Raw genomic sequence first — 72,089 nt, forward strand, 5'->3', positions numbered from 1 at the left:
ATAGAGAGTGTGTTACTTAGTGTGCAATGAAAAGATAGATAGCCCTAGAGTGATGGGCGTATATACAATGCATGGGGGAAAAAACCTCCTAAAGAGGGAAAAAATGCCCTGGTGGTCCTAGTGTGTTCACACACATCACTACTCACTACCACATGTGTATATGGTAACAAATCCCCCCTGAAGTGATGCGGTGAACAAGAGCTGGCACATAAGTAAAGGGAAATGCCATGCCCTGAGGACATGATCAGTCCACAAAGGGGAGTAAGCCCAAAGCTTTGCGGAAAGCTTCGAGCTTCTCACGAGACAATGCCTTTGTGAAAAGATCTGCAAGGTTGTCCTGGGTTGGCACATAAGCCAAGCTGCCCAAGCATGAAAATTGGGTTCCTCGCAACTACCAATACGCTCTGATTGTGAGTGTAGATAGTGTTGGCAGTGTCCTGTAGCCATAAGGCGTCTGAGCCATACACACTTAACCGTAGCTGTGAAGACTGCCCTATACTCAGTATCACAACTCAAAGTGGCCACAGTAGGTTGCTTCTTGCTCAACCATGATAAACATGAACTGCCAAGCATGAAACAAAACCACTTGTGGACACTCGCGTGTCAAAACAACCAACCCAATCTGAGTCCAAAAAAGCATGTAAGTCTGGCAGCAATGATCCCCCCTTGGGATAAAACAAGCCAAGATGTAAAGTGCCAATAAGATAGCGAAAAATCCTCTTGACAGCCTGCCAATGCTTAGACCCTGGGCTATGCATAAATCTGCTGACCTGTGAGACTACAAACTGAATATCCGGCCTCCTGTTGCATACATAAATGAGGCATCCAACATCGGTTTGGTAGAGAGTGACATCAGTAGGATCACCAGCATCATGTAGACTCAACTTCAAACCTGTTTCCATAGGAGTGGCAATAGGTTTGCAATCCTCAAGTCCAAACTTACATAGCAATGTCTCTAAGTAACTTTTCTGACACAAGGCAATACCACCATCACACTGCTTAAACTGTATACCCAAGTAATGATGAAACAGTCCCAAATCTTTCATCTTGAAAGTAGCATTCAAATCAGCCTTGAATCCAACAATATGTCTCTCATTTGGTCTAGTGATCAACAAATCATCTACATAAAGAACCACAATGAGAAGTACATCACCCTCACGCTTTACATACAGTGTGCTTTCTGTTGGGCTGTTACAAAAGCCTTGTTTGAAAAAATGATTGTCAAATTTCTCATACCAAGCACGAGGAGATTGCTTCAACCCATACAAAGCCTTATTACATATGTACACTTTGTCCTCTTGTCCTTTCTTGACAAAACCGCGAGGTTGCGTTACATAAACTTCCTCAAATATGTCACCATTCAAGAAAGCAGTAACAATGTCTAATTGATGTACATCCCAACCAAAATGAGTTGCCAATGCACATTGAAAACGCACAATAGTCATAGGACAAGTGGGAGAAAAAGTATCTTCATAATCTATGCCTTTTTGTTGTGCATAACCCTTTGCAACAAGTCGAGCCTTATGGCAATCGATCTCACCATCCGGCTTGCGTTTCAACTTGTAAACCCACTTTGTACCAATGGCCTTTTTGCCAGGAGGCAAATCACATAAAGTCCATGTGTCATTTTCTATAAGTGCATCATATTCTGATTGCATGGCAGTCATCCAATTTTTTGAATTTTGTGCTTCATCAAAAGACAGAGGCTTCTCAACATCATATGAGCTAGACACAGCCAAAGCATAACAATCTGATGCATAAGGTGCATGGCGAGAACCTGAACGAGTACGACTAGACAAAGGTGCATCCAATTTCCAGTCACGCAATGTATGCACCAGCCATTTTGGTATAATTGTAGCCTACTCTTTTTTAGCCCTTTCCTCATCAAGTACATCATGTACATCTGCATCAGTAATAGGCTGATCTGTAGCATTTTTAGAAACCGCAATAGGCTCTACATTTGCCTCATTGGAAATTACATTTGTATTTCCACCACTGAAGAGGCAACAAAGTGTCATAAATGTCGTGTGAGCTTACATTATTATCTCTAGTACATGACAACAAGGGCTAAACAAAACATTGCAAAAACACTACATCGCGTGAAACCAGAATATGCTTTGTTTGTGGATGATACACCCTATAACCTTTGCTTTCAGCACTATAGTCAACATTTGACAGTCTTATCATCCAATTTTTTGCGCTGTGTTTGTGGCACCAAAGCATATGCCAAACAGCCAAAAACACGCATGTGCTCAATAGAAGGCTTTCTATCATTCCATGCTTCATATGGAGTGCAAAGCTTTCGTAGGACACTTGTTTAGTACATAAGTGGAACGCATGATGGCCTCAAGCCAAAAAGGATGCGGCAAAGCTTGACTTTTGACCATGCATCGTGCCATTTCCGTAAGTGACCTGTTTTTCCTCTCAGCAACACCATTTTGCTGAGGTGTATAAGGCACTTTACATTGGTCTTTTATCCCACGACTAGTCAGAAATGCATTGAATTCATGAGGTATATACTCCCCCCCCTCGATTTGAACGGAGGGTGCCCATAGTACATTTTGAGACATTTTCAGCCATAGCCAGAAATTGTTTGAAGCACATAAAAACTTTGGACTTTGCTTTAAGCGGAAATACCCATGCATGCCTAGAGTAATCATCAATGAAAGTCACGAAGTAAAGGTAATTGCCCAAGGACGGAGTTTGCATAGGCCCACAAACGTCACTATGCACAAGCTGCAACCTGCATGTGGCCCTAACTGAACCATCCTTTAAAAACTTAGAATGCTGCATTTTACCCAAAATACAATCTTCACAAACATGTTTGACAGGTGCTTCAAGAGGCGGCAAAAAAGCAACCATATCAAATTTCTGCAAACGCAGCAAACTGGCAAAATTCAGATGACCAAAACGTGCATGCCAAAGTTTTGCATCTTAAATAGCCCTTGAATCTGCAACTGCATTTGTAAAATTTTGTCCACACTTGTCATACAAAGTGAGCTTATATAGCCCACGGCACAAAAGCCCAGATGCAACAATTTCATCACCAAAATTGAGATCATGAATTGTACATCTGTCATCCACAAATTTGACTACAAGCCCAAGTCTAGCAAGTGCAGATACAGACAAAAGATTCTTCTTGATCCCAGGTACATAAAGTGCATCGACAAGTCTGAAAGAACTGCCATTTGCAGCAATAAGCACAATCTTTCCAACTCCCTAAACCGGATAAGAGGCATTGTTGGCACAAGTGATTGAATTCCCATGAGGGACAGACTCGAGAGAGGTGAACAATTCACAATGTGAGGTGATGTGCTTTGTAGCACCACTGCCAAAATACCACACATGTGAGTCTGCAACAACTGACATGCATGCATCATGGACATCAGGATTTATTTTGTGAGGATTTTTTCTCTTTTTGTTGCAATTTTAAGCCACACACCCTTCCTCTCCAATCTTTGAGCTTCCATGGCAACCACCACTACACATCGTCCTTCGTGTAGTACAACATTTTGTGAGCAGCAAAATGTAGAGGACGAGTCTGCGGAAGTGCATTATAAAAAATCATGTTAATGTATAACGTGAGTTCGATAGGAGGGGTTTTAAAATATAAAAATTTAGGCAATTTAACAGAGATACATTAAAATAAGGGGTTTTTATATTCAATTTTAGAAAAATTTCCTAAAATAAGGGGTCAAAAAAGGGGTTTTTTAAATACCCGGTGAACCCATGTTAAATAGGGGCGTACTTAATGGTGAACCCCTCGAGGGAAGAGTTATAAAGAAGAGAAAAAGAACTCCAAACTTAGAGAATCATATGCAGTCGTGAGCAAAACAATTACACAGCTCTTAGCCAGGCAAGAGACACCAACACCGGCAAGTACGTCAGCACAGCCACCTTCGTTGACACAAGAGCTAAAGGATCTAAAGGCTACCCTCGCTCAAGATAAATAGGACTGACAAATCTTGACAGTAGGGCATAGAGCAACACAAACATTAGGAAGAGAATGGGGTCCAGGAGGGCCTCTTTATTTGGCAGTTTAAGGAAGTCAAACCTTTAGTATTAATAAAGTAATCAAAGGAAAACTTTTGAACTCAAACATGCAAAACGGCTAGTTTATTGAATACAAAGTTCCCCCCAATAAATTTAAAATCTAGCGGGTAAAACCATATCATGTAGCATATATATGGAAAGATCTCAACGCATATCTCCACTCAAATAGGAGATCATATGTGGGAATTATGGAAAGCCGAAAATCATAAAATTATCCACTTTCTTTTTGGGAAAAAAAGTGCATCCTTTTACCACTCTTATACATATCTTACACACCTACCATGCTTGCACACATGTTGTACACCTATTCGTCAAAATGTTAATCATCTCCATAAGATCATGGAAAATAAAGAGGCCCTCCTACACCCCATCCTTTTTCTAATAAAAGTAAAAGATGAGGAGATTGAACAACTCCAAGAATAACTGGTCAAAGTAAAGGAGGACTTGGCTACTCAAAGTGCAGCACATCAGGCAGCATTATGAAAGAAAGATCTAGCCATTAAAACTAGACTTGTAATGAGCCACAAAAGTGGTTGAAGCCACAAAAATGGCTCACATCAAGATTCTAGTAAATGAAACATAACTTTTGTATATGACATCAAAATTTTATGAAACTTCTTAATTATGGGTGCAAGATATGAAAAAGGTTTCTAAATACACAATTTACATGAAAAGATCAAAAATAAAAAAATACTTTTCTAAAGTTAGTAAATTTTACATAAAACTGCACTTCAACACTTAACTTGGAGAGGTAAAAAATGTCGGCAGTCTTTGTGTATGGGTTTAAAAACCTTGGTACATCTATCACATACCCATTGAGGGATTTTTCAAAGAATTTTGGGCCTGCTTAACAATGATTTGATTTACTTTCAAAAGAAAATATTAAAAATCTGTCCATTCGCACAAATTAGTTGTAGAAGATGGTAATGGAAAGACACCTACAAACCTTCATTTAGCTATGAATAATTTTTATTAACTCATATTGAGCATTGGTCATAATTCCCTGAAACCATTTTCTATTTAGATAACTAACATAGTGTTGAGATTTTTTTACAAAAGTCTTAAAAATCCACAAAAGTGGATGAGTTTTTACAAGACTAGTGTTAAGGCCATGCAAGCCCAACCAGCTCCAGTAGAAGACTCTCAGACAATAGGACAAGGACAGATAGCACTGGATTTTCCACATACCGAGATGCCCAATACTAGCATAGAAACAACATTGCCTAGCTTTGAAGATCCAGCCAATACTCAAGTTCTCGAAACTGCCTGAGAAGAAATTCAATTGTCGATCTCGGAAGTGCATGATCCTTTACACCAAGAGTATCTGCAATACAAACTCAAGGTGTCACAAGTTCAAACCATCATTGATAACCAGCCCCTGTTGCAAAAGAAATAGTTTGAGAGGCTCTCAATTGATGAAACCTATTATAGAAATTCGCCGTAACATCTCAGTATTGACCCAACCTATTGTCCCATCAACAAAAGGCAATCCTGAGATAGTTCCTATTCATGTCAAAACAAAAGACCATCGGGGTGCTCAACTACCCTGTACTAACAAAGCCAGCAAGTAATTTCCCTCCCCTTAGAGAAATATATGATACACACCCTCAACGGAGTCATCAATCAAATGAAGGAGGTTCAAGATCCTGCATGCCCAATGATTGTAGAGATTTCCAAAATGTTAGTTATATGCATCACAATGTTTGAAGATATTGAAGCAGCTCACCACCCCTGGAAAGTATTTGTGGAAGTAACCAAAGAGTTGTGTTGGAATCTAAAGTTGAAGTTCAAAGCAAAAACATAATCATGGGTTTGTATGCACGAGTCATGTTTTTGCCTTCACACTACACGCAAACTTTTGAAGAGGCATTCATGACAGGATTCTTGGAAAGTGAATCATCAATATTCAACCCCATCACAAAGAAAATGCCTGTGCAACACATTGCATATCAGAATACTCTCATTAATAAGCCATTCAAAGAAATGGCAGCTAAGATCGAGATAGAAGCCAGAGCACATAAATTCATGCAACTTACCCCAACACGTGACAAGCGAACCTTAGATTATTAGTACAGTTTGAGATGACACCTACATCTAGATCAGAGTTTGACAAAGATGCAAAGTAAGTTTGCAAAAGGACATGCAACAAATAGGAAGGGGGGAATGTTTGGAGGATGCAACGGATGGGCACCTAAAGAGCCGGCTGCAAGCCACACTTTGTTGTGCTCTATCTTTTCTCCAAAGAATCCTTGTAACTACAAAGTAATGATTCTTGAAGTGTATTCATCGAGCCAATTATTCTCTATTTTCCGCTCAAAACCTACAAGCCTTGTAAAGTGGCCAATGGCCGTGGGAAAGGGTCCCAAGTCTTTTGGTCAAAACCCTTAGTTTCAAAAGTAGCATTATCATTATCTGTAAGGAGATTTTTGGACTTTGACTGAGAGTTGCAACTCTGCTACAACTCGTAATCAATCTTTCTCTTTGTCTGGTAATCAAAATATGATTCCGATTAGTGCATTATGTTCCTTGTCTCTTGTTCTTGAATCTAAGTGTAATCAATCTCAATTTTGATGTGGTTTGTGACAACCTATTTGTGGGAGCTAAATGCTTGGATTTGAGTGCTAAAATGGTTATTTTTTGATGTTTTGACCCTAAAAGAATGTTTCTAAGCCCCATAGAGATATCATTCTGAATAGTTCTTTTACTGTTTTTTTGCACATTTTTTGCGATGGATCGTGATTTTGGTACCTCCTTAGATGACCACAAAACTTGGTAGGATTGTGTCCTTAGGCTTTTTAATGCTCCTCCTTAAGTTTGGTTGCATTCTGACTCTGTTTGGATGTCAAAAATGCTTGATGACCTAGAGCGGTGAGACTAGACATAGGTAGATTTCTCAACTAGAGAGTGATAAATTTTCTATAGTAGTCAGTTGCATAGTTTTGTAGGTTCACTTCTTGAGATTGACAACCTCTAAGAGTCTCTGTGCCCCATCCCACGTCACTACCCTAAGTATTGACATATGGTAGTGCCAGATAGTTATGATGCAAACGTTCGTCGCAGCTACCCACTAACACTTTGGCACCTATGAACCAAGGCCATTGGATCACTCAATAAAATAGCACAAAACCTATATCCCTAGGGCCAGAGGGTAGCATAGGTTCCAATGTAAAAACTATCAAAGAGCATTTAGTCCATTCAATAGAGCATACATAGGCACCATGGCAGCCCTATGGCCCTAGGGCCATAGGATCTCTCATTACAATAGACGACAACCTATGGCCATTGAGCTTATACATTGGCATTCTATGGCCCTAGAGCCATATGATCTCACATTAGAATAGAGCCAACCTATGTCCCTAAGGCTAGAGGGTTCCCTATGATTAGGCTCTTAAAGAGCATATAGGTCATTTAAGGGCACCTACATGGGCACCATGGTAGCCCTATGCTCCTAGGGCCATAGTATATCTCATTGGAATATAGGGTAACCTATGGCCCTTGAGCTTATACATTGATACCCTATGGCAATATGATTTTTCATCAAAATAGAGGGCAACTTAAGGCTCTTGATATTTTACATTGGCAACCTATGGAGGCTAGGGCCACAGGGTGTCCGCTACTTTAATGACACTTCCTATGAACCTGTGGCCATATGTTGGCATAATTGCCCTTGTGAAACCGTTTTTCTCTTGGCACCCCATGGCCCTAACATGTGAACAATGACTAATTTATGGTCATATCACCACAAAATCTCATTGGATTAGAGAGAATACTTTGGACCTAGGGCATAGGATGCCAATGTATATGCTTCAGAGAAGCATTTAGTCTAGTCAAGAGAATCTACATGGCCATCATGGCATACTTGTGACCCCAGGGCCATATGATCTTTCATTAGAGTAGAGTCCAATCCAATCTAATGAGAGATCCCATATAGTGGTCTAGTTCAATCTTTATTTTGGAACCCTATGGCCCTCAATCCGTGGGGTGACAACAAAATAGTCCTACAGGGGCACCTAGGCCACCCTATGGCCCTAGGGTCTTAGGATCTCTCTTTGGGTTAGAGGCACCCTCTGTCCCTAGTGCCACAGGGTTCTGATGATAAATTTCTAGAGGAGCATTTAAGCCATTCAAGGACGTCTACATGGCCACGAAAGTAGCCTAAAACCCTAAGGCCATAAGATATCTCTTTTGCATAGACAGTAACATGTGGCCCTAGAGCTTCTACTTTGGAATTTAAGCCACTCAACGACATCTACATGGGAACAATTTACATAGGGGCTCTCATTAGACTAGAGGGCATGCTATGGCCCTAGGGCCATAGGGTTCCAACGTAGAAGCTTCAAGGGGAATTTAGACCATCCAAGGGCACCTACATGGGCACCCTAGATAGAAGATGATGTGGGTGCAATTGTATAACCTTTATCTTGGTGCCCTATGGACCTAGGGCCATAGAGTCCCCTCTTTGTAATTGAGGAGTCCCATGGCCCTAAGTCCATATAGTACCAATAAAATGGTTCTACAAGGTCACCTAGACCACCCTATGGCCCTGGGGTTGTAGGATCTCTCATTAGATTAGAACCCTATGAACATAGGTCCATAGGGTGCCAACAAAATGGCTCTATATTGGCACCTACATGGCCACAATGGCCGTCCTATGACCCTAGGGCCATAGGATCTCTCATTAGAATAGAGAGAAACATATGGCCTTGAAGCTTTTACTTTGGCACTTTATGGCCTTAGGTCGATAGGGTGGCCTAGGTGCCCGTTGTTGTGGATGTGGCACATACATAGTGGAAACAAATTCTAGTATATTTACTTTGTGACTTTTTAGATACATAAGTATATTTTTCATAATGTACATATGCATATCTATATATAATAATAAGCTTTCTATATCATCCTATTATTTATCTCAAGGGTAACATATTTTTACTTTACCATTACTAAAGTACTATGGGAAAAAACGTCAACTGATGTGTCCTCTTTAACTTGGGTAAGAAAGAATTGGTTCTTTCTTTTTACTATCTCATTATTGACATCTCACACTTTAGTTAGATCCTATAGCTAGTGTGATTTTCAATATATATGTATTCTATGTATTTTCTTTATATTTCTTATATTTCTTTTTAATAGCTACTAGGAAGGAACCAAATCCTAGTAGGACACTATCTTACATGATTTTTTAAGATACACCTATTTTAATGCATTATTGAAAGGATACTTACAAAACTTTATCAAGGAGCAATGTCATGCTTTCATATTGCATGAGGTGGCCATTGGAATCAAATGGAAGTATAGGCTAAAGGGGCAATATGAGGTGGCCATTGGAATCAAATGGAAGTATAGGCTAAAGGGGCAATATGAGGTGGCCATTGGAATCAAATGGAAGTATAGGCTAAAGGGGACCACAAGAAGACTTTTGGTACCAAAAAAGATACCCTATTTTGATGAATTTTTTACATATGGTTTTAATTCAAATCGAAAAAAGTATATTAGATGGAGGTCATAGCTCATGAGCTAAACTTTTTGGCCCTAATTTTCTTTTTTATTTGGAGCTATGATTGAGGAGATATTTTCAAAATGGTGGACAAAATTGAAATGTTCATGTACAAGGATAATGTTTTTTGGTGATAGAAAGTAAGCATGGCCTCGCTATCAAGAAAATATTTCATGAATATATGGAACGACATAATATATTAAGAGAGCCTCCCAATATGTAATCTCTTATGCAAACCCAAAAAAATCTAATATGTCTACTTTCTTTGGGGTGTTGGGAAGCATTCTCTTCTATTTGAGGAGAGAAATGATCATTTTCAAATTCAAATGTGAATACGATTCCAACTACAAGATGATCTATGCTTAGTTGCAAACACTAATTGCATGTGTCTCTTAGATTAGTAATTGTAGGGGTATGAGCCATCTAATATACAATCACTCCTGTTGAGGGTCATATTTTGATCTCATCACAGTTGTACTTTCAAGGAAAAAAGTCCACAATCTGCTTGTCATCGTTGGGGCTGCTAGTTTGAGCAGTTTCCATGCAGAGTCTAACCAAGGGGTTTGACAATGTAGATTCTAACCAAGGGGTTTGGATTGCAAAGGCAACACCTAGGGTTACCAGTGCAATACAACTTGATTTTCACTAATATTTCAACTAGTGTTAATAGGCCTTTTTAGTGGTGGGCGGTTTTTTCATGTGCATTTGACTATCATGGTAACTGTTTTGTTATGTTCAAACTTCATGTGCGCATATCATTTGGTTTATTCTATTTTTGACTATGCTTTCCTTGCATTTTTTAAGTAGGATGTATCAGGTTGAATGCTTTCATCCTTTCTTTTATTCGGATACATGACAGGGTCACATAGGAGCAAACTATTCTAGGTCATAGTGTCCGAATTACATTTTTGTAATATGCAGTTATGGACATGAGTGCAAGGTTTTTGTTTGGCACATGTTGTCACAAGAGGAGCAACATGGTCTAGGAACATTCCTTAGCCTTTCCTTCCACATATCATGAATAGTCTTATAGGTTGAACCTAGTTTGAGAGGTGCCGGTTTGAGAGCGGTCAAGTTTTACGAGGTTGAGCTGCGACAGGCAGAGCTGAGTAGGGCTAGGCTAGAATGGACCGAGCGACACCACTGTCGATCTAAGAGCTATTAGAGAAGACCTAGTGAGTTAGGTGAGATGAAGACAAGTGAAGCGAGATGGGAAAGAATCATTGAACAGAGAGGTATTCAAAGAGAGCACTTTGAATAGAGAGGTCTACACAAAGAGTGCTTGTCCAAGAAAAAACCCTACCTTTGCAACGGGCTCACATGTGAGGGGCCAGTTGGACTTTAGTGTTTTTTGAGAAAAAATTAAATTGAATGTCAGGTTTGATTTCCTAATGGATTTTTCTCATTGACAAGTGTGTTGACTTCGTGGGTTTAATGGCTTTTTACTATTTAGATTTAATTGTCACTATAAATCTTAAACACCTTTTACGTTATGTGGTGGACATTAATTGCTTTGATGTTTTGGTTGTGAAATGATTATCGGAAAATCAATGACATGAGTATTTTCTTCAATTTACCTTGAACTCACGTCAATTTGTCAAGTGTGTTGCGCATATTTGCTCAAAAATTGGCTTCGCTCGGTTTTCTTTGCTCGTTTGATTGGAAAGCCCCCTGTGTTAGGACACATAGACATCCTCCTGTCCAAAGCCATAGCCATCGGGTAGTCCTGCTGGATCAAATGGAATAAGAAGAAATTGTCCAAATATTGGAGCTTCATAAAACCCTTCCAGAATATTGGTAAAAACTTCCAAATGTCTCTCAATATTACTTTTTCTCATCGTGCCTACAAAGCGGCACGTCATCCACCCCCTCTGAACCTGCACATCCTCCAGTATGTGCCAATTGCACAAATCGTCAAGCATTATTTTGATTGGCACATGAATCCCTGTGTTAGAGTCTTACTATGTGGCGAGCGAGATTTTCCGAGCAAAGGATAATCTGAGCAAATGAATGAATAAACAGATAGATCATTTGAAGTTTTCCTTGGAAAAATCAACTATTCAAGTTCCACCTCTAGGGAGTGGTATATTTTGATCATATATGTGTAACACAAGTGCGATCGAGTTTTTTCGAGTGAAAAAAAAACGAGTGAGTCCCTCAACAAGAGCCATGGAAGCTATGGAAGGATAAAGGAATTGTGGGGCAATGTGGGATTCTTTTGGGCACAATGGAAAAACAAACAGGCTACCTATGTGTCCATGGGGTAATGATAGGACAACTATAGCCAATGAGAGAGAAGGATTATTTCTTTGCTATCCTAGGGACATAGAGGTGTTTCGTCTATGTCTCTTGCTTTGATTGGCAAAGCAGGTTGTCATGCCTACCAATTCTTGGGGGTTCCCTCATAAATAATGGTCTTCCATCATGCATTTGTGCAGGAAGTGAGAACACAGAGCCTCAAGAAGTTATAAAGCAAAGATGTTGCTAACAAAACAGCCGATAGGAAATTTTGGGTTAGACCTTTCTATGCACCTATGTCCACCCTTTGTGAGCCTCATGCCTTCATCTAAACTTAGCCTTTTTTAGCTAATCATATGCCACAACCCATGAGAAATCATTATCTCATGAATGAGAAAAACTTAATGTTCATAGACAATCAAGATTGTGGATTGAAGACCATTCTTTCAAGGTAAGAACAACCATCGACTGCACCACCAACTAAGCAAAAAATAGGACCATGGTACAAGTGTGGAGGTAATCATTGGGCAAGGATTTGTTGACACAAGGGTGAATGTAAAGAGATTTTTGGATTCTATGATGAATGTGAAATCACTCATGTTCTTCCAAACTATCCAAAAATTCTTGATAGTGAGGCGGTCAGGGCGGGAAACAAGAGAAGTGACCTCTAAACACACCTTGGGGCTCTCGTGCTGCTCAATTTGGGTTTGGTTAACCACAAGAACAAAACACAACAGCAAACCCACATCCAAACCAAAACAAGAAAAGGGGCACCACCTAGTGATGGGATGCAAACTAGGACACAAGAGGATTTTTTCATGACCAAAAGAGGCACAACAAAACACACACAAATGCTCTCACATAGACACATACCAAATGGATCAAGAGAGATATAGAGTGTTGGAATCTTCTAACAAAGATTCCCATTTATCCTATATTACTTCTATGTATATATACCCAGATGTAGTGTAAAACCCAGAATGTAGTTATTGATGAGATTATGTCAAATTTTTCTTTTGTACGATGATACCCGGAGCCAGGGTATAAAAGGCAACCTTTCAATGTTTTTTTGATACGATCATTATTACAAAGTGTTAGCAGCAAGCTAACACGGACACCATTTTTCGGAGTTCTCTTTGTGAAACATTTATTATTTTGATAAATAAAAAATATTGTAATTCCTATTTTCTCGGATAAACTCTATAATTAATGAGCCGGGGCTACAAGCTTCCAAATTGTATCAGCTAGTAATTTCCCAGCTTTGGTAGAACTCCAGATTATTAGCTTTGACCACCCAAAAACCTCGGCTAAGGTATAAAAGCCAAATTTTGTAAGTTTTTTATAAGTTTTTGGATAAGAAATACACAGTGTGAGCTAACAGCACTCACTCCTCTCTTTCTCGCGCTTCCTACTCCCTCCGTGGTTGTAACATTGCAAATGTGTTTGTTGCATTGCAACTGCAGGTAAGAGCTCTACGCATTGACTTAAGCAGTTCACAGTATTTCGTAGCTTTTGGCGTCGTCGACCCGCGGCCTAATTTCATCATAACTAGGAATTTACACTTTTAAATCAAAAACTAAGCATAGGCGGGGTATGGGGCATCATTGCTAAGCATTTAGATGCATTCTGGGTTAAAAATGACTAGGTCAAAAATCCACTGCTATTAATAATCACGATTCTGGAACTTGACCTAAAGTAGGGCTTGAGACCAGAAGCATGTGTGCTTAGGTCTTATAAACTTGTCCTAGAAGTTTCATTATGTTTGGATGTCATTTGATGCTGTGACGGATGTGAATTGTTTGCCGATGAGCGATTGGCTTTTGGTGATTTCAGTCACTTGAGTGTAGCTTGAGTTAGATGCGAGTTGTTAGTTGTTTCCCGAAAGATTGACAACCTCTTGTAGCCTCTATGCTAGTCGAGTCAGCTTCGTCCCATGGATTGACAATTTAATCGTGGTTCTCACTAATATTGCAATAAGATAGGATGGTGAGGTTAGACATGCGTCCCATATTTGGCACCGCTACCAGGGATTGAAGAGACCTAAACTAGGGAAAAACACGAGCGTCTTGTGAAGATATCCTTTAACTTCCTTTAGGTTCGCCTAGAGTTCAAAACTTTCTTTTAGAAACCGCATAGCTTAAGATTGTCGTCTTTTGCTGTGTAGCTCTCTATCTATCTATCTATTTCTCTCTATATACTTTAACTTCAGTATTAAGTGATAAATTCTATTTAAGCGAGTATATTTTATATTGCTATGCGCTCCCATTTGTGACAAATGTTATTGTAGCATCTATTTTTTCTCATTGACTCCTTGAGGATCGTCTCATGGAATGTGCAGGGATTGGGAGGACCCCAGTTTCAGCGTCAGAGGGGTCGGTTGCGTCAGGAGCTTCAGCGATGCCTTGTGGGTGGTGAGATTAATATTATTATGCTACAGGAGCATCATCTGTGTGAGAGCCACATTAGACGATGTGGTCAGATTTTGCGTGGTCGCTATGAGACATTTTGGTCAGCTGCATTTGGACCTGGAGGTATCCAAGGAGGGGTATGTATGACTATTGCTATTCTTAGCAACAGGCCATTGTGGGCAGAGGTATTATTGCGCCAAGCAGAGCTCAGTGGATTACTATGCAGGTTCAAGGTTGCCTTATGGGTTTCTTGAACACATATGTGCCCAATGTGGCAAGTGTACGAGCAGAGTTTTGGTCTCACGTTGTTCAGTCTTTGCCGCAGGCAAGGCATGGTGTGTTGGGGGAGACTTCAACATGTTGGAGGACCCCTCTTTGACAGGATTGACGGTGGCCATGCTATGGTGCACGGGGCTGAGTTGGCAGCTTGCAAGCGGCTATGTATGACTATGAGGGTATAATGTTTGGCAGCACTCGGGTTTTGTGAGGCCCCCAGACAACTTGTCTTTCTCTCGCTCTGACCGTAGGGTAGGAGGAGTGAATCTATTTAGGATAGCTCGCTTCTGCGCCAGTGACCACATTTGTCACATGGGGGGATCTGTTTGCATCCTAGCATGGACTACTTTTCCCGACTACGTGCCAGTGATTCTCACGGAGATAGAGGAGGGGAGGTGCGATGCTACGCATCCCCGAGAGGATCTTGCTGGATCCAGAGCTTAGAGAGCGAGTGGAGGCACTTTGGACAGAGAGTCTAAACATGCCAGACACCCCTGCTGGTAGAGTGGCCGGGACTAGCAGAGCTTAGTCGCTTCTTCCTTCAGTGGTCTGGAGGAGAACGTCTTCGACGGGGCATTGTTTCATTACAAAGGATGCACGAGCAACATCCAGATAGTCCATGGTTAGAGGAGCAATTACAACGGGCTAGGCAGGAGTTGGCTAGCATTGATTAGCGGCGCCATGAGTTTGCCTTCCATCGACAGACATCTCAGTGGACCCAGGTAGGTGACAGAGTTACTGGGGAGTTCTTTAAGACAGTGGGGCCACGCCATGCACACACCAATGTTAGTCAGTTGAGAAGACTTGACGGGTCAGTTGCTTCAAAGCCTGAGGATATGCATGTAGTGTAAAGTGCAGCGGAATAAATGTTGTTTTTTCTCAAGATTAGTGATCTTTACTGCTCAAGGTTCCTTTTAGTTCTTAGGGAAAGCGAGAGCTTTCCGTCTTGTGGAGAGTGCTATGATCACGAACAAAGTGAGTGGATTGTGCGTGCAAGTGAATGAGACTGAGAGAAAGAGAGAGAAGAGATACGACACCGAGAGGTTGTAAAACCCTCCTCCGATGGCCCCACTCTCGTCGGCGAGAGTGGTTTACTTGATTGCACAAATGCGTACAATGAAAATGTAATGGACTGATGCAATGGGACTATGCCGATGACGACGACGATGAAGACGGCGACGACTTAGGCTGAAATCTGGGATCTTCTTGGTGGCTGAAAATGGCTGTTTTCTCGCTGTGTTAGTGGCTGAAAATGACTGTTTTGGTCGGGGTCGAATAGGCGATGAAAAACGCTGCTGTCCTCTGCTTTTTGGCTGCGTTTTTGGGGCGAGATTCCTTGCTGAAAAACGTTGGGACAGCAGAGGGGTTCTGACTGAAAATGGAAGGTTTTCAAATGCTTAAGAAACCGTTACCCGACTATGATGACTGCTGTAAATGGCTTGATGAAAAACGCTGCATTGGCTGAGTTTCCTCTGGCGTTGGTACTTGCAAAAACGCTGATCTGACCAAGGTGAAAAACGCTAACCTTTTCTATTTGCTGGCGATCTCTTGCAAGGGAGGAAACGCTAAGGCAGCCAGAGGGATGGCGATGGCAGATTTTGGAAACGCCAAGGAGGCAAAAGTGCTCTATGATGAAAACGCTGGCCTTGAGGGGTTGGCCTCGCCAAGGGAATGGAGAGGGTTCTTGCTGAGAGAGGGTGGGACACCTGTTGCTTGGGGAAGCCTGTTGTGTCTTTGCTCATCTGCCAATTTGTGCTAACTTTGGTTTGCTTATAAATTAACTTACCCAATTTGCCCTACTGAGTACCCAACAAAAGTCACTTAATAAATAAGTGAAAAATGTCAAAAATAGGGAAAAGTGCGATAAAGTCATCTGAAAAATCCCCAAACTGTCTCTGATGGAATATGATGGAAATGCTTATGCTTATGCAAGGTGCAACCAGAGGATATGCATCTACACTGGGTGACTGGGCATGCACGGTCTATGAATAGACTCACAAAAGTGCCAGATCACTCCTAATCTAACTTGACTGGACTTGACGGAAACCCTGCTATGGTGTAGCTTGTCCACGGACACATAGGGTTGGGATGTGTCACATGACATCCCCTCCTTTTTAAAGTGAGGTACTGGTACCGAGCTGCATGGCTTCCTTGTAGTCTGCCAATAACTTTGGATAATCCTTGAAGAACTCTTCGTCTACCCACACCGCTTCATGGGTTCCCCGATCTTTGAACTTCAAAAAATAATGTCGTACTTGTTTCTTTGAACCATGGCAAAACCGATGCAACAAGACTTGCTCCGGCTCCATGACTTCTGCTTCATTGATGATCTCCGATTCTTCTTCTTCCGAAACGTCCTTTGGAGGTGTTCCCTGAAACACTTTCAACCAAGAAACATGGAAAACATTGTGCATTGACCATGAGTTAGGCAACTTTAATTTCATTGAAACCTCATTAATCTTTTTGATGACTGGAAATGGACCATACATACGAAAAGATAACTTAGGACATTTCTTTCCAACTTGCTTAAGACACTGTTTCATAATCCATAGATACACCCAATCTCCTTCCTTGATCGAGACCTCCTGACGATGCTTGTTAGCCTGTCGAGAATAAGATTCCTGAGCCTTGCTTAGCCGAAGCTTCACACTCTCAGAAATCTCATCCAATGACTGACTCTCAGCATTGGCATCAGGCATTTGACTAACCGATCGAGTCAACAATGACTGGAATTAGCGGCAAAAAGCTGCCTCATACGAAGTTCGACCAATAGCAGAAGAGAAGGAATCATTGAGAATAGCCTGTACCAATGGGAGATAGAGCTCCCATTGAGACTGTTGATCATGAACATAAGACTTCAACACATTAAAAGCTAACTGATTATAAATTTCCGTTTGACCATCTGACTGTGGATGAAAAGCGGATGAAAAATTCAACTTTGTGCCAAAATTTTCAAAGAGTGCACGCCAAAAGTTGGACGTAAACTTAACATCCCTATCTGAAACAATGGACTTTGGCAAAACACAGAGCGGGTACCAATGCTTTATGAACAATCGTGCAATATCTTGTGCAGTAACTGTGGCCTTACAAGGAATCAACATGCAAAATTTGCTGAAACGATCAACAATAGTTAAACATTGAGTGTTCCTTGAATGCTGACTTGGTGGTAAGTTAGTCACAAAATCCATAGAGATATCCTGAAAAGGTCCCTCGGGAATAGGGAGCGGAAGCAAGAGGCCTTGCTGCTTACCCCGAGGAGCTTTTACTTTTTGACATATAGTGCAATGTGTGACATAACTAAACACATATTTTCGCATTTTAGGCCAATAGAAAAATCGTTCAATCTTTTCCAATGTGGTGTTCATACCCCTGTGACCACCCGTGAGAGAGTCATGTGCATCATGCAATATGGCTGGCCTGAGAGAGGGCAACACACATAGACGCTGACGAAAAAATAACAATCCATCACGAATGAGATAGTTGCTCGGCCCTTGGGAAGCAAGAGCCTGCAACCAATACTTACCAAACTCCGAATCTGCATACTGGTTCTTCATGCTGTCAAAAGACTCACCCTGTATAGAAAAAGTGGTTCTTGGCTCAAGAGCCAAAATCTGTCCTTTGCAACTCAACGCATCTGCAACAGGGTTAGCTTTTCCAGGCACATAGTTAATCAAACCGCCAAATTGCTCAAAAAATTGTGACCACCGCACTTGGCGATCACTCCAATGTGCACTAGGCATTGATTGTAGCCACTTGAGGGCTTGATGATCTGTGCGCACAGTAAACTCTCTACCATACAAAAAATGCTTCCAATGCTTAAGAGAGTGAATGACAGACAAAAGTTCTTTATCATAAACTGAATAATTCTTTTCCGCACTATTGAGCTTCCGGCTAAGGAAAGCTACTGGGCGACCATGCTGCTGGAGCACAACGCCTATGGCAACATTGCTCGCATCCGTCCATACCTCAAAGGGGTCATCCCAAGAGGCAAGGATAAGACACGGTGCTTCTGTCACCGCAACCTTGAGAGCTGCGAAAGCCTCAATGGTTGCCTCGGGCAAGTCTACGCGTTGACGGCGAGTCTCTTACCCCTTTCAAAACATCAATCATAGGTGCAGCAATGCATGCAAAATTCTCTATGTGCGAACTATATGCTTGACATAAACCAAGAAAAGAACGCACATCATATGCAGTTTTGGGCAAATCCCAATTACGAACCTGTTCCACCTTCACGGGGTTTAGCTTGACACCATCTGCAGAAATGATATAATCCAAATAAGTGACTTCAGTAAGAAAAAATTCAGACTTCTTAGCTGCAATGTACAACTGACACTCATCCAAACGAGTTAGTACCCTTTTAACATCTCTTTCATGTTGTTCCCACGATGCAAAAAAAATGAGAATATTTTCCACCATTTCTTGCGTGATTCTTACCAAATTTTCATAAGTTTCCAGCTTAGCTACTTCCATGTCTGGAGAGGGATAGTTTTTCCATTTGTTTTCCATGTTTTGGCCTGCTTTAAGTCATGCTTGGTAGGCTTCCAAGGAGGCATTAATAGGCTCAAAAATTTTATCAACCAGAACGGATCCTCCAGATTTCACTGTTTGTTTCCTTGAATTCACTTCCAGTTTCTTTCAAATTTTCTTGGAATAGGTTTTTTCTTAACCTGTTGCTTTTGTTTTCTCATCTCAGATCTTTTGCTTCTGCTTCTTTTGATTCTTTGAGAAGAACTTTCGTATTTTCCGAATCATCAGGGGAGTTGTGTTTCTTTTTCTTGGTCTGGGCTCTAGTGATTACCTTGATTGGAACAATTGGTTCACTCTTTGATGAGCCACTAGGTATCACTTGGACTACATTTACTATTGTTTTACCCTTGTTCAAAGGATTTTTAGGACAATCTTCCGAAAAGTGTCCTTCCTTTTTGCAACATTGTATGCAATAGGCTTCAATTGGTTTGAGGTTTTATTAGGCTCTGGACATTCATTTCTCCAATGATCATCAGCACCACAATTATGACAATTTTTTGTTCTTGGCTTCATCATGTGTCTTACCATGGGAGGTGTGACACCTTGATTAGCTACATAATACATTGGTGCGAGCTTTGGTGGAGCATAAGTCACGGTTTTGTTCATTGGTGGTGGATGTGAATTATACCAATCTCCTTCTACCATTATTGTAGATGGACTAGGCTCGGCATAGGGTGTAACAGGCACTAATGTTTGTTCATCTATGACTCCTTCAGAGTGCATGTACTTTATAGGTATTGTATTATGTCCTCAATACGGAGGTTGTTGTCCCAACATAGGTTGATTTCTTTCCATACCCATTGGTGGTCTTTGAGCTTGGACCATATTAGGCTGATATCTATACATGGGTTGTCTGTGTGGCCTCATGGACACGTACTGAACATTCCCATTATACTTTGTTCTAAAGTAGCACTAGTGGGTCTCATGGTTGGTCCATTTACCCTTGTTAGGAAATAAGACGTAGCTAAATAGATAATTGAGTAGATTACTTAATGGAGAGAGACAAATTTATATACACGAGATTATAGTGTAGAGAGAGAGAGAGAGAGAGTACACACGATATACGTGGTTCACCCAATGTGGGCTACGTCCACGGGAAAGCAGCCACTCAATGGCTTTGGTACTTCAAAACAAGAAGTAGTTTACAAAGGGATTATACCCTTAATGGAGCTCCCGCCTTGCTTCACTCTCACCACCTCACACTCACCTTGTTGCATCAACTTCACACTATGAAATGTGTGTAGAAATGGCCTCCTTTTATAGGCCAAAAGGGCTGCCCTCTCTTATGAGAGACAGCCATGTGTAGCCGCCCTTGTGCGAATAAGTCCAAATCGGACCCTCCAATCCGCCCATGTGTGGCCGCCCTTGAGAAGACAAGTCCGCTTCTGAATTCGGCCACCGGCCATTGAATTCGGCCACCGGCCACCGGCCATTGACTTCCGACCACCGGCCACCGGCCATTGACTTCCGACCACCGGCCATTGGCCATTGACTACCGGCCACCGTCCAACCGACCGGTTGTTTTCCGACCGCCGTCCGGCCATAATATTCCGGCGAAAAGAAATATTCCGGCGAAAAAAAAAGTCTCGGGGGCCTCCGCCCCCGAGGCCTTTAAAGTTGCCCCTGATTCTTGTCCGTGAAAATTTTGGTTTCCGGTGAGTGATTTTCCTTCACGCACGATGGCTTCTCCTCATAATGGGGGCCTTACAAATGTGCGCTTTTACCACAGAAAATTACAAGGGTAAATCAGGCTCCATACTTAACAACCCTCGATTGCACACCATTTTTGTGGCCTAATTGGTTGTCCCTATGGAGGTATCCCTTGTCCTGTTCCCCTCATAGGTGCTTTTTGCATGTTTCTCATCACGTCGTTCATTCTTTTAAGCATATCTTCTATGGCTGAGAGTGGTGCTGCAACAACTGTCCCCACTTGTGCTGGTTTAGTGGATATTGTTTTCTCGATTTGGTTATCCTTAGGGACATCTTCTTCGCACACAATTTCCATGTTAAATATTCTTTTGTATCTTTTTAAAGAGCATCAATTATCATCGCTTTTGATTACTACATTTACATAAATTCTACGTAAAAAAGTGTGTGAACACAATTTGCTAGTCCAATTTGTATACTTCCAATGTTTTAATTTTTTTTGAAGTTTTTCAGTCGGTGTGTGCTTTGTTTGAATTAGTATGTGTGCACGGAGAAAAATGTAAGTTAAAAATTCAATATATGCTGAAATGTGACAGACTGTTACCATGTATTGTTTGATCTAAATTAAATTCTTATAAACCACTTGTTTGAACTACTTTTTATACGTGTAGCAAATTGCAATTTTAAGTGAAGATTCTTTTCAGTTTTTATCAATATTATTTCCTTGCACATTTGTCATTAAGAAGAGAATGGGGTCTACGAGGGCCTCTTTATTTGGCAGTTTAAGAAAAACTTTAGTATTAAGAAAGTAATCAAAGGACAGCTTTCGAATTCAAACAGGCAAAACAGCTAGTTTATTTGAATTCAAAGTTTTCCCCCAAAATGGAATTTAAAATCTAGCGGGTAAAACCATATCGCTATGGAAAGAGCTCGACGCATAGATTACAGATCTATGATCTCCACTCAATCGGATATCATTTATGGGAGTTATGGAAGGCCGAAAACCATAAAATTGTCCACCTCCTTTTTGAGGGGAAAAGTGCATCCTTTGACCACTCTTACACATCTCTTACACACCCACCATTCTTTCACACATGGCTTACACCTATTCATCAAAATGTTAATCAACTCCAGAAGCTCATGGCAAATAAAGAGGCCCTCCTACACCCCATCCTCTTCCTAATGTAAAGTCTTCAAGTGGTGGTTAAGAGTTTACATGAGATAGTGTGAGAGTGTTAGTGTCATTTGCAACCATGAATTTGTATTTGATATGCTGTTTTTTTATTGTCCAGTGCAAAAATGATGCCAGATCAAAAGAAATATATTATGCGTGTCATTCGTAAAGAATGTATTTTGTCAATCTCATCATGTGCAGCTGATCGCATACAACAGATTAGTGAAAGTGATGTCTACATCAAAAGACTTCACTAGTGCTATATGGGAGAACATAGAGCATAGGTTGCAACTTGAAGGCCAATACGAGTTGTTACGTCCAGCTGGGATACAAGAATTTGACCCCCACCACAAGGTCAGGACAGTGTTAGGCAATATGAAAGTATGTTGCAGAGACTTAAAGGAAGATATCCCACCTGCTTGTGATATGTCAAAATTAGAGCTCTGGGATAAATTGTGGGAAGAACAGAAGCGTGTGAAAGTGCAGGACCAAGCAGCCTTACCCAAGAGATTAAAAATGGCCCAAGATGCGCAAGCAGCTTTGGGAGGTCGATCCGATGCCAACGGCACCGGCACAATCATGCGCATTGCTTTGAATGCAAAGTGCGCTCATCTTGTCGGCATCCCTCACGAAGCCTTGGTAGAAGGTATGAGGATTGGAGCAGGCTCCTTCAGTGTGTGCACATTGTACACCATCAAATGCATCTCATTTTTTTCAGACCACATTACATATGTGGGAAAATGTTACAAGGGAGGGAGTGAGGCAAAATTTGACAGCTTTCAGACAAAGCAAGGAATGCAAACGCTTGACCCCTCCATTGTAAGGTCCATTGGGTTTACTACAGAAGCTCCTTGGATCACGATATCCCATATTACAATAGGGGTACCATGGGCGACATGATGTGTCGCTTACCGTTCGCTCATGGATTGTTCAGACGACACATGCACAGGCTACAACACGGCTGGAGATCATTGCCTGTAGCAAATCTTCCTATAAGCGAGATAGACACAGTGCGGATCAAAGCAGTGATTGAGCAGATGCCAGCAATTTCTCATGCCTTGATTGATGGTGTTGCGGCTGCCCACTCGGCCAGTATAGTGCATAGTGACCTACACCCATTCAACATAATGTTGGACTTTACCTCGCGCCAATAAACCCCGCGTCGGCATCATTGATTGGGGTATGATGCTAAGAACACCAGCTAAGCGCATAGCAAATAATTATCTGCATCCAAGCACACAGTCGGACGAAGTAGTTTTGAATGCACAGAGAGCAGGGAATGCCGAGATGGCTAAGCGACCGTGGATTGCTCCCGAACTATACGATCCACGGTGCACATATGCATATAACACAAAAGCGAGTGACATTTATGCATTGGGCTACCTATTCGACATGTTGGCATATTTTTGGAGTGCAGTCAAAAAAGTTTATTTTCCAAAAGAAGTTTTTCACCACCCAGACGAAGATGTTATGAGGGCTATTCGAATTAAAGTAGATTGGTGGATGAAGTTAAAAGAGAGGGACCAAAGAAGGAATGCTTCTGACGTGTTGATATTTTTCAAAGAACATTGAAAGACAGACCCTAACCCTGTGCAACATCCACTTGTGGAACTTGCATCATCATTTTGTCCGATTTAAACATTTCTATGATATACATATGTCTTGTCCAATGTTTTTTTTTTTTTTGGAAGTGTATTATCTGGCTTGAAGTGGTTCACCGAATTGAGTCAATTATCTTTAGTCATTTCAAATTTGTCATTTAACTGTCAGTATTTCAAATTTTCCTTGTGGTTCAATTAGTCGCATTTGTTGTGGTTTGATTTAGTGGATTCCGTGCAGTGTCCCAATGAGTGATAATATATATTTGCCAATGATATTGAATATTTGTCTATTTGTTGATTACAGCTCTAAGAGAAAATGGCTGATCAAGAACAAGATATTGGCACCCAATCACTGCCTGATGATCAACAAGAAGCGGTTGTTAATGCATTTCAGCGCATGAAGTCTCCGACACACGGCATGTCGGCAGAACAAGCGATGCGTACTGCTCGCCGACTCTCAAAGTGGGCAAATCCAAACCATATGCCATGGAAAGAGATCAATAAAAAAGTGACAAAGGACATGATCAAGACAATATGGCCATGTGAGGACGCAGAGATTAAGAAAGGAAGGTGGAAGGTTTCGAAGTGCAACAATGATGCGATCAAAGATAACGTTGAGAGGATTTATTTGGAGGTTTATGGCCATCCCCTGCACAATCCAGATTGTGCGCTATATTTTGCAAAAATGTTATATGTTCACTTTGTGCAATAGGGACCAGTGGACTTCTCATCAAAGGAAACAACTATTGCCACTCATGATTTAAGGGAGAATTGTGTCACTTTCACCTGAGATGAGCTGACATTGATAGTGGAAGGCGCCAACCTACAGTTAAAAAGAGAGAAGGATATTTACATGACATAGTTGACAGAGAAAGATGTAGAAATAACACGGCTTTCTATAGCCACTCAGACATCGCAACCCTCACAAGTCCGGATAGAGAAAAGAATTCACCGCTTAAGTTAGGACGTTCAAAATCTGACACAGCGAGTGAATCCAACACCTATACAAGGGATACACATCAGCCACCTTGTCTTGCATCCGGAGTTGGTCCCCTCGTCTACTTCAGATGCATCTTCATCTTCCCAATGTCCAGTTTGCTACAGGAATTTTGATGGATGGAGTGGATATTATACATTGACATGTGGTCATTATTATCATTTCGTTTGTCTTATTCGTTTGATGCAAAACAGTAGTCGATGTGCAATCTGTTCACAAGATATTCCACAAGGAATATATATTATGTTTGTCATGGCAAACGAATATAAATTCAAGCAAGCATGCCCAAATACCCCTAGTACAATTAGAAATCTGCTTGAAGAGCAAGATGTTGCTTCAGGGCAACACAATTGACATCGACAAACTATGTAATATCGTGACAAACTATGTAGTATCGTGAATATGATGCGTTGTAATTACTCAAAACACATTTGAATACAAGGTCTTTTACAATGGTTTTTGACATTTACTCATTCTACTCTCAAGCTATATTGAATAAATTGAGTTATTATCTGGTTCTAAGTCCGAGTGTTGTGCTTCTCCTTGTAATTCAACCTCCACATCTATTATCAAATTCTCTTCTATTTCATCTACAGTGCATTGAGATACACCAACATTGAGACAAACTATGTAATATCGTGACAAACTATGTAGTATCGTGAATATGATGCGTTGTAAATACTCAAAACACATTTGAATACAAGGTCTTTTACAATGGTTTTTGACATTTACTCATTCTACTCTCAAGCTATATTGAATCAATTTAGTTATTATCTGGTTCTAAGTCCGAGTGTTGTGCTTCTCCTTGTAATTCAACCTCCACATCTATTATCAAATTCTCTTCTATTTCATCTACAGTGCATTGAGATACACCAACATTGAACTCTTCTTCAACTTCATTTTGACAATCATACAACCAGGTTGGCATTTCCTCCTTGTAGCCAGCACTTTCGATGTGATTCAGTATCTTTTCGTTGCAATACATATACACTAACTTTTTTGCTATGTCTGCTAATAGTCTGTTGTAAAGAACATACTTGTACATACTCCAGTTTCTCTCTAAACTTGAGTTTGCTGCACATTGTGCCAGTACTTTCATTGCAAGGGGACGTAACGTAGAGTAATGCTTTCCACCATTCATCATCCACCACTTCCATGCAGGTTGCTCTTTTGTCATTACCTGTACAAAATCATTCGCAAAAGGACCTTCTTTTAATCTAAATGCACGTATTTCTTTGATGCAATCAATTTGGTCCTGAACGTTGGAGTAGAATGTGTTGACCACGTGATAGAAATCGCTCAGGACCTCTGTATTGGACATCAGATCTAAATTCCAATACTCTGGCCCGAGCATGTAAGCCATGCTATGGAGTAGACTATGAGCGCTCTTCCACCTTGCATGAAAATACTTAGCCAAACTTTTTCGTTGTTTGCCAGAGAATGATAATCGCCACTCCTTCTCTACTACAGACTCTTTCAACTCTTCAGGATTTTCAAGACTCTGTTGGATTGACCACCATGTCATCCACACTTTGCCCAAGTTTGGCGCCCTTTGATCAAGATTGCAGATTGCGAACATAACGGGCATCATTACATGGTATGCATCCATTAAACTCCTCCACCAAGCAACCTTGTTTACATTGCCACATAGACATGTAATTTTATCTTTCACTTTTTCTTTCTGCACAAGCTGTCATTCATCAAAGGCCGCACAATTGAATGTGGAATCATAGCACATTTATTACGGAGAAGTGATTCCAAGGTATAAAAGTGTCTACAGAACCGAGTTTCAGTAGGAAGTTTCAGCATCACTGACATGCGCATCCTATACAAATCGAGCACTCTTTGTTGTTTCAAGATAAATTTCACAACCTGACGTGCTGTATCAATTATTTTGGCGAACCATGTGGTTTCTTCGCTAGTGTACCAATCTTTCAGCACCAATTTCAAGCTCTGCGTATTACAACCATTGGCAAAAATGTGTGGAAAGCACTTCTTTATTAATTTACTGGCGTTTTTATAATTCTTTGCGTTGTCCATGACTACTTGAACGACATGTTTAGCATCAATTTCTTTAATTACATTAATCAAGACCTCAGAAATATATTTGCCACTTTTACTTGCACCAGAACTATCAATCTTCTTTATAAACGTTTCTCCCCTAGGACAAACCAGCATTACATTGATCAGCGGTCTTCTCTGAACATTTGATGAGCCATCACTCACAATCGTACATCCTAAAAGCAAAATATTTCCAAGTATTATTTTGCCAACACACTCTTTGACTTCGATGTAACATTTGTCCAAGAAAACATTTCTTATCATGTGATAAGAAGGAGCTGAAAATCCTGGACCAACTCACCGATTTTCTTCCAAGCAGCCTTCCAATGATTGCTGTCTACCATGACCAAAGCACGTCCAGTAAAGAATATTGCTTTAGCGAGTGCTGTTTGTGCTTCTTCTAGAGACTACACTCGAAAGCTTTGATGTAATTATTTTTTACGCATTTGACAAAGTCCACCTTCATTGTGACGTTTAAAAGGAACACTGCCTGGAATTTCCTCTCCTGGTGCAGGTTGTTCTCTAAGGTTAGTTAGCGTCACTATAGGATCTGCGGAGTTAATATTTAGCTCTGGGAACTCTTGACTCGAAGACACATAGCTATATATGTGTTGTCTCTTGCCACCCTTTTTGGCGAGCTCTTCTCTCAAATGCTTTGCCACTGCAGGTGCCTGAGAATGTCCACATTTCTTACAATTATTTTTAGCGCTACCCAAAAAATGATCCCTAATACATGGTGCACCGCCTGATTTTGTTGTGTGACAAAATTCACATTGCCACTCCATATATCGGCCGCATATGTTGGGAGCATAATCCCACTCTTTGCCAAAAGCTTTTTTATTCTTTGGCTTCTTCGTCCTACTTGTGTTCACATTTTTCTCCATTGCTTTTAAATTAAAACTGAAGAGAAAAGAAAAGATGTTTAGTTTTTGAAACATTTTTCTTATTTTCAATATATATTATAATTTTAAAACCATTCAATATGAAAGTAACCATGATGCACAATATGAGATTTTCAATACACGCTAGTCAATCCACATATCGATCACCTATATTGTGAGCAACCATACACATTGCAACGTATTCTATGCATGGCATAATAACTATAACAATGCTATGAATCTCTCTATGCAATTATTATTATAATGATTATTTATATGTCCACTTTGATTTGCAAATAATAAGACACATCTAATTTCATTTGCTACGAAAAAACAAACGAAAGCAATAAAATATATGATTGGTCATTTCATGCACTAATAATCTATCGTAATACATAATGCACTCTCTGTATAAACCAATGCATGAACTCACACAAATAAATCTTCAATATAATCACTCAATTGAGGACTACTTGTACCCAGTGAAGGATTGTAGCCCACCCATGCAACCAATTCAATATATAAAAGCTATTTTAACCCAATCAAGGATTATAGCTCTTATATTGTGGAGTGACAAGTGTAAATCAACTCAAATGCAAGACTTCAGGGATCTTTATATGCCCGGTACACTAGTAGAGGACATCCAACCCTTGACTATCGACTGATCATTTACATATTCTCATCTTCTAAAACCACTATTACAGCCCTCATTTGGACCAATGGCTTCTTCGCAACGAGCATGATTCTCCAAGTTTTCAGTTGTTTTGATTTTGCACCTTTATGTCGATAAACGAATTAAAATTTTCTAGAAGTGGTTACCGAATTAAGAATCACGTTCGGCCCAAAAAAAGGACCTGTGACTTTGTAACCTAAGGTCAATTCACAAGGAGATGACTATATCCGGCACTCGGATACACTTCCCAAGGATTTGCCTAGCTAAAAGACCGGGGTTAGCACACTATTTACTATATATAATTACTCCCGCCGAGCTTTTTCATCTTCCCGGTGGGCCTTCCGGAAAAATAAAAAAGCCCGACGAGCCCCGCAAAGAAAATGAAAAAGCCCGGAGGGTTAGTTGGCTCTATAGGTTTTTGCAGGTCAAAATCAGAGTCACATTTGTTAAGTATGGAGCCTGATTTACCCTTGTAATTTTCTGTGGTAAAAGCGCACATTTGTAAGGCCCCCATTATGAGGAGAAGCCATCGTGCGTGAAGGAAAATCACTCACCGGAAACCAAAATTTTCACGGACAAGAATCAGGGGCAACTTTAAAGGCCTCGGGGCAGAGGCCCCCGAGACTTTTTTTCGCCGGAATATTCCTTTTCGCCGGAATATTATGGCCGGACGGCGGCCGGAAAGTGGTCAGAAAACAACCGGTCGGTTGGTCGGTGGCCGGTAGTCAATGGCCGATGGCCAGTGGTCGGAAGTCAATGGCCGGTGGCCGGTAGTCAATGGCCGGTGGCCGGTGGTCGGTGGTCGGAAGTCAATGGCCGGTGGCCGGTGGCCGAATTCAAAAGCGGACTTGTCTTCTCAAGGGCGGACACACATGGGCGGATTGGAGGGTCCGATTTGGACTTATTCGCACAAAGGCGGCTACACATGGCTGTCTCTCATAAGAGAGGGCAGCCCTTTTGGCCTATAAAAGGAGGCCATTTCTACACACATTTGATAGTGTGTGAAGTTGATGCAACAAGGTGAGTGTGAGGTGGTGAGAGTGAAGCAAGGCGGGAGCTCCATTAAGGGTATAATCCCTTTGTAAACTACTTCTTGTTTTGAAGTACTAAAGCCATTGAGTGGTTGCTTTCCCGTGGACGTAGCCCACATTGGGTGAACCACGTATATCGTGTGTACTCTCTCTCTCTCTCTCTACTCTATAATCTCGTGTATATAAATCTGTCTCTCTCCATTAAGTAATCTACTCAATTATCTATTTAGCTACGTCTTATTTCCTAACAACATTAAAAATTAACATGATCACGTGATTTTTTTGTGTAAATACTAGAGTTATTTACGTAATCACCCAATCGTGATTACGTTAATGAAATCCCTGATGCCTACTCAATTTTGCAGTGAGGATGGCTATGAAATAATTCCCATCAGAATGATTTTAAGTCCTCAACATTGAAGACGAAGATGAGGAACCCAAGGACTTAATGAAAGCTTAACAAGTCTTTTCGGACCTCTATTACGATGCAATTGATGAGTTGGATGAACACTCAGCTACCTCAGAAGATTCAGGTTCAGAAAAAGAACATATGAGAGCTAAGCTACTATTAAAAGGAGGGGAGGAAAAGTTTTTTAACTTTTCAAACCAAAAATCAAGAAGATAAAAATGGTATAGATGAAAAAGAGACACCAAAATTGTGAAAACACGACCTATGCCATTAGTCTCCAGTAGAAACACAATTCTTGATGCAGATAGATGCAAATAATTGTGTTAAGGACAAAATAACTGGAAAATATCCTTCAAACAAAAACTCAAAAATGTCTCAAACATCAAGAAAAAGAAGGAAGGGTACTCAAGAAAACCCACAGGATAAGAAACCACTCATGATACGAGTTGAGCGGAAAAAGAAATATCAAGAGTTGAAAAAAGTTCTAAAGAAGATATACACAACCGAAATGAAAACCATGGAAGAGGATAGTAAGGATGTAATGCGTGTTCCATCCCATTACAAAAAGTATACTCTCCAAGATCGGAAAATCATAGTCGAACAACCTGTTAGGGAACTAAGGAAACAGGGCGATTCTTACGAAGGACCTGAAAACGCTAAAAGGATAGACTTGGTTGAGCCAGGAGAAGAGCCAAGACCTGCTTACATTGCAACAAGGATAGACTTGGTTAAGCCAGGAGAAGAGCCAAGACCTGCTTACACTGACCCAACAGAAGAAAAAGAAAAGCTTTTGCTAAGCTTGTTAAAGGAATACCGAGATATCTTTGCTTGGTCTTACAAGGATCTCAAGGGTGTTGATCCAGAAATCTATCAACATACCATACCCATGAGAGATGATGATGCAAAACCAAGTAGACAGAGACCATACACGTATAATGAAACATTTGCCACGAAGATAAAAGAAGAGATCAGAATGAGCGGCAGGAAAAGAAGCTTACAGCTTCTTAGACAACTTTTCAGGATACAATCAACTTTTGGTTGACCGAAAAGATCAGCATAAAACTGCTTTTGCAACAGAATGGGGTGTATTTGCCTATTGGGTTATTTCATTTGGGTTAACTAATGCTCCAGCCACATTTGAAAGGTTGATGAGCCATGCGTTCAAAGAATATCTTAGGAAATTCTTAGAAGTATATATGGATGATCTATGAGTTTATTTATCAATCCGGGCTGATCATTTTGAACACCTCAAAAAGGTATTCAAAAAATGTAGACTTTATAGGATTTTTTTAAATTCTACAAAGTGCACATTCATGGGTAGACAAGGAAAAATCCTTGGACATATAGTGTCTAAAAATGGCATAGCTACTGATATTGAGAAGATTCATGTCATTGCTGATTTGCCTAGACCAACAACTGTAAAGGGGGTACAAGCCTTTATGGGGCATTGTGGATGTTACCGACGATTCATCTACATGTACGCTATAATTGCAAAACCCATGTATAGCTTGATTACTCACTTTGAATGGACACAAGCATGTAAAGGATCCTTCATGAAGCTTAATCAAGCTCTCACCTCAGCTCCAATATTGAAAGCATCAGATTGGAATAAGGTATTCCACGTACACGTAGATGCTTCCAATTTTGCTATCGGTTGTATACTAGCTCAACACGGAGACGTGAAAATTGACTTTCCTATTTCTTATGCTAGCCGACAATTGAACATGGCGGAAAAAAACTATACCACCACCGAAAGGGAAGGATTAGGAATGATCTTTGCCGTTAAAAAGTATAGACATTACCTATTAGCCAACAAGTTTGTGTTCTTTGTGGACCACCAAGCTTTGTTGTATTTGGTCAACAAGCCATGCATCACAGGAAGAATAGTGAGATGGTTCATCATTCTTTTGGAATTTGATTTCACTGTGGTTGTAAAAAAAGGCACTACACATCAACGAGCAGATCATTTGTCAAGGATTGTTTCAGGAGAATCACCTAAAGGGGTAGACGATAATCTACCAGATGCTTATTTGTTCTCCGTGGAAATGATACCTAGATGGTCGGAAAACATTGTGTCCTTGATGAAAATTGCTCAAGTGGATTCACAAATACCACTTCCTATCACGATCAGGTTAATCGAGCAATCAGCTATGTATCAGTTACTAGCTCGTAGGCTATACAAAAGAAATCGGGACGGGATATTGCTCTTATGCATTAATCTTGAAGAAAAAAAACAGTACCTAAGTCAAGCACATGTTACCATAGTAGGACTTCACTTTGTGGAAGACCAAACTATGCAACGAATCTTGAGACTTGGAGTATTTTGGCTGACTATCAAGAGAGATGTTCGATATTTTGTAAAGGATTTCCCTCAATATCAAAACAAACACCCATACCTCATGTAGCATTGTTTCAAATGTCACTTGTTCCTAAGTGGTGTAACTATCTAGTTACTTACTTATCAAGCCGAACATTTCCTGAGGATATGAGTAAACGCCGTCAAACAACAATTGAAACTGAAGCAAGAGACTATGCTCTTATTGAGAACCAATTGTATCGGAGAGGTAAAGATCAACATTTGCGTCTTTGTGCAAATGAAAACAAGTATATTCCAATTATAGAACAAGCACATGCTGGATTAGCTGGAGGCCCACTTTTCTAGTGAGACCACCGCAAGAGCAATCTTGATGGCAGGCATATGGTGGCCAACACTTTTTGCAGATGCTAAAGAATATGTTCAAAGGTGTGATGCTTGTCAACGAGCAAAAATGCCAACACGAGTAGATAGCATGCCCTTAAGACAAATGATGGAGGCTAAAGCTTTTGCAAAATGGGGTATAGATTTTGTTGGACCAATACAGCCACATGCTTATAGAACCCAAGCTTAGTATATCATTGTAGCTACTGACTATTTAACTAAGTGGGCTGAGGCTAAAGAAACTCAAAAAAAATGATGCCAGAACCACTGCTGCATTCTTATATGAGTATGTATTCACGAGATATGGACTACCAATAGAGATTGTCACTAATCGAGGAACTCATTTCCTCAATGAGGTAATTGAGTATTTTCTTAATGATTTTATGGTCATCCATAACAAATCAGCTCCCTATCACCCACAAGCAAATACACAAGTTGAGCATAAGAATAAAATTCTTAGCTCGGTGCTGACTAAAGTGGTTAGTTCAGGAAGGACAGACTGGGAAATGAATTTGCATGCTTCTCTATGGGCTTATCGAGTTTCATTCAAAATAGCTTTAAATGCTACACCCTTTAACCTTGTTTATGGTCTTGATGCCATACTTTCAATAGAATTCCTATTGCCGACATTAAGGGTAGCACAGCATCTTGAGTGGACTGGACATGAATTGTCAGAAAGACTTGAAGATTTGGAAATGCTAGATGAGCAAAGGCTTACTGCTGTAGCTCACATCTATGCACAAAAGCAAAAACGAAAACAGTTTTTTGATTCCCACTTAATCACAAAAATCTTCAAGAAAGGGGACTTAGTTTTAGTCTATTTCCTTAAGCAACACATTCCCAAGTTTAAGAAAAAGGGAAATGGACCGTTTATCATTGAAGATGTATCTCCAAGTGGAGCAGTAAAACTGTCCACCCTAGATGGTGAACCAATGGCTAATTGGATTAGTGGATGTCGTTTAGAGAAATACAATTTGCAACTAACCAATGGATTGCTAGAAAGAATGCATGCAGCCAAGCAAAGGAAGATTAAACGAGAACAAGTTATTGATGAAGCCCAAGAGGAAGCTCGGCCTCGGGTACCCAAGCAAAAACCTGCTCTCAAGAATCAATAGATACCGATTCCCATCAACACTCTGGAAATAGATGATCAACAATGGGAAGTACCTAAAGACGCAGTTTCAACAGATGATGACTGGTTAGATGGAATGGACATGCGCATCAAAGTACATCTCAACAATCATAGCACCAATGCTTTGGTCGACACAAGAGCTACAGTAAATGCGGTCAGTTATTCCACATGCAAGAAGGCAACAAGTCAAGCATTGATAGCAGTAATAGCGACAATCAAAGAATGCAACAAGAACCCAACCCCAACATTGGGAGTAGTCAACTTGAACGTGAAGTACATGGATGTTCATGTCCTCATCAGTTTGTATGCTTACCAGATGAACACATGAATGAGATGATGATTCTTGGAATTCCCTGGATGCGAACATACAAAGCAGTACCAGATTGGGATACAAATCAGCTAAAGCTATCACCTAAAGGAGGGCAATTCATTGTTCCAATTGCACCAAGCAAGGACGAATGGAAAAGAAGCAATCAGCAGACCAAACCACGAACTAGTCAATCTTCTCCATCCCCTCGACAATCAAATGTTACAAGTAGCATGCAAGGAGTCAGGAAAATTTGGGTACCGAAATCACAGCTTAAGGATAAACCAATTCAAACCTGGGTGCCTAAAACTTCACCGCCGACAAAACAAAAGAAGGTTCCAAGGGTTAAAACACAGAAACGAGCATCTCCGAGGAAGGAACCTAACATGGAAATGGTTTGAAAGAAAAAGGAGCACTTATCTTTTCCACATACCGTAAAACCAATCAAGCAATGGCGAGCTAAGTCTCAAAAGACTCCATCACACCATACAGCACCAAGTAGACCAACCTACCAATGGCGAGAAAAAGCTCGACAACAAACAAAAGTGCCACCAACATCTCAAGCAATCAGTGTGCTGAAGCATCTTGATGGTACAATTAAATAGAGAGCACACAAGCTACAAGATTTACTCTTTGGAAGACATCAGCAGCAAATCTTGACATCTAAAACCCTTGAGTTAATTACTCAAGACCCAGCTCTTGCACAGCATATTGGTTTGAATTGCATTGATCTTCATAGCATGGTAGAGCCAACCACAGCTATGCATACACACAATTTTTTAATTCATGCACACAGTCGTCCTGGAGTACGCCATCTAGGAGAGGTGGAAGGGCTCTAAGTACTAAGTAATTAAGGACAATGTTTGAAGGGAGAGGAAAATTTTTTATGTTAACGTGTGCTTTTTTGCAAAATTACCTAATAATGCCCTTATAATTCATCATCAAGGGAAAATTCACTGACAATATCTTTCCGATGAGTGTAAATAGTGTATATACTATTAGAAAATCATCAAAAATAGTCCTTTTTTGGATATTTTTAATCATTTTTATTGATAATGAGGCTTAAAAATAGAAAAATCCAACAAAAAGTAAGAAAGCTATGTTTTTCAATGGATTTTCTTAATTATTGGATTTTCACTTTACTTTTTTAGAGCATTTTGCTATTTTCTTTGATTTTTTCAAATGAATAGGTCAAAAATTAATAATAAATAGCAGGGAAGCTCAGATGGAAAAACAAAAGACACGATGGTGATTAAAAAGACAAGGCAGACAAGCACAAAAAAATTCAATGAAATCAGAAGATGGAAGCGGGAAGCCTAAATTAAGTGGCCGGGCCTACTTTTGCAAAATTCTTGCAGAATGAGTTACAGGAATTCGATCAGGGAAATTTTTGAGTCTAACATAGATTTCACAGCCTAGTAGGACTAACGGGGGAATCCGGGGAAAATTGGTTCGGGAAGTCTGAGTATAGATATCCAAGGTAGGCTAAAACCACCTCATTTCCACTTGCAGCCTTTGCAGAGAGAGATTTTGACCTCTTTCGCGTGACTTTTTTGGAGCCCACAGTTGACAATTTTCAGCGCCATCTCACACAAGACATGAGGGATAAGTTCTTTACTTGTCAAGGATCCATTTTGTACGGCCGATAGCTAGTCTAAAGCCCTAGAAAAAACCTAGAAACCGAGCAGTGCATGAAGACCTACGACTAAAAACTGACCATAACAGCCTGCCAACTCGACCAAATCAGATGGAATTTGAACCATAGCATGCCCTAGCATACAGAACCTTTCTATATCATCAGTTGACCATTCGACAGGGGTCGAGGGGGTCCCCAATAGAAAAGCTAGGTTTTTGGCAAACGATCTGACTCCACAGATGGCTTGCTTATGAGGTCCATATACAATGTATATGATTGGTTTGGTGAAACCATCAAGCAAAGCCCTCAAAAAGCAAAAAAAGGTTCGAAGATTACAAAGCGTCAAATTCGACATACGGGGTCAAACTGACTCCAAATCAGCTAGAATAGGATAGATTGCTTCACTACTATGTTGCGGATAAGTTCAAAGCCTCAACGTTAACCGACTCACCCAACAGGCAATGTAGTCACAGAAAATGGCGATTTCAGAGTCGACAAAGCACAAAGTGATGCCGGCATGACCAAACTTGACCAAATTCAATTTAGGACTTGTTTTAGGTGTATAGAATATGTCCAGGTCAAAATTTGTAAGTTTTGCAAAGAATTTGTCACTGTTGTAAATAATCATGATTGTTTACTTTTGCATCATTTTTGCTTGGAAATTGTCACCTCACCTCACCTATCATGTGTACACAACTGATGCATGCCAAAAATCAAGTATGAGCCAAAATGACCACCCATTACTTGGAAAATTGTCACAAAACGCAAAGAAGTCTTTGCAAGCCAATTTCTTGGTTATGGATCACATTTATTGATCCAAATCACCTTATATCTCATATACAGGGTCTTTACAATGCTTAGAACCAGTTTGTAGAGAAAAATGTTAATTTTGGAAGAAAAGTTAATAATCGCGATTATTTACTTTGTAGCCAAAATTGGAAAGTTTGGATATTTTGCCATCATACATCCAAAGTACATGATGTGTTAATCCCACTAGCCAAGTTTGAACCAATTTGGAGCTCAAAATCTCAAATTTCTTTTATATCTACTGTTTCAGAGACCTAAAGCCAAAATCTGGTACCATTTTCACCCTATGCATCCAAATGAGCCCATATTTCACTCAGAGCATGTATTTGGTATATAATTCAAGCCCATGAAGCCAAGTTTGCAAAAAGTTGAAAAATTTGCTCAGTTGTAAATAATCGCGATTATTTACTTTGGTTGCAAAATTTGTTTTGACTTCACATTTTTGTTCCTTGCATGTTTTTATACATCTATGCTTGTTTAAAAATTGATTTGAAGCAAATTGGACCAAAATTGTCAGCATTTCAGAGTGAAGGACATTTCATAGAAAATTCTGACAAATCTGCTAACTTTGCATTCTATTCATTGAACAGGAGCCATGCAAGCAGCAAAGAGGGCCAAGAAGAAGCTCAAGCAAAAGAAGAAGTTGCAGTAACTGTCCACATATCAACTAGACCCAGATTCAGTCAAAGCAGCCAAGGCAGCATACCTCTCCAGAGAACAACTAGAAGAGCATCACACTAGAGTCTTCACAGGTAGATTCAAGAGTGAAGAGGGGCATCAGGTGGAGTTGAAACTCCTACCCAAAGAAGTATATGATGTTGCCGCCAAGCCAGAGACCAAAGAAGCCAACCGCCTTCAAATCATATGGTTTCAATCCAAATTCAAAAAAGTATATAAAATAGAGTTCATAGCTCATGAGCTAAACTTTTTGGCCCTAATTTTCTGTTTCTATTTGGAGCTATGATTGAGGAGATATTCTCAAAATGGTGGACAAAATTGAAATGTTCATGTACAGGGATAATGTTTTTTGTTGATAGAAAGGAAGCATGGCCTCGCTATCAAGAAAATATTTCATGTATATAGAAAGGAAGCATGGCCTCTCTATCAAGAAAATATTTCATGTATATGTAGAACGACATGAATATATAAAGAGAGCCTCCCAATATGTAATCTCTTCTGCAAACCCAAAAAATCTAGTATGTCTACTTTCTTTGGGGTGTTGGGAAGCATTCTCTTCTATTTGAGGAGAGATATGATCATTTTCAAATTCAAATGTGAATACGATTCCAACTACAAGACGATATATGCTTAGTTGCAAACACTAATTGTGTCTCTTAGACTAGTAATTGTAGGGGTATGAGCCAGCTAATATACAATCACTCTTGGGGAGGGTCATAGTTTGATCTCATCACAGTTGTACTTTCAAGGAAAAAAGTCCACAATCTGCTCGTCATCGCTGGCTGCTAGTTTGAGCAGTTTCCATGCAGAGTCTAACCAAGGGGTTTGACAATGTAGATTCTAACCAAGGGGTTTGGATTGCAAAGGCAGCACCTAGGGTTACCAGTGCAATACAACTTGATTTTCACTAATCTTTCAACTAGTGTTAATAGGCCTTTTCAAAGGTGGGCGGTTTTGTCATGTGCATTTGACTATCATGGTAAGTGCCTCGTTATATTCAAACTTCATGTACGCATATCATTTGGTTTATTCTATTTTTGAATATTCTTTTCTTGCATTTTCTAAGTAGGATGTGTCAGCTTGAATGCTTTCATCCTTTTTTTCTTCAGAGACATGACAAGGTCATGTAGGAGAAAACTATTCTAGGTCGCAATGTCCGAATTACATTTTTGTATTATGCAGTTATGGACATGCGTGCAAGGTTTTTGTTTGGCACATGTTGTCACAAGAGGAGCAACATGGTCTAGGAACCCTTAGAGTTTGGTTTAGCCAGGTGTGGAGCAATATTTTTGAGGGTCCCTCTCACTCATGTTGCTGAGTGTTTACAGTTAACTCCACACACAAGTACCTCTCGCACTTGATGGATGTTATTCTTTCAAACATTCTTATATGAGACATATTCCACATGTGGAGAATATGAGTCTCAAGAACTGACATTGGCACCCATTATTTCAATTGTTGTGGTGACAAAGTCCTTAGGTGCTGGTCACATCCGTTTGTTAGACCATTTTGAGCACCTTGTATCAGAAACAACTTCAATGGCCAAAAAGTGTCACATGCTTTGTAAGACTTGTTAAGGTTACAAGTATTATTAAACAACATTAATGGAGAGTTGTTTATACACGTAACAAAGTTATGTGCAGTTAATGAACTAATTCATTCGGTACCAAGATGTGATGGATTTTCACATTCTATTATGGTATTGGTCTGCATGGAGGTGGTCGTCTATTTCACATTTATGATCATCATGGCCTAGTTCTACTCGCTGCTACAAACTCCAAAAAGAACTATTTAGCAATGATTTTCAGGTGTACAACTTGAAAGCACACGGCTTCCTCCACCACCACACAACTCTACATATAGGAAGCTGACACAGTTTCTTACTATAGTAAGACATACAAGCTAAGCACATCAAGCTACAAACGGTGAAAAACTTGCACATAGTGAATATGGAAAGCTTTTAACAAGGAAAATCTTGTAGATAAATTAATGACTTAGTCGCAGAGATAGTAATCAATACAATTATCAAGCGTAGAATAAATCAAAGCAAAAGAGGATCAATACTTAGCTCTTGTTAACACATATATCTCCGTCAAAATTTTCTATCAGCCTGCTCTAATACCATATTGAACTAGAGGGAAAGAGTGCAAGTAGACAAGACATGAGACCAGAGAGAGAGAGAGAGAGAGAGAGAGAGAGAGAGAGAGAGAGAGAGAGAGAGAGAGAGAGAGAGAGAGAGAGAGAACTCCATAACTACAAACCCCAAAGTGTGCAGACTCTACACATTGAATGTACATATATAGTGGGCACCTCAACATGTATATAATACGAGGATGAGCTCTCTACATAGCTCCAACACTAGGTCCTTATAGTCGTTGATGAGATCAATGTTTGCCACATTAGGTAATTGATTTACTGGCTCTAGCAGTGAATCAATAAAGGTTTTGATAGTAGCAACTGCATAATTGGCTACAACAAGGGAGGCTTTGTCTACATCAAGAAGGAAGGACTCAAATGAACATCCCTTTGTAGGGTCTAAAGAGTCATTGCTGGAGGGAGAAGCAACATGAATTTGGGCAGCACGAAAAGGGTATGAAATAATGTGGTTTGCCACGCCGCTAAAGAGTCCTACAAATTTTTTGGTTGCATCCATGTCCTGAGAAGCTTGGGCTAAAACAATAATGGCATGAGAGCCTAGAGGTCGCTCCATCTTTAAAAAAGGTTTAGTTGTTGATTCATATGCCAAGGAATTGGGCAAAGCGTAGCTAGGAGCTAGGCACTTGTACTTATTTGAGCCTTCATCCTTGGTTGTAACTGCCTGGGACATTCCATCATTCTCTGGAGTTTGGCCACAAATATATCTGCCTTTTGTGTTGAAATGACAACAAAAAACAACAGAGGCTCAACACCCTTCTGGAATATGGGCAATGCACTCCTTGTGGGCCTTGATTGATGACGTGATTGAGGCCAATGTAGAGGAGGTTTTCCCACCACTTGAAATTACCAGCAAGGAAAGGGGTGCATGAGCACTTTGTTTATGGAAGAATTGAGGACTCTGTATGTTAAAAGATTCAACATCTTGAGAACACATGGGCCATGTTGTTTCACATTCAAGAGTATGCGCAAGAGTAGGGTAAGAGGGGCACAATCATCCTTCTCCTAGAGCATAGAAATTATTGAACTATGCAACGATTTTCTCAGCAGAATCGTGCTAAGTCAAGTGGGGCACCTCATTGACTACATGATTGGGGCAATAGGACAGATTCCTCTATGTCAAAGAGGGGCATCAATAGTGTTGACCAGGGCATCGCTAGCAACATAGGCCAATACATATGCCTGAGGGCGCAAAGACTGGCAAATAGTGCAGGAGAAGGCAAAAAACACCTCCGCCAAGAGCCTCTGCAATAACAACTACCAGGAGGGTGTCCATTGTCATGGATGAAAGACGTCATGGGACTGCTTGTGTGTTTTAGATTATGTGTGTGTGTGTTACACACACAAGAAGATTTAGAAATTTTCTCAGGTAGGAAAACGGAGTCTTTCTAGTGTTGTTCATACAATGAATAACATCATGAGCTTCTGCTCGAGAGGCATCGCATACCTAGCTAGGTACAATTGGGGGTAGGGGACCGCCGGCCCCCCCCACCGGGCCGGCGGTCCCATGCCCCCAATTGTAACTCGCTAGGTATGTGATGCCTCCCTCAGAGAAGCTCATGATGTTGAGGTAAGTCACAATGTGGGAATTATTGTGAGAATTTGTCCAAAACTTCTTGTGACAAGGAAGACAATGAAGGAGATGAGAGAAAGTAGAGAGAGACGACACTCAAAGAATAGGTGGTAGGAGACTCATAGAATAGGTTGTGGGTGGGTAGTTATATAGTTTAGAATAGAGTTATGTGAAAATGTGTGGTTCCTTTCCTCTTGGTGTCTCGACTCTCGAGGCATGAGATCATGAGACACATAAAACGCAATGCATCTTGAAGATGTGGGATTATGAAAAAAATTCACGTGGGCAAAGAAATTTATATTGAGATTTTTAGGCACCCCCCACACGGAGGGGGGTAATCAAATATTTGGTTGGAGTTACCTCCATCACTTCATGCACACACGTAAAATGTTCGTTGTTGTAATTTGAAAGGGGAGGGGTAGGCTAACTGCAAGTCTAAGTCTAAGAGGTGCAGTTGAGGCACCAAACTCAGTTTTGAACATTGGGATCTTCCCATATCCTTGAAATTCACTCTCATACCTTTTTCAAAGCTTAAGTGATTGCAATTTTGCCTCACAAGACTCACTTTCTATTATCTCTCTAGTCTCAATCTTTTCTCTCTCATCCTTGGGAAAAGGTTAAGGTCAAATCCACAAGTTCTAAATGAATAAAAAACAAGTGATAAAATCACAAGGCCTGCCATAATAAGATGGGCATAAATCTCACACATTGAAGGTAGTTCAATTGGTGAATCTACTTGAAATGAATCAAATATCGAAGTTAGTGGCACATTTCAAGCTATGGATAATTATTGTTGGGATCAATAATTGTGAGCTCATAACTCAACAAATGTGAGTGCTGCAATGATGTACGTAAAAACATTTGTGTATCACTTGTAGCAAAAATCTTGAAGATACAAATCTAAAAGCTCCAGATTCTTTGTTGACAAGATTGGCAATCATAAAATAATGAACTGTGCTTGTAATACAAACAAGACGTTTGCCAACCATTTGAAATTTTGATTTCTAGCTTAAAGTATAAGACACGTGAAGGGTGAATTTATTTACACTATGAGAATTTGATCAAATATTGAATGTAGATTAGCTTTCTCCGTTGCTTTAGGAAACATTGGTTTAATTACATGAATCGGGATATTTCATCAAAAGCATGCATCAAAGCTGACAATAAACATCAACCTTTATAATACTCAAAATTTAGAAATAACGTCTCATTTTCATGTACCAAACCAGAGAGAAAAATAACTTATCATGTACCAAACTAGGGAGCAAAATAAGGCTAACCAAGACAATGTTGGATAACTCCATATCCGAGTTGTACAAGCACCGTACCGATCGTAGTTACTCTAAAGATTGTGTATATTCTTGAGCCAATTTTTCAATATGTCCGAAAGCACTCTATATAGAGCTCACAAAATTAAAAATATAATGTAAAAGATCTCATAAAATACATGAGCAATAGTAAAAAAAATGTTGCTTACTGCATTTGTGACCTGCAAAACTAGAGCTCCTCTTTTTAATCCTGGCAGCATTTGAACCTTGGGGCCTTGGTTGTCCAACAATACCATGCATCTAATGTACTAATGCTCTTTTCCTTTGGCATGAGAGCAATGCATCTATCTTCTTGGTTTCTTGATCATGTGGTCTTCATGCTAGCATTTGAAGGGTATGCTATCTTAGATGGGCTTGGCACAAGTCCATAAATTTAATGAGGATTTAATACCTAGCGCAGAGGTAGTGATGTGTGCAATTCCATATGGGAAAAATTGAGTTTTCCTACACAAAAAAAAAGAAATCAATTAGTAAAAATCCTTCACAATTTTGTATGCTCCAATAGTGTGGGCAACCACAAGAAACAAACATGGTTTACAAGTCAAAAATATATGGACATAATACACTGCAATAAAGGGTGAATAATTGAAGCCAATTGATATTCAAAAGCAAACAATCATGATGAGAATATAGCTGCAATGGTTGGGTGCACAAGACAAGTGCAATGGCGCTCGAAATGAAGGTTAACAACATGGCACTTCTTCTAGAGAATTCCTGACAGAGGACGAGACATTGAAGAAAGCAATGTTTAGCATCCACAATATTCAAGATGTAACCAACATTTAACACTATTTTCTTAAATTTTCAAGGCGGATTATCTCCTTCTCCCCCTCCCTTCAACTGGCTGCTTTGATTTTTCAGCCAGTTGCAAGGCACACTTTTCCAGAACACTGCACCCGCCACTTTCAAACAAGTGAACATAAAAAAAGCAAGGAAGTAAGCCAGCATCAATCCTTATCAGAAGGAGATACAGTTATAGATGCTCTAACATGAGCACAAATAAAACAGATACAAAGGAACCTTGTAGACCAGCTGGACACACTCTAAGCCAACAAATAAATTATAATTATGAGGCTCGCTTGCATGTCAACATGAAAGAAGCTTTTGTAAAAAGCCACAGAGAGCTATGGAGGAAGGTAATGATGCTAGCCAGAGAAATTTGATAGCAGTAAAGGCATCCTAGCCCTACTAAGCTTGATGATGAGGCACTGAAGCAGTTAATGAGAGTCGCTCTCTCAAGAAGAGGGCTCAACTTCATGCAGAGAGCAGTAAAAGCACTCATACGAGAGCGGCGCCCACATCAACAAAGGATTGAGTGGCTCCGTCATGAGCCCCTTGCTTGCAATAGAAACACATCCACGTCATGGTTGATAAGGATAGAAATATTGTCCCCTTGAGTTCCTCCATTAATCTATGCTAACAACCTTCCAATCCCCGATTACTCCCATCCTCGGGTCGCTCCAGCTTCATCTTCGTTGCCGCATTCAATTCAATGTCTATGGTAGTAGTGAGGCTGGTGTCGATAGCCATCCCGTAGCTGGCCTTTGCCATCCTAGGCAAATAGCTGCACCGCCAAAAGCCTGCTTACACACACACACACACACACACACACACACACACACACACACACACACACACAACAAGCATCTCCACTTACTTAGTTTTGCATGTGGGTCAGAGATGCACACAGCATGAGCAGCATTAAAGACATCTTGCAAAAGGGTATGCGCATCACGAACTCAATGATGATGCCGCGTCCGAAGTATGGTGGAAATGCGTGTGATCGACTTCTTAGAAGCGAAGAGGTCGACAAGAACACGTTGTGTGGAGCGTCTTTCCCCTACATTTGAGTTGGTTAGAAGGTCAACAAGATAAGCGACTTGCCCAGCTTGCCAAAGGGCTTTCCTTGCTTTCTCCACCTCTTGTTGTGTATATACTAGCCCTTTCCACACCTCCATCAACACCAGAGCTGATGCACAAATACTCAATGGCCAAGGCTTCTCCTTGTTAGCCATGTCTAAACCTGGCCACTCTGCTAAAATCTCCAACTTGCTCGTCGCCTCTGTCGTGTCATACTCTCTTAGCATCTCCGCCAACTCGCTCAAATTGCCAGCCCGCTCTTCACTTGCGACCCTCTGAAGTTCTTCTCTCGGCCTGTTTGATAGCCATAGCCCTTGGACCTTAGCAATGGTGGCTCTTGTCCTTGAGTGGTGCGCATGCAAAGAACAGGCCTCGCCGACGTCCAGCCACATGAGTAACTCTGGTTCAATCACTTGCCTAAAGTAGGCAAGCTCTTCTTCACTATAGAGCTTCTTGAAGAGCCAAGAGGCGGGATATCGTGAAAGCTTCCAACAGCAGAGCCATAAGAGCATGCTAGGCCAGGCACAGAGGAGTGTCATGATCCATTGGAAAAAACAACAAGGGACCCTCTTGCACATGATCATGAGTCTCTTGAAGAGCTCTCCTTTGCAACAGAGGGCGTATGTTGTCATATGCGCCTGTGCTCGCCACCATGGGACATCAGCTTGGAAAGCAGAGTCAAGCCACAAGGATTTGAGATGGACACAAACAGGTAATTTGAGGAGGGTATCATGCTCAAGTGCAAAGAGAAGGGGCCTCATCCATCTGGCTGTGACACAGAGCCAGCATATGAAGATGGTGATGCTTTGAATAAGGAGGATCAACCATGTGGACCAACCATAGTCGGAGTCACATGCAATTCCTTGGCGGTTGCTCCGTGAGATACCCAAGGTTAGAAACAGCACCAGAAACAACCTGAACAATCCTCCTCCTCCGCACCCCATCTCTCTCTCCCCGGAAAGTCTGCAACTCTGCCACCCAAAGCCTGCACCGCCAAAAGCCTACCCCCTGGAAAGTCCGCCACCCACAACACCCCCTTCAACTACCTCATCGTGATTTGGTTCATCGCCTCCTCCACAATCTTCTTCATCTTTCTCGCCGTTGCTTTGCCCTCTTCCTCATGCCTCCACCTCACACTTCAAAATTCATTGCCCCACACCCTTAGGCCACCCACTACCCTGCAACTACTCCAGGTTTGAGATCCTACCCACCATTGCTCTTTAGCTCCTCTGCATCCCGATATCCGCTGCATCCATAGCTCCTTCTCAGTGCCATTGCAGCCCCCGAGGCAGCTCCATCACTTTGCCTTCGCCTCCACTGACCAGGCTCACCTACTCGATGTCTATCCTCCATTTGCACCACCACCCAATAGCTCTCTGCAGCAACTCAAGTGGTAAACCCTATAACTCTCACAAGGCCGCTGGCAAATCGGCAATTGATGGCTAACTTTAGGAACACGCAACTCGAGGCATCCCTCCACCACCAAGAAACCAACCCGACAATTTTCAAATCCTCATTTTTTGAACCAAATTGTGACGCCCCAAAATCTGGGCGCGTCGGGGAGGGGACGTTTTCCTTTGCTCTGATACCAAGTGTGACGCCCCAGAATCTGGGCGCGTCGGGGAGGGGACGTTTTGGGCCCGGCTCGGACGGGACCGGCTCAGGTCGGGGTGTTTCTTCAAGGGGTCCTGGCGCGGACGGCACCGGCTCAGGAGGGCCCGGCTCGGACGGGACCGGCTCGGGTCGAGGTGTTGCTTCAAGGGGTCCTGGCGCGGACGGCACCGGCTCAGGAGGGCCCGGCTCGGACGGGACCGGCTCGGGCGTGGTTGCGTTCCATGGGTTGACGGCCGTTTGCGTTTCGCGGGTCTTGCGTTCCGGGTCCCTAGCCCCACGTAGCCTCAGGCTCCGCCGCACTGACGGAGGGTCATAGTGTGCCCCGGGGAACCTTGCGTGGAGTCCCCACGGTGCGCGAGTGCGTGGAGTGAGGCTAGCGTGTCTAGGTGGGGGGTCCCCTCCCGTGGCCGGTCTCGGGAGGCTCATACCCCTTATATACACCCCCAGTTGAAGAGAGTTCGACGACCGAGTCGAACGTGGGAAAAAGAGTGTTTGGCTATGCATGAGGCCGTGGGGACTAAGGGGTGCATATAAGTGCAAAGTGAGCAAAAACTGTTCCCAAATGCAAGTAGGTAGGCATGCTTTGTTTTTGTACTTTTGAGATGAGTGTGTGTATATTTTTGGGTTTTTGGCAGAAGGCTGAAAATGTACGCTTTGAACACCCAAGTAGAATTCCCCATACTTGAGCGTTCCCCGAATAGGTAACCAAGTGTGCGCGGAGCCACCTGCTGCGTTGGCCCGCGCGGAGGCTTCTTGAAAGCCGGATGTGAAGTAGCGTTCCGTCGCAATGCAGCACTTGCGAAGTTGGTCCCTGTTTGGACGTCATTTGGAGGGCAAGCTCGGGGCCCTGTGGTCTCTTTGTAAACTTGAATGGATCTTCAGCTCAGCATGGGCCACAAAAGTGGCCGGGGCGCGACGAACACCGTTGGCTTGGTTCGTCGCGTTTTTGGTCTTTCTCTGTTTTTGTTATAAAGAGCCCTGTCTGGCTCGCATCTTTCATGTTGGCGGTGTGATGGCCCGCGGGTTGGGCGCGTTCTGAAGAGCCCTGTCTGGCTCGCATCTTGCCTTTTCTCATGTGGAGGTGCCCGGCTCGGATCGGGGCCGGCGCGGGTCACGGGTGACGGCCCGATGTTTGGACGCGTCACGGGGACGGAGGGCGTGTGGTTGCTTTCTGGAGCTCTCTTCACCAAGATTTTGACGACCCGGGCCATTGCGGTTGGAGTCATCGTGAGGATCGTGCGCGTCGGGCACGTCGGTCTTCAGCTCTTTTTCAGGAGCTCTTTTACTGAGCTCTGATACCAAGTGTGACGCCCCAGAATCTGGGCGCGTCGGGGAGGGGACGTTTTGGGCCCGGCTCGGACGGGACCGGCTCGGGTCGGGGTGTTTCTTCAAGGGGTCCTGGCGCGGACGGCACCGGCTCAGGAGGGCCCGGCTCGGACGGGACCGGCTCGGGTCGAGGTGTTGCTTCAAGGGATCCTGGCGCGGACGGCACCGGCTCAGGAGGGCCCGACTCGGGTCAAGTTGCCTTCACGGGGGCCCGACTCTAACGGGACCGGCTCGGGCGTGGTTACGTTCCATGAGTCGACGGCCGTTTGCGTTTCGCGGGTCTTGCATTCCGGGTCCCTAGCCCCACGTAGCCTCAGGCTCCGCCGATTGACGGAGGGTCATAGCGTGCCCCGGGGAACCTTGCGTGGAGTCCCCATGATGCGCGAGTGCGTGGAGTGAGACTAGCGTGTCTAGGTGGGGGGTCCCCTCCCGTGGCCGGTCTCAGGAGGCTCATACCCCTTATACAAATCCTCATCCACATCTTTCCAACTCACCCCTCAGTCGCTACTAGCACCTCTATTGGCTCTACACCTAATTTTATTCATTGATTTCGAGATTCCTCTGAATCCTTGGAACTGAGCGCAGTTCCTATAATACAATCCCTATCATGCTTTTTTCAAAGAATTAGAAAATAGAACTGAAACTCTATAGACTATACTCTAAGATAAAACGTGTTGAAGGCTTGGAGCATTGTTAGGCAAGAGGGTATTTAATGAGTTGGTGTTTTAGAGAATATTTGACCATTGTGTGCAATGATCTCAAAGACACATCTAATTTTCTACCTATAAAAAACTAGAAAACAAATGGTATGCCAAAAAGTGCCAATATAGTCTTATCTTATTACCAATTTTCAATTTTAAGGGAGCCACCCTTAAAAAGAAATAGAAAACAAATGGCAGGCCAAAAAGTGCTAGTATAGTGTTATCTTATTACCAATTTTAAGGAAGCCACCCATTATGCTAAGTCTTTATCATTTAACCTCTTTAAAGCTTTTACCTTTCATGCTTTAAAAAGAGGCAGTCCAAAATCCTTTCTTTGGTAAATGAGCATTCACTTCATATTTAAAAACTAAAGACATTTTCATCATTAGCTTTACATTCTCTCCGTGCAAATGAGTGTCCACTATTTTATTTCAACCTATCAAAATTTTTGGCTTATCAAAAAATGCTTAAAAATACAACTTAGCATTTTTTCTATTTTAGTCAACAAAAAAAAAAGGCATCTCTATAGCTTTTGCCCTTTGGGCAAGCCAATTAGAGGACTCACAAAACTCCAAGCACCCTTTTGACATGTGACTGCTAAAGGAAATGGTCATTTTCTTTTTCCTTGTGAGAGTGTTGTTTTGAGGGGGGTAACATATAACAATTACCCGCATGCGTGTGGGAGCCCTCTTAGTCACAATGTGTTGATTGATGTGTATGCCAATATGTAATCTCTTGATGGAATTACAAAAAGATCAGCTTCAGGTTTAGATTGTCAACTCTTGGAGTGCAAGGATTGTAGGTTACACCCAACCAACTAAGGATGCATTCGCACATTGGCTTGACAACGTTTTGCATGCGTAAGCAACCTATTGTCATCTTACGAAAACGTTGCCTGCGTTCCTCCCACTCTACCAATTTCTATAGAGTTGGAAAAACCTTGCCCATCTCTCTACTCTCTAGCATGCAAATGCACTCTAAGACTCACTCTCTCTCTCTCTCTCTCTCTCTCTCTCAAGTGTGGTATATTGGTTATGCCATTCCTCTCGGTCTTGAGTTCAACTCCTCGTCGTCTAGATCTTTAAGGTCTCTTGGAATAGTTTCTTACGACGTTACAACTCTCTTCTTTTCTCTCTCTCTCTCTCTCTCTCTCTCTCTCTCTAAACCCCGGCCCCCCCCCCCCCCCCCCCCCCCCCCCCCCCAAATATAATTGCATAAATAAAATGTGGTTTGATTTGTTCTCTCAAATTATTTTATCGGCGCAACTACACACACACACATGATAAGGTTAGCACGGTACGCACACACATGGTACGGTAGTGGCGTTATCTTTAACACTACTCGTCTGACACTCCGAGTGCCAGCTTCTGATCGTTAGCGCTTTGAGTAAAATATGGATCACAAATGCTTCCGCAACGCACGAAGAATTCCTCTGTTTCCTTTCGAAAGCCGCTTTCCGTTGCTCACCCACCCCAACGCAGAAGTCCTCATTCGAAAGGCGGAACGCTGGCTAATCGAGAAGGCAGGCCGCAGATCAGGGCCCGTGGAGAGCAACGTGGAGAAAGTTTAGCATGACAATCTTGCGCTGCTTGCGTTACAGTTTTGGCCCAAGAGCGCGGCGGAGGAGCGCTCCTTCACCTTACTCAAAGTGGTGCACTGGCTCGTCCACTTTGATAAGGTGATGGACGAAGCGGCTGGGGAAGTGGGAAAGAGCGCATGGGCCACGCAGATCATGTGTGCTGCCATGCTGGAAGTTTTTTTCAAGGGCTCGGCGGACATTGTGGAAATGCTGTGTGTGGTCCCTAGCGGCATCAACCCACTTCCAGTCGACGTTGAGGAGCGCCGCCTGCTCTGGCTGGCGACGGAGTGGTGGGCTGCGAGCTCCGGGCGGGCATGTCGCCCTTGCAGCAGGCCCGCTTAGCCCATTACTTTAATTTATGGACTATGTCTTGGTTCATGTCAGGACGGCCAAATTCCGACGCTTTCTGAGTACATGCGCCTCCGCCGTGTCGTCAGCACCTTGTTCTTGCTCCAAATTCTGGCGGAGTACTATCTGGGCATCGAGCTGGACGAAGAGTCGCTTAGTAACCCGCTGATTCGGGAATCGGAAGCTTTCCAAGGCGACAATGGATCAAATCATTTGCATCAACGACTACTACTCGTTTTTCAAGGAGTTCTTCCAGGGCGACTTGCTTAACTCTTGGCCGTGCTGCACTATCGTAACAATACGCAGGAGCCCACAATTAAGGTACGCTGCACTTTCATATTGAACAGACTAGCGTAGTCGTTCACAAGTAGTACGTCTGATGGGCTTGCTTTTCCAGGCACTGGATCTTGCTCCGGAGGCATGGAAGAGTATGATTGCATTGGAGGAGGAGTATGTGGAGCTTAATGAGAAAATAAAGAAGGATGCTGTGCTCAAAGCCAAGCCCGGCATGCTTTCCTACGCGGATACCATTTGCAGCCAGACGGGGTACTCCTCTGTGTACAGCCCTCGCTACAAGGAAGGGGTGCATCAGCTCAACTCTCTTTCAGCGGACAAAGGCCAAAGCAAGGCCGGCGACTCCACCAATGCAGTGGCGCTTCAGCGCGTGATCGACGCTGATTTGTCGATCAAGAGCCATAACTTTAGTAAGTGGTCGACGTCTCATGACCGTATTATAGTAAGGAACCCAATGTCACAATTTCAACGTTACTTCTCTAGTCTCTTTGTTGGCACTGCCGTAAGGCATGGTCTATAAAGAGAAAATTTGCTAGCATGGCCATAGGGCCTCAGATCAATGCCTCAGATCAATGGGGAGTTGGCAAGCAAGGGTATGTTTTTTTTGACTGCAGAGGTATTTTTTCAGGTAAAAATTGGTGTCTGGAAGGTTTTGTGCAATGTGGAGTGTTCCGTGCTATTATTGAAATGCAGTTGTCGCTTTTCGACAGAACGATGAGCTGCAGTCGTGCATGATAACGATTTGCAGGTGCTTCAATTGTCCTATGAGAGACTCAGGTGCTCTCTCTCTCTCTCTCTCTCTCTCTCTCTCTCTCTCTCACACACACACACACACACACACACGCGCGCACACACACACAACCTCAGCTTGTCTTCTTGTTGCTGCGCAATCAGTCTGTTACAACTTTTGGACAGTCAATCGATTCGGCAAAACTGAGAATTGGAAAAAAAAGTAGGCTTTAGTTCCTCCGATAGCTTTTATTGAGTCATGAGCTTGTGCTCGGTTTATATATGTAATGGTAAGGGCTTTCTCCCCATATTTGACTAACAATAAATGACCACCCAGCATTATAATTAGCCTTCTTCTGCAACTAGATGTATGTGCAAGTGGCTATGCATCACTATTTGCCGCAATCACATTCTGTGTGCATCAAACTCGGATACCTACTTTGCTCTACCTCGACTATCCTATTCGTGGATGTGTAATTGTAACGCTTATATTGATTTCTTTATAGATGGATTGTGAGAAGCTGAGAAGCTGATAAGAAAAATGTTGGTTGCTCGTACTTGAGGAAAGGGCATAGTAAGAAGGTATTTCAAATGTCTATTGTCTTCTTTCAGCAATACTTGCACTTCTGTTTTTGAAACGAGTGGAAGAAGTATTGGCTGGTGTATACATGCGATAAAATTGAACTTCAACAACCCTGTCATGTGACGTTCAGACCTCTCAGATTGTGGTCTCATTGTTGGTGTCAAGCAACCACATGTTAGTCTTATAATTGATTTCTGTAGTGTGCTAATGCTATGCTATGAAGAGAAATTGATGGAACAACTTTGATGTCTTCCATTAAGGACACTTTTGTCAGACAAGGCATATGCCTTCTTCTCAGACACAACTCTCGACTCAAGAATTCACCTCTGCAGAGACACCCTCTTGATCATGGGATCCACTTGTCGATAAAGCCTTGTCAAAAAATAATTCCGTGCAACCATGGAGAATTGTGGGTGGCCTTTTGCATAGAGCTCTTGCGACAGCCCTCTGAGTTGCAGATGATATTGTTGGAGGTGGTGTTGCGACTCAATATTGGGATTCAATTCAAAGACATCGGTTGCCTTGTGAAGCTGCAGCCCATTGTTGTAAGCCACATCGACTGGTTTGTTTTGCAGAAGGATGCAACAGGCTTTGGCTTGCTTGTCAACTATCAAGTTGCTCTCCTATACGTACCAAATGTTCTCCTTGGTATCAGTGGGAATAGTCTCTTGGAACAAGAAACCACCCTTACAATGGTGCTTATGCGTGTTTTCTGCCAAAACAAGAAACAACTTCATCTTTATGCAGAGAAACGTCCAAAGGATGGTTGGAATCCAGAAATCTAGAACATCAAAACATTGCTCAAGGTATGCGTTAACCTGACAAGACTAAGCAACTGCATTTGCATGTCACTGAGCTCGATATTGACATCCCTCTCCAAGTCGATAGTGCCCTCGTTCACAGTTACATGAGATCTAGAAGGATGCAAAATGCTTGCAGAGTCTTCAAGAGTGTGTGCAAGTAGGATGTCATCTTATAGACAGACAACCTTGATCACAGGATACACAACTTGGGCTTTGTGAGCAGGCTTTTGCATCATTCAACTCAATGTATGCAGAGGGCGAGTCTCCAAACCATGTTACACATGCAAGCATAGTGAAAGCGTTCCCAAACATGCCCAATTGTGGGCTAGCTGAGCATGCACATACTGGCCTTCTTGAGGCAGGCTTTGGCCCAGAAGTTACGCCATATTACTTGGATGAGAGTTCATTGTCATTTTGTGATCCTCCTCCTCCTTCACGTCAAGGCGAAGCAGCTGAGAATCAGTAGGCCATAGGAGGCAGTGGCCGTAATCGACCCGCCAAAGATTTGCAAATTAAGCTTCAGACGCGTGCATACATAGAGAGCTTCATAGCTGCATATCTGGAAGGCCTTACCCTGGTAAGATAGGTGATCCTTTCCTTTTCAAGAAAGTGTCTGCACATATTTGCGGCACCCCGTTTTGGTGAAAGAATATGCAGCATGGTACAAATCAGTGAAGTAGACGTAAAATGTTTGGAAGCAGAGGACAGCTTGCGCACATTAGTTCAAGTGGGTTTGTTGTAACAAGGCTTAAGGTTTACTTAGTTAGCCCAAAGTGCTCAAAAAGTGTTGGAAGGTCATTTTTCCACCATAGGGTAGTCAGTTCAGCTAGCACTTTGTTTCCATCCTCTGACAAAACGTGGAGATTTTTTCTTTTGTAGTTTTCTTTCTTTTGCTAGGCATTGGCACTTGAATTGGAATATAATTTCAAAAGATATATCGGATTTTTCCTATGGGCTAGCATTGGCCTTTAGATGATGCAAACATCAGCTGCTTTCTTTCTTTTTCTCTTGTTTTGGGCTTGCATGCTTTTAGGTTCATCTTCCTAGACTTTGGCTGTCATTTTCATTTATTTCACTTATCCAGGTTCAAAGAGACCACTAGCCTCGTTGTAGGTGGATTTCAAAATGTCACTTGAGAAGCATCAGGAAATAATAAGCACCTTGCGATCCAACATTTGAGCATTGATGCCTAAGTTGGTTTTACCTAATTTATGTTTTTCTCATCTGTGTGTGTTCATTTTATTCCCGCAAAAATGGGGTTAAGGTACTGCATGCGGCGGGTCTCGCAAACGCAAGATGCGGATGCAATCCTTATGCATGAGCCAGATTTAACTTTGTCCTTGAGATCAACAACACCAACATTGCTAATAAGGAGAATGTTTCAAGTATGGCCCTTCCATCAATGAAGCCAAAACCCTCATCGTCAATTTTATGTGCAACTCATGCAAACATATTGGCACCTCTTGTCAAGGGACCCGAAGACAGAAATACCACAACACTGGTAATTTGCTTTGAATTGCTCACTTCTGTCCATTTTCGCTTGTTTGTCTACTTCTTGTCAAAGATATGCTTGATCGATTTAAAGAACATGTACTTATGATTTTTTTCTGAAGCTTGATCTTACAAAATTATTTATTTATGTGTGTGTATCTCCACATATACGGTGAAGTGGCAAGTCTTACATTTCATGCACATATACATATACATGTGTACCCATGTATGCACACACACACACACACACACACACACACACTCATACATACCATCTTTGCATCAGGAAGAGAAACCCACTGACATGGCGTTTTGGTTTACAGACTAGTAGGTTGGATATATCTGTTCCAATTTGTATTCTTCAATTATTGCGGCAGTATCAAAGCTATATTCATGAATATTCATGGCATTCTTTATTTATAGCCACGTGAACAGATTCTACACGGTCTTGGCCCGCAGGCTATTCCTCTCCAGGAAGCTCGCGAGCATTGTGGCCTAGCTGTTTTGGAATCATTGCAGGCAATGAAGTCATTAGTTTCTCGATCCATGCCGCACAGATTGTGAGAGCAATTATCGCACATGGACTTTACACTACACACTAGGCTATTTGGGAGCTTCTGTACTCAAATGGCTAGAAGTTCACACAAGCATTGTGGCCTAGCTGTTTTGGATTCATTGCAGGCAATGAATCCATTAGTTTCTCGATCTGTCGGACTTAATGCTGCATAGGTTGTGAGAGCATTATTGCACATGGGCTTTACACTACACACTAGGTTATTTGGGAGCTTCTGTACTCAAATGGCTATCTTATACACTACATATGCCACATGGGAATTTCTTCAAACAGCAAGCTATATAACTAGAAGTGATGACAGTAGGACTTAGCAAAGATAGACTAGGCTCAAAGGTAGTAAGAAACAGGCATATCATGTGGATGAGCATCTGTCTCTTTATGTGTCTGTAGAAGTCCAATTTGGACCTAGTCGCTTTTAGTGCTCCATTTTGTATCATCTGTACTTAGTTCATTGTATTGATAGATTCACTGGAATGTCTCATGGTTTGTGTCATTTTGTCTCTAGTTGCATTCTGCGGTAACAGTATGATTGTCATCAAGATGTGTATAGCCATGGTTCCACGATAATCATTGCCCTTGGTCAAGGCTTGCAATGCCTGTGTGCCTCAAGTGTTAAAAGACGTCTATAAATATATGTTTGAAAATTGCACAATTTTTTGAAGCTTAGCAGACACAGGTGCCTGTCGCACGAACACAGAGGCAGCACAAAATCTGATGCCATTGTCCAATGGAGAGGTACATGGGGTTGTCGTTTGCATATTAGTGTTGCTTCTTGAAGGTAACCCTGCCGACAATGCCTTCAAAATCCAATGGATTTTGGGACCCACCACACGTACGGGCGACCTCACCACTTTCAGAAGTCAAGACGGTTTGAAGTCCATCAGGCATATGTGTAGAACTGTGTGCGTGCAACATGGGGAGGCGTTGAGCACATGACCTCAGATATTCATAGCCGTTTGATCTAGCTGCTCAGATCTTCTTGCTTGCTGTCCCTGAAGTGGTAGTTATCATTTTTGTTAGCAGTGTGAATTGGAGAGACCCAAAAGGGAGCTCAACTCACGGCATTCCGTGAGCATTTTGAAAGCACCCTAAGAGGCAATTGTTGAGCAAAAATCTTGTTGAGTGAAAGACAGTAATAAGACTCTTTCTCTTCGCTGATATGTTGAAAAAGATAAGATGCCTGCAGAGCTTTTCTTGCTTTGTCTGCTGCTATGTTGCATGGTAGAGTAGAGCATTAGGCCTAAGCACCTAGTGTTTATGAGCAATGCTTGCAAATTGGGGTTTAGTGTATAATTAACCGGTTCAAATTGCATAATCTCCGATTAGATTCTGAGCTTGCTTTGAAGAAAACTGGTAAGCTTCTACAAACTGTAATGTAAAAATCTTGAATCCATGAAATTGTGACCTAGAAACCGGGACAGTTTTAAGTGTGGCCTTTTTATGCTTGTTTTGGAAAAATTTTCCTTGTTTATGAGTTAAAAAAGGCATCAACTCTCTTGGTCACCAGGCTTTGAAGCAATCTTTAGGCTTGGTAAAGGCTTGCAATATTGAAATTGCTTTAGCAATAAGATTTTTTGAATCTAGTGGATACATATAGGTGCCGAAAGAGCCAATTATGATACATGCTCCGATAACAAAGGACATTCATCCTCGGGCCCCAGTTTACAAACTTGGAATCTTTTTTCCTTTTGGGCGTATCGCACAACTCTCGTATGAGGTGATAAACAACGTCCATGAGTGCTAAGGTCACTTGGTCGCATTCGAACCGATGACCCTAGTCCTATATACACTTGTATGATTTGCTAAAAAGTACACCATCATTTCCTGTAACTTGATTGTCCTTAATGTTGGAATTAGGGTTGCAGAGAAACACACACAGCTTGGAGAAGACAAGGAAGCTCAAGGCATACAATAGAGAGTGTGTTACTTAGTGTGCAATGGAAAGATAGATAGCCCTAGAGTGATGGGACGTATATACAATGCTCGGGAGAAAAAACCTCCTAAAGAGGGAAAAAATGCTCAGACGGTCCTAGTGTGTTCACACACATCACTACCACATGTATATGGTAACAAATCCCCCCTCTAGTGATGTGGTGAACGAGAGCTGGCACATGAGTAAAGGGAAGTGCCATGACCTGAGGACATAATCAGTCCACAAAGGGGTGTAAGCCCTATCGGAAAGCTTCAAGCTTCTCACGAGACAATGCCTTTGTGAAAAGATCTGCAAGGTTGTACTATGTTGGCATATAAGCCAAGCTGATCTCTCTTGCTGAGAGCCTCTCCCTGACATAGTGGTAATGCACCTCGATGTGCTTTGTGCGAGCAAGAAAAACTGGGTTCCTAGCAATTGCCAATGGGCTCTGATTGTCACTGTAGATAGTGTTGTTAGTGTCCTATCAGCCACCCAAATCAACCATAAGGCGTTTGAGCCATACACACTCAACCGTAGCTGTGAAGACTGCCGTGTACTCAGCCTCACAACTCAAAGTGGCCACAGTAGGTTGCTTCTTGCTCAACCATGATATACATGAACTACCAAGCATGAAACAAAAACCACTTCTGGACACTCGCGTGTCAAAACAACCAGCCGAATCTGAGTTCGAAAAAGCATGTAAGTCTGGCAGCAATGATCCCCCCTTGGGATAAAACAAGCCAAGATGTAAAGTGCCAATAAGATAGCGAAAAATCCTCTTGACAGCCTGCCAATGCTTAGACCCTGGGCTATGCACAAATCTGCTGACCTGTGAGACTACAAACTGAATATCCGGCCTCCTGTTGCATACATAAATGAGGCATCCAACATCGGTTTGGTAGAGAGTGACATCAGTAGGATCACCAGCATCATGTAGACTCAACTTCAAACCTGTTTCCATAGGAGTGGCAATAGGTTTGCAATCCTCAAGTCCAAACTTACATAGCAATGTCTCTAAGTAACTTTTCTGACACAAGGCAATACCACCATCACACTGCTTAAACTGTATACCCAAGTAATGATGAAACAATCCCAAATATTTCATCTTGAAAGTAGCATTCAAATCAGCTTTGAATCCAACAATATGTCTCTCATTTGGTCTAGTGATCAACAAATCATCTACATAAAGAACCACAATGAGAAGTACATCACCCTCACGCTTTACATAGAATGTGCTTTTTGTTGGACTTTTACGAAAGCCTCGTTCGACCAAATGAGTGTTAGCTTTCTCATACCAAGCACGAGGAGATTGCTTCAACCCATACAAAGCCTTCTCACATCTACACACTTTGTCCTCTTGCTCTTTTATGACAAAACTACGAGGCTGCGTTACATAAACTTCCTCAAACATGTCACCATTCAAGAAAGTAGTAACAACGTCTGATTGATGTATATCCCAACCAAAGTGAGCTGTCAATGCACATAAAAAATGCACAGTAGTCATATGACAAATGGGAGCAAAAGTCTCTTCATAATCTATGCATTTTTGTTGTGCATAACCCTTTGCAACAAGTCGAGCCTTATGGCGATCGATCTCACCATCCGGCTTGCGTTTCAACTTGTAAACCCACTTCGTACCAATGGTCGTTTTGCAAGGAGGCAAATCACATAAAGTCCATGTGTCATTTTCTATAAGTGCATCGTATTTTGATTACATAGCCATCCAATTTTTTGAATTTTGTGCTTCATCAAAAGACAGAGGCTCCTCAACATCATGTAAGCTAGACACAGCCAAAGCATAACAATATGATGCATAAGATGCATGGCGAGAGCCTGAACGAGTACGACTAGACAAAGGTGCATCCAATTTACTGTCATGTAAAGTGTGCACCAGCCATTTTGGCATATCTCTAGCCTGCTCATTTTTAGCCCTTTCCTCATCAAGTACATCATGTACATCTGCATCAGTAATAGGCTGATCTGTAACATTTTCAAAAACCCCTATAGGCTTTACATTTGTCTCATTGGAACTTACATTCGTATTTCCACCATTGAAAAGAGGCAACAAAATGTCATAAATGTCTTGTGAGCTTACATTACTGTCTCTAGTACATGACAATAAGGGCTGAACAAAATCTTTCACAAACACTACATCCCGTGAAACCAGAATACGTTTTGTTTGCAGATGATACAACCTATAACCTTTGCTTTCAGCACTATAACCAAAAAAAATACATTTGACAGCCTTATCATCCAATTGTTTGCGTTGTGTTTGTGGCACCAAAGCATATGCAAAACAACCAAAAACACGCATGTGCTCAATAGATGGCTTTCTATCATGCCATGCTTCATATGGAGTAATAGACTGCAAAGCTTTCGTAGGACCCTTGTTTAAGTACATAAGTGGCACACATGATGGCCTCAAGCCAAAACGAATGCGACAAAGCTTGACTTTTGACCATACATCATGCCATTTCTGTAAGTGACCTATTTTTTCTCAGCAACACCATTTTGTTGAGGTGTATGAAGCACTATACATTGGTGTTTTATCCCACGACTAGCCAGAAATGCATTGAATTCATGAGACATATACTCTCCCCCTCGATCGGAACGGAGGATGCCCATAGTACATTTCGAGACATTTTCAGCCATAGCTAGAAATTTTTTGAAGCACATAAAAACTTTGGACTCTCTTTAAGCAGAAATACCCATGCATGCCTGGAGTAATCATCAATGAAAGTCATGAAATAAAGGTAATTGCCCAAGGAGGAAGTTTGCATGGGCCCACAAACACCACTATGCACAAGCTGCAACGTGCATGTGGCCCGAACTGAACCATCCTTTGGAAACTAAGAACGCTGCGTCTTACCCAAAATACAGCCTTCACAAACGTGTTTGACAGGTGCTTCAAGAGGCGGCAAAGAAGCAACCATATCAGATTTCTGCAAACGCAGCAAACTAGTAAAATTCAGATGACCAAAACGTGCATGCCAAAGTTTTGTATCTGAAATAGCCCTTGAATCTGCAACAGCATTTGTAAAATTTTATCCACACTTGTCATTCAAAGTGAGCTTATACAAGCCACGACAAAAAGCCCAGATGCAATGATTTTATCACCAAAATTGAGATCATGAACTGTACATCTGTCATCCACAAATCTGTCATCCACAAATTTGACTACAAGTCCAAGTCTAGCAAGTGCAGATACAGACAAAAGATTCTTCTTGATCCTAGGTACATAGAGTGCATCAACAAGTGTGAGAGAACTGCCATTAGCAGCAATAAGCACAATCTTTACAACTCCTTGAACCGGATAAGAGGCATTGTTGGCACAAGTGACTGAATTACCATGAGGGACAGACTCAAGAGAGGTGAACAATTCACGATGTGAGGTAATGTGCTTTGTAGCACCACTGTCGAAATACCACACATGTGAATATGCGGCAACAACTGACAAGCATGCATCATGGACAACAGGATTGTGAGTGCACTCTACGCTAAAAGCCCATTCAGCATCGACATCAGCATCACAATATCCTTTCACAAAAGACTCAACAATGGCTGCATTTGTAGTGGAACCACCATTTGTAGTGGAACCACCCTCTTTCTTCTTAGCCTCTTTGGCCTTCAACTTAAGACACTGCTTGATCATGGCAACGCATCTTCTTTTTGCCCTTATCACCAGAATTGCCAGACAAAGTGCTGCCAGTAGAAGCATTAGGAATAGGAGTTTTGCCACTCGCAGCAGAACCATAAGAAGTGGTTGCATTGCTGTTACCACCCTTTCTTTGAGAAGCAATAAAAGCATGTTCAATTGTACGCTGTCTAGTCCTCTTTTTTTGGAAAGTGACTCTGCAGCAATGTGCATAATGCATCAAAGTTGACAATGAATCTTGCATTGTCGGCTTGCTTCTCCATAATCCGCATCGCTACCTGACCTTTCCAGGCTCAAGATCAGAGGCCGCCAAAACACGATCAAACCATCTGCAATCAGCTTTGGGCAAAGACACCCAGTTTTCTGACTTTCATATCTTTCCGCTCCGAACTCCGTTTGGCATGCAGCCACTTCCTGCTAGCTCCATATGACGCACACTCTGCTCTAGAACTTCATTGAGGCTCAAAAGATACCAGATGGCACATTCTCCAATGCGACCAAGTGGGCTCAGACCCGGCCCCCGAAAAACCTTCAAATGATCATATCTTGCAAACCATGACTCTGATCCGCAATCCGAAAATACGGGTAGGCTCCACGAATTGAGCTCTACACATCTATACCTTGACTTCCCCTTGGACCACCTGTCACAAGCTGCCCTGTCCGGCAAGAATCTGCAAACCATCAAAGCTTCAACGATCAATAACTTGGGCTCCGTAGCTCGGTTTGATGAGCCGTCTGGACCTGCTTCTTTAGCACTTCAAGCTCTTCATTCCTGGATCCAAAGGCCGTACCTTGTATCTCCTTCACTTGCTACCTAAATTAGCCCCTTATGGAGCTTTCCTTGGCCTATAAGCCACATCATGCATACACCTCCGCTGCTACCTGCCATCCCATGAATTTCCTAGCTGCTCCATCCCTTCGCCATGCTTCTGCTTGCCTGTACACGTCTTTCCATGCCATCTTCTAGAGTCGAAACACTTTGGCTGCACCATCATTGCCCACCCCCTCGTTGAGCATTTATGCTCAACCACCTGAAAGCTTTATTTCACTATAAACTGCAAAACCTGGCACACACACTATGAGAAAACTAAAAAACCATATGTACACTGTTTTATTGCACCCTATTTCCAAACCTTCAAGTGGGTTGCCCCCCCCCCCCCCCCCTGCATCACATAGCTTCCATCTAGATTAAACCACTGGCTCAGTTCACTTTCATCCATCTGCAACAACCTCCAATAGTGCCCTACCCCAGCACCTATACCACCGTGTGTGTACACTGCCCATAGCCTACCTTCTGCACTCCATGCATTCCTTTGCAACCTGTCTACTCCATACCAAGCAGCACCAAGCGTATCATCATCAAAAACGTATGTACCTGACACCAAGCTACAACATATGTCTGACCCTCCCTCCCAACCAAATAAAGTGGAGGCCTTGAGCATAGAACTCTGCACCTGCCAAACCAGTCTCCATAGAGCTGTACCTGCCACCATATGCATCAACCATAATTCACATACCTTCACTGGAAGCAAAGCCACTGCTTGAGATCCTCCTTTCTCCACCATTGGACATGTGTGTCGCATCAGAATCTCCTCCGCCTTTGGCATCACAACCTCTTCTTTGGCCACACACTCAATTCCAGCATCCTCGAGCCCTTCCTCGTCAACGGGCCCTTCAAGGTCGATCAACACTACTTGTTTTTCAGCTTTAATTACCTGTTCTTCAATCACCTCTTCTACCGTTGCATCATGCTCCTCTATGGAAGAGAGAAACTCATTCTCTACTGCATCCATCTCCATTTCCTCCATAGACATGGCCGCTTTATCTCTCTTGGAAAAATTATGCACATGTCGCACCACCATGGCACCTTCCACTGCTACTTTCATCAGCACAACCATTAGCATGGCACCACACACTACCTTAACCTGGATATCATCATTTGTAGGCCTAGACCGCACCATTTGGCTTTCATCAAGTATCTTGGCTTGCTCTCTTCCCTGCTCTTCTTCCACATGTGCTATGACCATATCATTAAACATATAAGAGGGCATCTTTACCTTTACCAGTTCAGGTTCATCAAATTCTGTCTCTTCGTCCTGGGATGTGAACTCATCCGCATTATTCTCCTCGCTTGTCTCCCAGCTAATCGAGCTTGTATCATCATCGGCATCGGCATCATATACCGACTCCACATCAGCATCTGCATCCACTTGCTGCTCCACAAAAGCTTGACCATCTTCACCACTTTGCAAAATTTATTCATCTGCTTTTGAACCCTTGGTATCTGCAACTCGATTGCATTCTGCTACCTTTTCATGCAAACTTTCAACAAGAACATGCTTTACCTCTTCAATCTGTACTGGAACCTCCACATCTGCTACCGCTTTTGCATCTTGGTTCACCTCGACATGGAGCTTCTCCTCGTTGACAAGCTCTTCCACCCTCGGCACATGCACATCACAAACTGGAAACCTTCAAGGAACATAACCAATAGTAGGTCTTACCTCCACAGGCCTTGCCTTTTGCACAACCAGAATCACCTTTGGTTGGACCCAAGAGCACTTCGCTACCTCCGCAACAGGCATATAATCTGTTGGCTTTAACATTCTCAACTCCAACTTCCGCTTCACCTTTCTGCTCTTTATCTTTGCCAGATAGACCATGTCTTCATAGGTATCTGCACCATCTTCGACCTTTTCTCTAATCCTTGGGTGCAAGCACTCTAACAGTTTTGACATCTTCAAAGATTGATTGCTTTTGACCCCAGTAGCAATCTCTAACTACTTCCAACAAGCTTCAAACTACTCAATGAAAATAGAGAAATCTTTACTTACATCCTGGTGTATCGCCTTCAGCCTTGCACCGGCTTTTTCTGCCGTAATCACCTCTCGAAATCGCTCTAGAAACTGACTCTGCAACCTTTGCCATGATTCTCAATCACTGCTCTCTAAGCCATCGAACCACACGTTGGCTCGTCCTCGCATCAACAACGACACAACCTTTTTGCATCCGTCGACATACGCATCGACAGTAGCCATAATTCGAAATCTACTAACCAATCCTCGGGATCTTTAATGCCCGTAAATATGGGGCCAAAACCTGGCTCCACCATCTCTGTCAGCTTCAACCCTGACCATCAAACATCTCGACCATCAACCAACCGCTTTGTTGGCTAAAAAACACCACTTTCAACCGCCAATTGGAGCATCAGACAGGTCCTCAGCGGGGGCACCAGAAGATGGAGAGGGGGAATAGGGAACACACCCAACACACACAATATCTACCTCTCTATAGCCCAGGGATTCCACAACCTCTCAAATAACACCTTCAAATTGGCTTATTCGCACTAACAACTCCGCTTTAACATACAAAACAACTACCTCACACCTTGCAAAAAACACCCACAATACGAATGCACCCACACTCCTCAACTTACCCTTTCCGACTCACAAAACACTCCTAATCTGCCCTCTTGGTAGCACCTTTTGAGCTGCAGGCAAGAGCTGCAGGCAAACCCTCTGCAAGCAATGGCCAATACACGAAGAGCGAGAGAGACATTAGGAAATTTCGGAGGTCATTTGGAGGGCCTTCTAAGAAAATGTATTTTTTGCACTCTCTCTCTAGAAAATATGGCGAATAATAGAGGTGGGTCTTTCATGGTAAAAGTTCAAAAAGTGTACTTTAAGTAGATTCCTTACTCTTCTGAACATTCGTTCGTAATGATTGAGGGATAATCTTCTTTTCAGTTGCATTGAATGAACCTCGTCAACATGGAGGGAATGAGGCTAACATGGAGGGACGAAAGCCATTAGGAAAAATATGAACCCTCTAGGGGCCCTTTGGGATTAAAGTTAATTAGATGCCAGCCAATGAGAAGAGGGTGGTGGACACACTCTATGCCCTCAAAAATGTAGGGGGACAAAGTAGTCTTACACTTTTAAAATGGGCTCTTACCTAGTGAGAAGGTGGGGTGGGGAGGGGTGGGCCATATGGAACCTCCAACTTCCCTCCTTTTTGATCCGGTTTTGAAAAAATCCCAAAAATTTGAAATTTTTCAAAAATTTCAAAACTCAAATTTCATCTTCTGAAAACCCCCCTCAAACTATTTTATGGTCAAAAAAGCATTTTTTGATCTCAAAAAGTCAAAACGTGCATCCAAAAACCCTAAAATTCAAAATTTTTAAAAAACTTTTAAAAAATCTTTTTTTGCTATCCAGAGCTCCCCCAAAATTAGTTATTAGGCAAAAAGGGATTTTCTCTCTCTAGAACCCCTTTTCCAACCCCTCCTTGGTTGCAACCATCACACTCATCCTCTACTCCAACACTCTCTCTCTTTACACCATCTCCATTGCTGCAGCAAGGAAGCTCCTCTCTCCTCCCCTACCACCTTCCATTGCCACACCAAGCAAGGCTTATCCACCTTCTCCTCCCAGTGCCACACCAAGCAAGGGTTGTCCACCTTCTCCTCCCATTGCCACAAGGGTTGACCATTTTCTCATATCACTTTATCACACCTACATTGTAGCAACAAGCAAGCTTCTTCTCCTCCTCCTAGTTTGCTTTGCTCAACCATGGCCAACTCTACTTCGCAAAGGCGACCAAAGGATGAGGTCACAGCACTTGCATGCCACAACACTAGAGGTGTAGATGATGAGTGGGTGCCACAAGAGTTCACCAAAGGTGCTTGGGTATACATGCAACCATCTGCTGTTGGCCCTCATCGTGTGCGGAATCGTGCAAACTTGGATCTTCATTGGAAAGGAAAGCTCCTTGGCTTCAAGAACCGCAAAGACAAGGGGACCATAGCCATTGTGCAACATGTTTTCTCAATGTCAACCATGCACTTGCAACAACCACCTCGATTTCCAACACATTGTAAGTACATGTTTTGAGAATACAAAGCTAGGTGTGAAATCACAGTGTAATGTTATTATGGATTCATACTTAACATTTGTCATGCATTTATAGTCATATTTCCATCCACGTTGGTGGAGGAGCAGCCACTACATAGTCTCTCCGGCACATTCAATGCTATACATGCGGATATTGGAGCAATAATGTTCCCGCATCTTTGCCCAACCAAACTTGTTCAAAGAAGGATTTTCTTCTATTCTCACTCCTATATTGTCCCTACTTCTACACAAGCATTTGGAACGCTTGAACCCATCAAAGTAACTTCCTTATTAAGTATGGAGTGGCCGGTCCCAGATTTGTGGTCGGTAGCATCTTTCAAGAAAAAGATGATAATGGATGTCCAAAACTCTTTGAAATACTCTAAAGCTTCTAGGTCTGTGGGCTTGAGCTGGTGTTTGCCTATTCATTGTTTTGTGCACATTTTCAAAGAGTTTGGATTTGTGGAGACTATCACAATGCTTGTATGTAAAGATGCGCATTACGAGGAATTAGGAAGGCTTTTAGAAGAGGACTGGGGTTTTGTGGAGGGCATGCACAACGGGGACCGGTACCGTTGTAAGGTTGGAGCTTCAGGTATTGGAATGCGCTATTTGAAATCCCGCACCTCCTTGTACATACGATTTCACTATGATCGTTGGATGTGCAAGCTTGGAGTGTGGACTCCCTTACAGAGTGTAGACGGCGCTATTGCAAGCTTTGACATTGCAGTGAAGATGCCCAACGATGCTTTGGAGGCAGTCCAAGTGAACAAGCATTGGACTCTCAGTAATGTTCGAGAACATTTGGTTATTATGGGTTTTGAGGCCCTTCAACAAGCACAATTTCGTTTACAAGGTCACAAGGTGAGAATCCTTCCACCACATTTTCAATACATCATGGTTTGTCGATCATTAGATGCTTATTGTAATGAATGTCCGCAGATTGGGAAGAGAATGGAAGACAAATTGAAGGTCGAGGAGGACTGGGGGATAGATGGAACTATGCTATCGATCTTATAACTTTGTAACTCTTGCAATTTTCATATTGATCCCCGCTGTAATCAACATGATTTGCTTCGACAAATCATGCCTTTGAATATAATTTTTTGCATTGGGATGAGAAATCATTTTTTGGTGAAAGTGCCTTTTTTTTTTAATGTCTTAAAAAAAGGGTACATTATAAAAGGGGGGCCACCTAACTCGTTCACTATTTTCACTTTTGCAACTCCTGAGCTCCTCCACTCTCTATCCACACCCCAGGCTAAACATGGATGCTGCCACAGCCTCTGCATCTGTACCCACATCCACCCCTTTGTCACGCTTCATCCTCTTCCTCGAGGACACCAAATACAAAGGGAAGTTGGACCTCCACACCTTTTTTACTCATCTCCCTGACCTTGACGCCACAGTTGTCCTTCACATGGATGCATTTGAGGAGATTTCTGCGTTCATGGAGGAGCACATCATAAAATATTATGTATCTATCCCCCCACATGCAGGGATCTGGGTGCCTTGCGATCTTTTGCGCTATATACACAAAGGTGATCGCCCATTCGCCAAGCGGTTGCAACGATTCCAAGAAATTGCAACCAATGCAGGCCATTACTTGGACGAGCAAGCCCCTGGGGTGTCAGCGCTCAAGAAGCGCAAGTTAGGGGTGGAGTACCTTTCTCGGCTCGCAACATTTATCTTCTTGGTGAGCGAGGAACCTGATTTGGAGGAGCTCCGCTTACCACACCTTCAAGTTGGGTCCTTTATCAAGGACACCAAGGAGCAGCAGGTTATCCCCATGAACCCTGCAGCGGAAGGAAAAGCACACCAGCTCGAGTACCATAGGGGTCTTGAGGAAGTGGTTGAGAAATCCATAGTTGCGGCTGGCCCTGTGACACTCCTGTGCCACTACCACTGACGGATGAGGCTATCCCAGAGGTAGAAATTAGCCGCTTCTCCTCAGTGTTAGTGGATAAGGAGGAGTTTGTGTTCCTGCATGATTTGGAAAAAGCATTTGGCCTACGCATGGATGAATGCTTGAGCGTGCTATGCAACAGCAGCAAATGTCCCTTAGACAATACGCCAGATGCCCTAGAAAGCAAGCTCTTGCCAGATGGGGACTCTGTTGCTGACACTATTGCAATTGTATGTGCGGAGGTCCTGACAGCAGAGCAGTTGCACGTGGCTGATGAAGATTTCCAAGCCACGCAAGCCAAGGTTGAGGCTGCTAGGATGCCTATGCCATTATGCAACCTCCCATCTGATGATCCAAAGCTTGTATCTGTGGTGCATGGGACCATTGACTTGGATGCAAAGGGCAATAGGGAGGAGGATGACAAGGAGCAGGAGGTAAATTGTATCCTAATTTTCATGTTACTATTTTATCCTTCGTTGTCTTTTTTCTCAACCTTCATCGGTTTATGACAGGATGTTGTGGAGGTTGATGATTTTGCTGCAAGGACGGGTGGCAAGCAGACGGGCTTTGGACCTCAAGCTTCCCTTGCGCATTACCTCGGACAACTCCCCCCTGGCGATGTAGCCATTATCCATAATGAATTTACTCCCCAAGCCCATTTTATGACTTGGTCGTTAAAAGCTTTGAGCAAGTTTTTGTGTTTGAGTACCATTGCTCAAACTGCGCATCAAGTGTTCCTAGTGCGTAGATCCCTTGTATGCACAGCGTTTGGCACTGGCTTTCGTGGTAAAGTGCTTGCCCAAATAGGGATACATGCTTCCATTGGCTCAACTGACCCAAATGCCATAGCGCAGTCCCTCTTGACTGGGGAGTTGCCTTACGCGCAAAATAGGCGCCAGGAAATGGTCAAAAAAATTCTGAACTCCTCAGATACATGATGTAAAATCACCATGCTAGAAGGAATAAAAAATATTTGAAATTGTCTCTATATTGCAAATTCTTTTCAATCTGATTTGTCAATCTTGAAAATTGTTTCAATTGGTGATATGAATTGTTTTTTGACTTTGTTATTTCAAGGTATGTAATTGCAGTCAATTTGAGTATAATTGTGATTTTTAAGTACCCTAGGGGGTTAGATTAGCCTATAAGGGACAAAAAATGCCTGGCCACAAGGGTGCGCAAATGGCCCATCCATCAGTTTTGGATGGGCCATTTGCGCGCCCTTGTGGCCAGGCATTTTTTTGCCCCTTATTGGCCAATCTACCCCCTAGGGTACTTAAAAAGCACAAATTTATTGCAATGGATTGGTTTTGCATCATTCATTTAAATGCAACCTTTTTATGGCAATTCCAGTATATGTTCACACTCAAGGACACTAGAAAAGCTCAAATAAAGGCATGGTGCGTTGGGCACGTTGCTTCATTCTCTTTCTAGGTGTTATATCTTGAGGAGGTGGAGATTCAACAGTCCTTGATGACTCTCGTGCCCTACCACCATGCCCACTACCAGAAGAGTTCCTGGAACGGCCAGGTGTTCGTGGCCGTTTTCTTGTGTCTTTAAACCATGACGGCTTCTCACATCCTTGGAGGGTGTTTTTGTTGGCAGGCGGATGCTCTTTCGCGGTTTGTTTGGTGCGCGCCATTTCGTTGGTAAGAGCTCACCTATTCTTAAGAAATGAGTGATTTATCAGAGCATGCAATATTTATAAGGGCCCATTTAAAAAGGGCCTTGTTCACACTAATTTTTTTAAAAGAAGTATTATTTTTTAAATAAACATGTCGCTAAGAGTTGGACCCTGCGTTCACGTTTAGTGACTCGCGCAGTATCCACTTTGATCCTTGTCGCACTCTGCATCGCCGCCATGCAGCATGCTTGGTGGGACCTTGCGACATTTGCCACTTGTTGCTATGCTATTGACGACTCCATTTGCGCACTTCAATAGCAATCTTGGATTGTCGCGCACGCTCCATTGTGAGCTTACGAGCAAATGCTGTGCGAAAAAACCAGTTGAACATCTCCTCCAAATAATTGGATTGCACCATTCCACCACCATGTCGAGTATTTTTGAAGTACACTCCCCTTGCTCGATAATGGGACTTCTCCATGCCTTGAGTGCTAAAAATTTCAAGCGATCCATACTTGTGCATAAAAATGCACCATGCGCAAACAAGATATGCTGTTCACATGAGCAAACGATCCACATTAGTAAATAAAAACAATCCCTTGTAATGAATACACCATGAATGACTTACCATGTAATGTGTGATGTTATTTTCACCCCAAGAAAGGGTGAAGACCTTGGTAAAATCCGCCAAAGCTTCTTGAAATGATTGCCGTTGTTCTTCTGTTGTGCTGTTAAGGCTCATAAGCTTGACCATTTTATCAAAATGGGCCCAAACTTGCTTGCGCTTGTTTGCAAGCGCGCCATTTGAATCATTGTCAGTAGTAGCTTTGCATAACTCCTTCCAAAGCTCCCAAAGGTTACCTGCCTGCTGGTTGGAGCTGCTTTGAGCATCATATCGACTTGGCTTTCCTTGGGAAACTTTCTTCAAAAAGTGTCTAGCTTTTTGTCCACTCATTGACACTTGTTGAGCAATTTCATGGGCCTCCCCTGTGTTCTTTGCAGCAACTATAGACACATTTCCACCATGACAGCCAATGGAATTCAAGAGTACCTCCACTCTTTCGATCGCTTCCTGGGACTTTTCCAACGGTTTCATTGTGAAAGCATAGTCAATGTGGAGCTTCAATAGCCTATCAAAAATACGCATGAATGCGTGTAATGTACAAAAATGTACATTCGATAGAGGAAATCGAAAGATTGGATTCCAAGTGTGGTCCTTTTGATCACGGTCTGGGGCATTGAGCATGGGACATCTCAGAATAGACGCTTCCCATTCTCTACCTTCATCTCCGACATCATGACAATCTAACCCTTGTTCTCCATGCCCTTGCCATGGAAGCATGTAACTGGCCTTTGCAGTGCTCTTATGTGATTTTTGTCCATTAGGTTTGTACCCTCGAGTGCAAAATGGACAAGGCATGAGAGAAGAAGCCCCTTGTTTGCAGCCAAGCAAACACTTTATGGTCTTCAAATCCCCACCTAAGTGCCACTCCACATCATAACTACCAAAGCCCTCAATCTCCAACTTCTGACCTGCAATTTGGGAGTGTATTACTTCTGTGATCCATGGAGTTCTCTCAAAAATCCACGAAAGTACTCCATTGGTCTCTTTGGGCACCTCAATAGCACCCAACCACCAAATGAAGCCTTCTAAGATCCACGAAAATATTGTTCCACATTGTGTAAGGAAAGCCCTTATTCGAAGGTCTTATGGATTGTTTCTTACCTTTTCCCCTTGTCTTTGTTGCGCACGAAGCATAAAGGGAAGTTGGCATTGTGTCCTCAATGTGTAGGTATGTCCCAATGCGGGAGAACACATCTTCGTTTGTGGCCTTCTTTGCGAGCTTGACCTTGTGAGGAACGGGAAATAGGTTTTCTACAATGCCATGTTCTTTGAGGGCATCCTTTAGGAGTTGAAAAATAGTCTGATAGGCTTTGGTGCTGATTCCAGCCTCATCACAAGCTTGTTGAACGTCATCATCATTAACCACATTTCTTAATTTACGCATAAGGTCCTTGGTGACTGCATCCTTAATGTGCTTACCTCCAGGTGATTGTAAGATAGAAATAACGTCCTCGGTATTGAGACAACTAGTGAAAAGGTTGACTCGATTATCTTGGCTTGTTCCACTGCATGCCTCCTGGATGAAGTTTCTAGCAACAAATAAACATAAATGTTAGAAAATAGTGTGAAGTAAGAATGCAGCATGCAAGTAAAGACCAAATCACCTTGTGGCTGTAACTCGTCGTTTGCGTGCTCCTTCGGAATGTGCAAGAGTTTCAATGGATGAATACAGGCGTTTGCGTTCCCTTGCACCAAGGGGTGTTTCTTTCAAGTATGTGATGGTGTTGGTAAGCTTCTGGATGTGGGACTCCTTTTCTTGCATTTGTTGTTCAAGACTTTTAACTACCCTCTCCGAAGAGGCAGCACTCTCTTGTAATGTCGTCGTCTTGAGGTGAAGAGCTTGACATTCGTGTATCCACATATGCAAAGAAGCACCTGCACCCATACACAGCCGCTTGCAATAGCCTAACAAGCCTGCTTGTCCCCTCCCAAGAAATTGAAGAAATGTGGAAAGGCTATTAAACGGTGGATGGAAGCGGCTTATAGGATCGTAAGGGTACAAATGGCCATCCACCCAAATGTCAACATTGGTCTCACAAGCGGTGCGACGTTCTTGTGATGACCTTTGATCACCTTCACTAGTGGTCTTCGGTGCAAATGCCGTGGGTAAGCGAATATGTATGCTTTTGGTGTGCGGAGTACGTGGTGGTGGAAGCAAACCATTTGTGATGTCCGTGAGCACCATGGAAGCTGTTGCGTGAGGAAGCAAATGATGAAAAGATAGAGGGGGAAGGGTAGAGAGGCCGAGCAGGATGGGAGGAGAAAAGGAGGGAGGGAGGGGAGGGAGAGATTGGGGAGGAGGAGGAAGGTAGGGGCAAAGAGGGAGAGGAGAGGGAGAGGGAGGGAGGAGGGAGGAGGGAGGAGGGAGGAGGATGAGAGAACAAAATGTTTATTACTTTTTGGGGGAAAAGATTTTTGAAAAAATGGACTTTCTAAGCTTGTGGGTTAAAAAATGGGTCAAAAAATGATTTTTGGATATGTATATATGTTGGGAGGGAGTTTTAAGTAAAAAACAAATAAAAATAATTTTTTTTAAAAAGTCAAATTTTGACTCTTTTTGACCCACGGAATTGCTGATGTGGACACACCCCTATGCTTCCTTCACTTTAAAAAAAGCTAGAGAGAGAAAGCAGTCTTTTAGGTCCACATCCTACATTTGTCTAAAAAAAAGGCTAGAAAAGCCTACTCAAAACTACCTTCTTCAATGCCCTTGTCCCCTAAACCCCACACAACATTAGCCTTAATCCCTAAAAATTAGGATTCCTTACAAGGCCCATGCAAGGTTCATATTTCTCCTAATGCGTAGCCGCCTATTCACTTTCCATTAAACCTCCACATTTGGCTAATGGCGCACTCCTCAAATGGCACAAATGTTACGCAGAAACGATCCAAATATCACCTTCACATTGATTTGGACAATGAGTACCAACCATTGATTAAGCGTAGTAAAGAAAACACACATATACCTCCCGCATCCATAGACACGCTCAGAGCTCAGGGAGCTAAACACATAGATATCTGGACGAGAGGCTCTCTCTATCCTAAGAATCCAATGACTAATGCGTCTCCACCGTTTGTCAATCCTACAAGCTTATTGACCTTTGCTGGTGATGGAGAAAAGGGCCTTCTGGGTTATTGTAAATCTCTTACAAGGGAAGCTGAAACTATAAGGGCATTCTCCAAGCTCAACAATGTGAGATTGTTCGTCTTTCACATTTACATTCTACATATCAGATTACCATTTTGCAACACAAAACAGAGGTACAGGAACTGAAAGGAAAGGTACGAAGTTGTCAAATGAAGGACACCATCTTGGGTGGTCGTATCCGTAAGAAGAAATTGCGCAATCTTGAAACATTGCAGGTTGCATCCGGAGGTCTCAAGAAAAGAATCCAAGCATAAAGGTGATGCTTCTTGGTTGGCTAAATTGTCTTAGTTAAGTAATCTTTTTGTCTTTTCTTGTTATGCATTGTTTTCATGTGCCTAAATAGTGTTAGTGAAGTAAATTTTCTGTTATTTACTAATGCATTGTCTTCATGTAGAGATTCAATCTATCCTGACAAGGAAAACATTGACCCCAAAGCCAATATAGGAAAGAGATTGAATCCACTTATAAGTAGAATCTTGGAAGCAGATATAGTACATGGCAAGAAGTTTAAGGTCCTACAACGAAATGTAGTGGATCGCTTTATTTCAAAGAACTCAGTGCCTGCAAAAGAGATACAAGGCACACTTGATTCACTTGGTGTAAGCAAAAGAGGATATTTGGCTATACAAAAATCTCTCTCAT

At 42.2% G+C, this 72,089-nt stretch overlaps 1 protein-coding gene and 1 pseudogene across 6 annotated transcripts; one reads left to right on the forward strand and one right to left on the reverse strand.

Moving 5' to 3' along the window:
- Positions 1–5,276: 5,276 nt before the first annotated feature.
- LOC147459366 (uncharacterized) lies at positions 5,277–44,996 on the reverse strand (annotated as a pseudogene).
- Positions 44,997–48,605: 3,609 nt separating this feature from the next.
- Positions 48,606–54,153, forward strand: LOC147459367 (uncharacterized). 6 transcript variants are annotated; one of them, XM_086510648.1, is made up of 6 exons: positions 48,606–49,445; positions 49,518–49,532; positions 49,609–49,915; positions 50,134–50,154; positions 50,231–50,282; positions 50,741–50,794. In XM_086510648.1, exons 1-6 carry the CDS (start codon positions 49,278–49,280, stop codon positions 50,757–50,759), a joined length of 582 nt encoding a protein of 193 aa, XP_086366774.1. In that variant the 5' UTR covers positions 48,606–49,277; the 3' UTR covers positions 50,760–50,794. The 6 variants fall into 6 exon arrangements, 1 of the variants encoding a protein (XP_086366774.1); XR_015187861.1 differs by lacking the exons at positions 48,606–49,445; positions 49,518–49,532 and adding exons at positions 52,885–53,121; positions 53,435–54,153 and having other exon boundaries at positions 49,781–49,915; positions 50,134–50,282; positions 50,741–52,197; XR_015187862.1 differs by lacking the exons at positions 48,606–49,445; positions 49,518–49,532 and adding exons at positions 52,885–53,121; positions 53,435–54,153 and having other exon boundaries at positions 49,781–49,915; positions 50,134–50,282; positions 50,741–51,623.
- Positions 54,154–72,089: the final 17,936 nt, after the last annotated feature.

This window comes from Adiantum capillus-veneris, chromosome 4 (assembly GCF_014529385.1).
Source record: "Adiantum capillus-veneris isolate H3 chromosome 4, ASM1452938v2, whole genome shotgun sequence".
NCBI lineage: Eukaryota > Viridiplantae > Streptophyta > Polypodiopsida > Polypodiales > Pteridaceae > Adiantum > Adiantum capillus-veneris.

Bases quoted from the DNA above. Each gene is read 5' to 3' on its own strand.
- LOC147459367 (XM_086510648.1), top strand. From the start codon at position 49,278: ATGCGCCTCCGCCGTGTCGTCAGCACCTTGTTCTTGCTCCAAATTCTG. The intron at 49,916-50,133 runs GTAAGTGGTCGA...GTATTTTTTCAG, and splicing joins GATCAAGAGCCATAACTTTA to GTAAAAATTGGTGTCTGGAA. The intron at 50,155-50,230 runs GTTTTGTGCAAT...GATGAGCTGCAG, and splicing joins TAAAAATTGGTGTCTGGAAG to TCGTGCATGATAACGATTTG.